A 72,089-nucleotide genomic window follows, 5' to 3' on the forward strand; every position below is an offset into this window, starting at 1 on the left:
GATGGGGTGGAGGGGAGGAGGATGGGGTGGTGGAGAGGAGGATGGGGTGGTGGAGAGGAGGATGGGGTGGTGGAGAGTAGGATGGGGTGGAGGAGAGGAGGATGGGGTGGTGGAGAGGAGGATGGGGTGGTGGAGAGTAGGATGGGGTGGAGGGGAGGAGGATGGGGTGGTGGAGAGTAGGATGGGGTGGAGGAGAGGAGGATGGGGTGGTGGAGAGGAGGATGGGGTGGTGGAGAGGAGGATGGGGTGGTGGGGAGGAGTGGAGGAGAGTAGGATGGGGTGGTGGAGAGGAGGATGGGGTGGTGGAGAGGAGGATGGGGTGGTGGAGAGGAGGATGGGGTGGAGGAGAGTAGGATGGGGTGGTGGAGAGGAGGATGGGGTGGTGGAGAGTAGGATGGGGTGGTGGGGAGGAGTGGAGGAGAGTAGGATGGGGTGGAGGAGAGGAGGATGGGGTGGTGGAGAGGAGGATGGGGTGGTGGAGAGGAGGATGGGGTGGTGGAGAGGAGGATGGGGTGGTGGAGAGGAGGATGGGGTGGTGGAGAGTAGGATGGGGTGGTGGAGAGGAGGATGGGGTGGTGGGGAGGAGTGGAGGAGAGTAGGATGGGGTGGTGGAGAGGAGGATGGGGTGGTGGAGAGGAGGATGGGGTGGTGGAGAGGAGGATGGGGTGGAGGAGAGTAGGATGGGGTGGTGGAGAGGAGGATGGGGTGGTGGAGAGTAGGATGGGGTGGTGGGGAGGAGTGGAGGAGAGTAGGATGGGGTGGAGGAGAGGAGGATGGGGTGGTGGAGAGGAGGATGGGGTGGTGGAGAGGAGGATGGGGTGGTGGAGAGGAGGATGGGGTGGTGGAGAGTAGGATGGGGTGGTGGAGAGGAGGATGGGGTGGTGGAGAGTAGGATGGGGTGGAGGAGAGGAGGATGGGGTGGTGGAGAGGAGGATGGGGTGGTGGAGAGGAGGGGTAGGGTGGAGGGGAGGAGGGGTAGGGTGGAGGGGAGGAGTGGAGGAGAGTAGGATGGGGTGGAGGAGAGGAGTGGAGGAGAGTAGGATGGGGTGGAGGAGAGGAGGATGGGGTGGTGGAGGGGAGGAGGATGGGGTGGTGGAGAGGAGTGGTGGAGACATGAACAAACTGGACAAAAGACATGTGGAAGACGAGAGCTGGTCATTGGTTGAGGTGAATGAACAGGGGATAGTATCAGAGGAGAGGCTTTATCATTCTGTTGGTTCGGTTCATTCCGAGGATCTTGTTTGTGATGTCACATGCCGTTCATACTTCCATGCTGTCCGTCTTAGGGGTCTTGGATATCCAGAGTGTTGATTGGTTAACACTGGTTTTGGTCCCCGGTTTGCTTTAGTAAATTAAAAACATTTTATAAATAGGTTAAGAGAAACAATAACAGGACAAACTAAAGTAGAATAGCAGAACTACAGATGAATCCTACTGTGTGTGAGTGTGCGTGTGTGCATGCGTAGGTGTGTGTGAATGCGTAGGAATGTGCGTATGTAAAACATCATCTGCTCACACAAACACTTCAGTACCAGCCATACCCAGTAATACAACTCTCTCCTTGCCTCTCATAACTCTTCATTGCTCATTTTGCCTCAGATCATGTTTTGTCGTGTTGTAAAAACACAAGTGTCACCAGGTGTAAAGGAGGGACTTGTAAGCGTTCGGGGCCAATCTAAATGACCCAGATGGCTTTGGGATTGTTCCAGGAAGAGTTTTACAGTGGTGGACGGGAGTCAGAGGCAACATTAACTGGTCTCTGTCAGGAGATCCCCCCCGGAAATATGCTAAAACCACACCACTCAGACGGGACAGAGATACTAAACTGGATCAATTAGACCACATCACTCAGACAGGACAGAGATATTAAACTGGATCAATTAAACCACATCACTCAGACGGGACAGAGATACTAAACTGGATCAATTAAACCACATCACTCAGACGGGACAGAGATACTAAACTGGATCAATTAGACCACCACTCAGACGGAACAGAGCTACTAAACTGGATCAATTAAACCACATCACTCAGACGGGACAGAGATACTAAACTGGATCAATTAAACCACACCACTCAGACGGGACAGAGATACTAAACTGGATCAATTAAACCACACCACTCAGACGGGACAGAGATACTAAACTGGATCAATTAGACCACCACTCAGACGGGACAGAGATACTAAACTGGATCAATTAAACCACATCACTCAGACGGGACAGAGATACTAAACTGGATCAATTAGACCACCACTCAGACGGGACAGAGATACTAAACTGGATCAATTAAACCACATCACTCAGACGGGACAGAGATACTAAACTGGATCAGTTAGACCACCACTCAGACGGGACAGAGATACTAAACTGGATCAATTAGACCACCACTCAGACGGAACAGAGATACTAAACTGGATCAATTAAACCACATCACTCAGACGGGACAGAGATACTAAACTGGATCAATTAGACCACCACTCAGACGGGACAGAGATACTAAACTGGATCAATTAAACCACCACTCAGACGTGACAGAGATACTAAACTGGGTCAATTAGACCACCACTCAGACGGGACAGAGATACTAAACTGGATCAATTAGACCACCACTCAGACGGGACAGAGATACTAAACTGGATCAATTAAACCACATCACTCAGACGGGACAGAGATACTAAACTGGATCAATTAAACCACCACTCAGACGGGACAGAGATACTAAACTGGATCAATTAAACCACCACTCAGACGTGACAGAGATACTAAACTGGGTCAATTAGACCACCACTCAGACATGACAGAGATACTAAACTGGGTCAATTAGACCACCACTCAGACGGGACAGAGATACTAAACTGGGTCAATTAGACCACCACTCAGACGTGACAGAGATACTAAACTGGGTCAATTAGACCACCACTCAGACATGACAGAGATACTAAACTGGATACATAAAGCTAACTAGGTAGTAGCTGGCCATGGCAGAATGAAGAGAGTTGGGAGTGTGCTGTGGTGTATGTCCATGCATCCCAATCTCCAGCATTGTAAAGCTGTCCTCTATCATGCCAGGTAACTGGCTGAAAAGTGGTGGATCTGGCCCAGATTTTAGACGGACTCATAAAAACCAGAAAGTTTAGCCTCAGATAGAGCGTGTGTGAATGTGTAGCTGTATATATATATTTTTTACCTTTATTTTACTAGGCAAGTCAGTTAAGAACAAATTCTTATTTTCAATGACGGCCTAGGAACAGTGGGTTAACTGTTCAACCTTTCGGTTGCTAGTTCAACGCTCTAACTACTAGGCTACCCTGCCGCCCCAATAACTTTGGTTATTGTAGGGATACTATTGAGGGGTCCAGCTATCGATCCAGAAATCACAGACTGTATCTGTTGCCAGGGTAACACACACACTCACAATAATAAGTGATTACAGCTGACCGTGCCAGTGGTTATGCTGAATCCCTCTAACAAGGCGTCCCTGTGTTATCCCAGTGATTATGACTGAGTAAGCACTGTTCTTACCAAACACTTACAGCCCAGACCCATCCATCACAACATAGGGACGGGGGGGTTGGTCCCAACCATTAGAGGATGAACAGGGGGGTTTGTCAGGGTTCAGGGATTGAGTTGATTGTCTGATTAATTTTGAGAATGTGCCAATTCAAGTGTTTTTTTAAAGAAAGAGGGAGTGTACGATAGGAAGAGAGAGAGAGAGGACAGTGAGTGATAGAAAGAGAGAAAGAGAGAGAGGACAGTGAGTGATAGAAAGAGAGAGAGAGAGAGGGGACAGTGAGTGATAGAAAGAGAGAAAGAGAGAGAGGACAGTGAGCGATAGGAAGAGACAGAGAGAGAGAGGACAGTGAGTGAAAGGAAGAGAGAAAGAGAGAGAGGACAGTGAGTGATAGGAAGAAAGAAAGAGAGAGAGGACAGTTTGTGATAGGAAGAGAAAGAGAGAGAGAGGACAGTGGTAAAATGAAGAGAGAAAGAGAGAGGACAATGTGTGATAGGAAGAGAGAGAGAGAGGACAGTGAGTGATAGGAAGAGAGAAAGAAAATGAAGAGAGAAAGAGAGAGAGGACAATGTGTGATAGGAAGAGAGAGAGAGAGGACAGTGAGTGATAGGAAGAGAGAAAGAGAGAGAGGACAGTGAGTGATAGGAAGAGAGAAAGAGAGAGAGAGGACAGTGAGTGATAGAGAGAGAGAAAGAGAGAGAGGACAGTGAGTGATAGGAAGAGAGAGAGAGGACAGTCAGTGATAGGAAGAGAGAAAGAGAGAGAGTACAGTGTGGGATAGGAAGAGAAAGAGAGAGAGAGGACAGTGTGGGATAGGAAGAGAAAGAGAGAGAGAGGACAGTGAGTGAAAGGAAGAGAGAAAGAGAGAGAGGACAGTGAGTGATAGGAAGAGAGAGAGAGGACAGTGAGTGATAGGAAGAGAGAAAGAGAGAGAGTACAGTGTGGGATAGGAAGAGAGAGAGAGAGAGGACAGTGAGTGAAAGGAAGAGAGAAAGAGAGAGGGGACAGTGAGTGATAGAAAGAGAGAAAGAGAGAGAGGACAGTGAGGGATAGAGAGAGAGAGAGAGAGAGAGAGAGAGAGAGAGAGAGAGAGAGAGAGAGAGGGAACAGTGAGTGATAGAAAGAGAGAAAGAGAGAGGACAGTGAGCGATAGGAAGAGAGAGAGAGGACAGTGAGTGAAAGGAAGAGAGAAAGAGAGAGAGGACAGTGAGTGATAGGAAGAAAGAAAGAGAGAGAGGACAGTTTGTGATAGGAAGAGAAAGAGAGAGAGAGGACAGTGTGGGATAGGAAGAGAGACAGAGAGAGAGGACAGTGGTAAAATGAAGAGAGAAAGAGAGAGAGGACAATGTGTGATAGGAAGAGAGAGAGAGAGGACAGTGAGTGATAGGAAGAGAGAAAGAGAGAGAGGACAGTGAGTGATAGGAAGAGAGAAAGAGAGAGAGTACAGTGTGGGATAGGAAGAGAAAGAGAGAGAGGACAGTGAGTGAAAGGAAGAGAGAAAGAGAGAGAGGACAGTGAGTGATAGGAAGAGAGAGAGAGGACAGTGAGTGATAGGAAGAGATAAAGAGAGAGAGTACAGTGTGGGATAGGAAGAGAGAGAGAGAGGACAGTGAGTGAAAGGAAGAGAGAAAGAGAGAGGGGACAGTGAGTGATAGGAAGAGAGAGAGAGGACAGTGAGTGATAGGAAGAGAAAAAGAGAGAGAGGACAGTGAGTGATAGGAAGAGAGAGAGAGGACAGTGAGTGATAGGAAGATAGAGAAAGAGAGAGAGGACAGTGAGTGATAGGAAGAGAGAGAGAGGACAGTGAGTGATAGGAAGAGAGAGAGAGAGAGGGAGGACAGTGTGTGATAGGAATATAGAGAAAGAGAGAGAGGACAGTGAGTGATAGGAAGAGAGAGAGAGGACAGTGAGTGATAGGAAGAGAGAGAGAGGACAGTGAGTGATAGGAATATAGAGAAAGAGAGAGAGGACAGTGAGTGATAGGAAGAGAGAGAGAGGACAGTGAGTGATAGGAAGAGAGAGAGAGGACAGTGAGTGATAGGAAGAGAGAGAGGACTGTGAGTGATAGGAAGAGAGAGAGAGAGAGAGAGAGAGAGAGAGAGAGAGAGAGAGAGAGAGAGGGGACAGTGAGTGATAGGAAGAGAGAGAGAGAGGACAGTGAGTGATAGGAAGAGAGAGAGGACAGTGTGATAGGAAGAGAAAGAGAGAGAGGACAGTGTGTGATAGGAAGAGAGAGAGAGAGGACAGTGTGTGATATGAAGAGAAAGAGAGAGAGGACAGTGTGTGGTAGGAAGAGAGAGAAAGAGAGAGAGGACAGTGTGTGATAGGAAGAGAGAAAGAGAGAGGACAGTGTGTGATAGGAAGAGAGAGAAAGAGAGGACAGTGTGTGATAGAAAGAGAGAGGACAGTGTGTGATATGAAGAGAGAGAAAGAGAGGACAGTGTGGGATAGGAAGAGAGACAGAGAGAGATGACAGTGGTAAAATGAAGAGAGAAAGAGAGAGAGGACAATGTGTGATAGGAAGAGAGAGAGAGAGGACAGTGAGTGATAGGAAGAGAGAAAGAGAGAGAGGACAGTGGGTGATAGGAGGAGAGAAAGAGAGAGAGTACAGTGTGGGATAGGAAGAGAAAGAGAGAGAGAGGACAGTGAGTGAAAGGAAGAGAGAAAGAGAGAGAGGACAGTGAGTGATAGGAAGAGAGAGAGAGGACAGTGAGTGATAGGAAGAGATAAAGAGAGAGAGTACAGTGTGGGATAGGAAGAGAGAGAGAGAGGACAGTGAGTGAAAGGAAGAGAGAAAGAGAGAGGGGACAGTGAGTGATAGGAAGAGAGAGAGAGGACAGTGAGTGATAGGAAGAGAAAAAGAGAGAGAGGACAGTGAGTGATAGGAAGAGAGAGAGAGGACAGTGAGTGATAGGAAGATAGAGAAAGAGAGAGAGGACAGTGAGTGATAGGAAGAGAGAGAGAGGACAGTGAGTGATAGGAAGAGAGAGAGAGAGAGGGAGGACAGTGTGTGATAGGAATATAGAGAAAGAGAGAGAGGACAGTGAGTGATAGGAAGAGAGAGAGAGGACAGTGAGTGATAGGAAGAGAGAGAGGACAGTGAGTGATAGGAATATAGAGAAAGAGAGAGAGGACAGTGAGTGATAGGAAGAGAGAGAGAGGACAGTGAGTGATAGGAAGAGAGAGAGAGGACAGTGAGTGATAGGAAGAGAGAGAGGACAGTGAGTGATAGGAAGAGAGAGAGAGAGAGAGAGAGAGAGAGAGAGAGAGAGAGAGGGGACAGTGAGTGATAGGAAGAGAGAGAGAGAGGACAGTGAGTGATAGGAAGAGAGAGAGGACAGTGTGATAGGAAGAGAAAGAGAGAGAGGACAGTGTGTGATAGGAAGAGAGAGAGAGAGGACAGTGTGTGATATGAAGAGAAAGAGAGAGAGGACAGTGTGTGGTAGGAAGAGAGAGAAAGAGAGAGAGGACAGTGTGTGATAGGAAGAGAGAAAGAGAGAGGACAGTGTGTGATAGGAAGAGAGAGAAAGAGAGGACAGTGTGTGATAGAAAGAGAGAGGACAGTGTGTGATAGGAAGAGAGAGAAAGAGAGGACAGTGTGTGATAGGAAGAGAGAAAGAGAGAGGACAGTGTGTGAGTACTATGAGGATAGTGAATGAATGGTTATATTTATGGCTGGGATGGTCATGGAATTTAAAATGATGGTAATTGGTCAACACAGCCCTTATTTTTCGAGGGGTACGCACATCTCCCCCGCTCCTGACTGCATGTGCTGCCATAGAAATGGAATGGATAGAACTGGCATGCCCGTTCAAGTCAATGATGTTATAACGGGTGGACTACCTCTTGGGGATGTTATTCGAAAACATAATGTAAACTTTCACTGCTATGCGGATGACACACAGCTGTACATTTCAATGAAACATGGTGAAGCCCCAAAATTGCCCTCGCTAGAAGCATGTGTTTCAGACATAAGGAAGTGGATGGCTGCAAACTTTCTACTATTAAACTCGGACAAAACAGAGATGCTTGTTCTAGGTCCCAAGAAACAAAGAGATCTTCTGTTGAATCTGACAATTAATCTTAATGGTTGTACAGTCGTCTCAAATAAAACTGTGAAGGACCTCGGCGTTACTCTGGACCCTGATCTCTCTTTTGAAGAACATATCAAGACCATTTCGAGGACAGCTTTTTTCCATCTACGTAACATTGCAAAATCAGAAACTTTCTGTCCAAAAATGATGCAGAAAAATTAATCCATGCTTTTGTCACTTCTAGGTTAGACTACTGCAATGCTCTATTTTCCGGCTACCCGGATAAAGCACTAAATAAACTTCAGTTAGTGCTAAATACGGCTGCTAGAATCCTGACTAGAACCAAAAAATTGATCATATTACTCCAGTGCTAGCCTCTCTACACTGGCTTCCTGTCAAAGCAAGGGCTGATTTCAAGGTTTTACTGCTAACCTACAAAGCATTATATGGGCTTGCTCCTACCTATCTCTCTGATTTGGTCCTGCCGTACATACCTACACGTACGCTACGGTCACAAGAGGCAGGCCTCCTAATTGTCCCTAGAATTTCTAAGCAAACAGCTGGAGGCAGGGCTTTCTCCTATAGAGCTCCATTTTTATGGAACGGTCTGCCTACCCATGTCAGAGACGCAAACTCGGTCTCAACCTTTAAGTCTTTACTGAAGACTCATCTCTTCAGTGGGTCATATGATTGAGTGTAGTCTGGCCCAGGAGTGGGAAGGTGAACGGAAAGGCTCTGGAGCAACGAACCGCCCTTGCTGTCTCTGCCTGGCCGGTTCCCCTCTTTCCACTGGGATTCTCTGCCTCTAACCGTATTACAGGGGCTGAGTCACTGGCTTACTGGGGCTCTCTCATGCCGTCCCTGGAGGGGGTGCGTCACCTGAGTGGGTTGATTCACTGTTGTGGTCATCCTGTCTGGGTTGCCCCCCCCCTTGGGTTGTGCCATGGCGGAGATCTTTGTGGGCTATACTCAGCCTTGTCTCAGGATGGTAAGTTGGTGGATGAAGATATCCCTCTAGTGGTGTGGGGGCTGTGCTTTGGCAAAGTGGGTGGGGTTATATCCTGCCTGTTTGGCCCTGTCCGGGGGTGTCCTCGGATGGGGCCACAGTGTCTCCTGACCCCTCCTGTCTCAGCCTCCAGTATTTATGCTGCAGTAGTTTACGTGTCGGGGGGCTGGGGTCAGTTTGTTATATCTGGAGTACTTCTCCTGTCCTATGTGTCCTGTGTGAATCTAAGTGTGCGTTCTCTAATTCTCTCCTTCTCTCTTTCTTTCTCTCTCTCGGAGGACCTGAGCCCCAGGACCATGCCCCAGGACTACCTGACATGATAACTCCTTGCTGTCCCCAGTCCACCTGGCCATGCTGCTGCTCCAGTTTCAACTGACCTGAGCCCTAGGACCATGCCCCAGGACTACCTGACATGATAACTCCTTGCTGTCCCCAGTCCACCTGGCCATGCTGCTGCTCCAGTTTCAACTGTTCTGCCGTACTATTATTCGACCATGCTGGTCATTTATGAATATTTGAACATCTTGGCCATGTTCTGTTATAATCTCCACCCGGCACAGCCAGAAGAGGACTGGCCACCCCACATATGCTCTCTCTAATTCTCTCTTTCTTTCTTTCTCTCTCTCGGAGGACCTGAGCCCTAGGACCGTGCCCCAGGACTACCTGACATGATGACTCCTTGCTGTCCCCAGTCCACCTGACTGTGCTGCTGCTCCAGTTTCAACTGTTCTGCCTTATTATTATTCGACCATGCTGGTCATTTATGAACATTTGAACATCTTGGCCATGTTCTGTTATAATCTTCACCCGGCACAGCCAGAAGAGGACTGGCCACCCCACATAGCCTGGTTCCTCTCTAGGTTTCTTCCTAGGTTTTGGCCTTTCTAGGGAGTTTTTCCTAGCCACCGTGCTTCTACACCTGCATTGCTTGCTGTTTTGGGTTTTAGGCTGGGTTTCTGTACAGCACTTTGAGATATCAGCTGATGTACGAAGGGCTATATAAATACATTTGATTTGATTTGATTTGATTTGACTGACGGCCATCGCAAGTTTATCCCATACTGTAGCACAGCAGGAAGTAAAACATCTGCTAAAATATGTGCTGCGATTGTTGATTCAACTCAACTGACATGATAAAAAAAAAACATTCCATTGCATGAGCCACATCAGTTATTACATAATTTGATCAATGAACATTCTACATTACCATGGAAATGTTTGCATTACCATACCAGGCAGCCATTGCGAGTGTACCCATGGGTTTACCAGTCAAATTGCCAGGGTTAGTGGTTCCAAGCCCGTTCTATTCATTCTATTTCTGTGTGTGCCGCTGCTGCATTATGGGGGGGCGTTACCTAGACAACCAAAGACTCCATGGCTTGTTTCATCACGTTTAATCACGTTATTATTAAGAGTCCATGTTATGGCCGAAACGGCCTCAACCGCACGAATGCCTGGCCATCCCGTCTTCAGTCATCTGTTCGTTCCCAAAAATATTTTTATGACGGTCTTCGTCCATAACCATATGGTTAAACGGCTTATATGGTAATTGTGAAAGCCTTAGCTGTATGAGAATCACAGAGTGGTCAATCAGTTGGATGTGTATGGGTAATGCAGTACTGATTCAACTGGGTGGACTTGGTGTGTTCAGCTGTGTCGTTAAGGTAGGGAGTTTTTGTGGTTGCGGTGGTGTGCCGTGTCTCACCTCTTGCTGAACATCTGGAAACAGCAAGTCCCAGAAGCCACCAGGATGAGCAGCAGCAGAGGGATGGTGGGGATGATCACATAGACCAGAAACATCCCTGCAGAAGGAGGGCAGAGACGGCCCCTCAGACAGACAGGCTATTTCATCAATTTACCTGTCTCATCAAGACCTGTCTCACCCTCTGGAGTTCTGCCATACACCTGTCTCACCTCCACTTGTCTCACCTGGTCCGGCTATGACTACGTGTGAGGCGCCATCCTCCTCACTGGGACCAGCCTGTTTGACCTCTATTGTCTGTGCCACCGTCACATCTGGAACAGACAGACAGACACTAGATCAAACAGGGATATCCTACAGCAAACCGAGTCAGATCTCCAGGAGAGGGGTTGCTGTTGCTGGGCTATGCCCCATTATGTGTTCCCTCACCTGGGTCACGAGCTCCAGGCCTGTCCCCCTGCTCCTTCACCAGATGGCTCTCTGGATCAAGATCAGAATCCGGAGAAAAAAAAACAGGATTTAACAAAACTGATATGCATTTCTGTTTGTGTAATGTTGTAGCAGGTAAAAGCACAACAACAGAAACAGCTCTTAGAGGCAGACATAAGGAACACTCCCCAAGACACAACTCATCTGCCGTGACGTTGGCATACCTGTGTGATGCTGTGTAGTCATACCTGTGTGATGCTGTGTAGTCGTACCTGTGTAGTCGTACCTGTGTAGTCGTACCTATGTAGTCATACCTGTGTGATGCTGTGTAGTCATACCGGTGTGATGCTGTGTAGTCATACCTGTGTGATGCTGTGTAGTCATACCGGTGTGATGCTGTGTAGTCATACCTGTGTGATGCTGTGTAGTCATACCTGTGTGATGCTGTGTAGTCATACCTGTGTGATGCTGTGTAGTCATACCGGTGTGATGCTGTGTAGTCATACCTGTGTAGTCATACCTGTGTGATGCTGTGTAGTCGTACCGGTGTGGTTCTGTGTAGTCATACCTGTGTGATGCTGTGTAGTCGTACCGGTGTGATGCTGTGTAGTCATACCTGTGTGATGCTGTGTAGTCATACCTGTGTAGTCATACCTGTGTGATGCTGTGTAGTCATACCTGTGTGATGCTGTGTAGTCATACCTGTGTAGTCGTACCTGTGTGATGCTGTGTAGTCATACCTGTGTGATGCTGTGTAGTCATACCTGTGTGATGCTGTGTAGTCGTACCGGTGTGATTCTGTGTAGTCGTACCGGTGTGATTCTGTGTAGTCGTACCGGTGTGATTCTGTGTAGTCGTACCTGTGTAGTCATACCTGTGTGATGCTGTGTAGTCGTACCGGTGTGATTCTGTGTAGTCGTACCGGTGTGATTCTGTGTAGTCGTACCTGGTTCGTATTTGCAGATGAAGTTGTGCTTCATGTTGCACCTGTCATCGTTCCACTGGTACATGTAGGCTCCGCCCAGCCCGTGGAGCGCTGTGGGCTGGTGGTACATCACTACACACGCCTCCCCTCCGCACGACGGCTCGTCAAAATACCACTTCCTGACACACACACGTAAAGACCTTCACACACATGCCTACCACCACATAAGGGTTTGTCAAAGTCTCAGTTCCTTTCACACACACACACATTGTTTTATTTAAATAGGCCCATTCAGTTAAGAATAAATTATTATTTACAATGACAGCCTACCCAGTTGTGCACCACCCTATGGGACCCCCAATCACAGCCAGATGTGATACAGCCTGGAATTGAACCAGGGACTGTAATGACACCTCTTGCACTGAGAGGCAGTGCCTTGGACCGCTGAGCCACTCAGGAGCCCATGAAGTAGTAGTTTCCTGACCAGGAATCGAACCCAGAACGCGGCGGTGAATCCTAACCACTAGACACACACATACACACACACATACACACACACACACACACACATACACACACACACACACACACACACACACACCTGAACTGTGACACACTCCCATCAGTCCAGCGGTAGAGGTCGGGACAGGAGGCGAAGTGATCTTGTTCCTGTGTGTTCTCTCCATCTGTCCTTGTCAGCCCGATCCAGAAATCACCGTCTGCTATTCCTCCGTTACCGGTACCTGCTCCAGTCCCTGTTTCTGTCCCCGCTGTTGAGGAGGTCCGAAGCTCCTGTAACAAATCATATATATATATAATTATTGTATATATATATATAGTATGTACAGTATATTATACTGCAACTACATATAATATATATATTACAATATTCATGATTGAAGTATTTTGCGGAGGTGTTTTTGGTGTCATTTGTACTGTCAAACACACACACACACACACACACACACACACACACACACACACTGACTTGTAGCAGGTGCTCTATGTGTCTCTGCTCGGCAGCATTCTCTATGCTCAGCAGGGACCCGCCGTCCATCTCACATGCCTTTCTGGCCTCCCAGAATGCAACGCGGCTGGTCATGTCCCGGAAGTAGGCCATCTTGTAGCACGGATGCTCCGCCCCTCCCTGACACACCGTCTGACCTGTGGCGAGAAGGAGATCATCCATCTGTCTATCTATTGATTGTAAAGTAGACGATTTTACACATGGATTGATCAATTATTCAATAGACAATTCTGTCAAATCTATCTGTGGCAGTTCCATGCAATAATCTCTCGCGGACAGACTACGTAACATAAAATGTAGTCATTTCCGTGAGATTTTTGGTTCTAAGTTGCCAAGATTAGCCAGTAAAATAACCAATGCCATCAAGCACTGGTTCCACAACCATTTCAAAATCCCCTTTCTCCCTCTACTGTTCCTGTGGCCCTGGCTGTGGGTTTGTTTACATCTATCTGACAAATCATCCATCAACCAATCAGTGATCAGTAAATTCACCAGACTACTGTATCTACACCCCGATCAGCCCCTCCTCCAGTCAATACATCCATCTACCAGCCAACAAATCAACCAACCCACCTATCAATCAAACATTTAACAAATCAATCAACCCACCTATCAACTCATCAATCAGTTAATATCAGTGAATAGTATACATCAGGAGAATGACACCTCAGTGAATCTCTGTTCATCTTCTGAAGTGGTCACTGTTTTAATCGAATGCAAACATCTCCACCGTGCTTATCAGTCGTACACCACCCTAACACACACAACCCATCGACCCCCACTCACGACTAATGACTCTTGACTTCTAGCCAAAACGATGTGGTCATCGCATTCCCATCCTCTCAGTCCGTAGAATTTACAGTCTGACTTACCCAGAGTGGTCAATAACCTGTGTCAATCAGGACGTGCCTCCAGCTGACAGGAAGTAGTATAGCAGGGCTGCCAATCACACTGTAGGCCCCGTTCCAGAACAGCCTCGTTACACCTCACAAACACACATCTATCTACTGGATGTATTTAAACCCAGAACTGACACTTTCAGGAAGCACATAGAGTACTGTAGTTTTACTGACACACCCACAAACGTACAGTTATGAAAATAACTACTGTTCCCTGAAGGAGGGAACGAGGTATAACACACTATGGGTAGTCAACGGCCATTCATATACACGTGAAGAACATGCCCAATGGGCCAATGAATGCAGAGCCTGCCCTCAGACGTCCCGCCTTACTGGTTATAATACCGGGGCTCGCATTCATTTCCTCAGAAGATACCAAACTAGGAGGTCCGCGGCAGCCCAAGCACACACACAACCACCGGCTCCAAAATGGGCTTATAGAAGCCACATCTTTCACTAATACTTACCTGAACTGTCAGAGCAACCTGCAGTAACCTGTAAAGGGTGTCCTCACAGGGAACCTATAGTAACCTGTAAAGGGTGTCCTCACAGGGAACCTGCAGTAACCTGTAAAGGGTGTCCTCACAGGGAACCTGTAGTAACCTGTAAAGGGTGTCCTCACAGGGAACCTATAGTAACCTGTAAAGGGTGTCCTCACAGGGAACCTGCAGTAACCTGTAAAGGGTGTCCTCACAGGGAACCTGCAGTAACCTGTAAAGGGTGTCCTCACAGGGAACCTGCAGTAACCTGTAAAGGGTGTCCTCACAGGGAACCTGCAGTAACCTGTAAAGGGTGTCCTCACAGGGAACCTGCAGTAACCTGTAAAGGGTGTCCTCACAGGGAACCTGGAGTAACCTGTAAAGGGTGTCCTCACAGGGAACCTATAGTAAACTGTAAAGGGTGTCCTCACAGGGAACCTGTAGTAACCTCTAAAGGGTGTCCTCACAGGGAACCTATAGTAACCTGTAAAGGGTGTCCTCACAGGGAACCTGTAGTAACCTGTAAAGGGTGTCCTCACAGGGAACCTATAGTAACCTGTAAAGGGTGTCCTCACAGGGAACCTGCAGTAACCTGTAAAGGGTGTCCTCACAGGGAACCTGTAGTAACCTGTAAAGGGTGTCCTCACAGGGAACCTGCAGTAACCTGTAAAGGGTGTCCTCACAGGGAACCTGTAGTAACCTGTAAAGGGTGTCCTCACAGGGAACCTGCAGTAACCTGTAAAGGGTGTCCTCACAGGGAACCTGCAGTAACCTGTAAAGGGTGTCCTCACAGGGAACCTGCAGTAACCTGTAAAGGGTGTCCTCACAGGGAACCTGCAGTAACCTGTAAAGGGTGTCCTCACAGGGAACCTGCAGTAACCTGTAAAGGGTGTCCTCACAGGGAACCTGTAGTAACCTGTAAAGGGTGTCCTCACAGGGAACCTATAGTAACCTGTAAAGGGTGTACTCGCGTGCTGACATGGCAGCCCAAGGCTCAATCCCACAGGGAACCATGGTAACCCTGATAAATGTGCACTCTGCACGCTGCCGACCATCAAGGCAGCCCATGGCTCAATCTCACAGGGGAACTGTTGTAACTCAAAACGCTGCCTAACATCGACCATGCCGTCCTAAGTTCATAGATCCTACCGGTTACAAAAAGGCTCACACAGAGACCCAAGGAGTCTGGAACTGCAAGTCCAAGTCCAAGGAACCACAAGTCCAAAACAACAGGGCATCTGCTGTGACTTGATCATGAATATTTGTGCACCACCTCATCGAAAGAAACCACGGCAGCCCAAAAGCTCAATAAATACGCCTAACCCGGATAAATGTGTAACCTGCACACCGCCAGAAATCCACTCATGGACCCAGCCATAGGAACACTATGAGCCACACTGTGGTTTCAGCCTTTCAGGGGTCAAACCCACAGATTTCACATCAAACTCGCCTGGGTGCCAAGTGCAATAGATCCCGACGACCCTAAACTGGCAGGTCCCTGCCTAACAGGCGGCTAATCTTTATGACAGCAGTATACCACTCTGCATCCCACCACTGGCTTGCCTCTGAGGCTAAGCAGGGTTGGTCCTGGTCGGTCCCTGGATGGGAAACCAGATGCTGCTGGAAGTGGTGTTGGAGGGCCAGTAGGAGGCACTCTTTCCTCTGGTCGGAAAAAAAATATGTCAATGCCCCATGGCAGTGATTGGGGACTTTGCCCTGTGTAGGGTGCTGTCTTTCGGATGGGATGTTAAACGGGTATCCTGACTCTGTGGTCACTAAAGATCCCATGGCACTTATTGTAAGAGTAGGGGTGTTAACCTCGGTGTCCTGGCTAAATTTCCAATCTGACCATCATGGCCACCTAATGATCCCCAGTTTACAATTGGTTCATTCATCCTCCTCTCCCCTGTAACTATTCCCCAGGTTGTTGGTGAGAATGTGATCTCCATCGATTTTACCTGGTAAAATAAATAACAATCTCTGGGAACCAGGGTAGTAGGGAAATAGTAGTAGGGCCAATAGTAGTAGGGCCAGTAGTAGTAGGGAAATAGTAGTAGGGCCAGTAGTAGTAGGGCCAGTAGTAGTAGGGCCAATAGTAGTAGGGCCAGTAGTAGTAGGGCCAATAGTAGTAGGGCCAGTAGTAGTAGGGCCAATAGTAGTAGGGCCAGTAGTAGTAGGGCCAATAGTAGTAGGGCCAGTAGTAGTAGGGCCAGTAGTAGTAGGGCCAATAGTAGTAGGGCCAGTAGTAGTAGGGCCAATAGTAGTAGGGCCAATAGTAGTAGGGCCAGTAGTAGTAGGGAAATAGTAGTAGGGCCAGTAGTAGTAGGGCCAATAGTAGTAGGGCCAGTAGTAGTAGGGCCAATAGTAGTAGGGCCAGTAGTAGTAGGGCCAGTAGTAGTAGGGCCAATAGTAGTAGGGCCAGTAGTAGTAGGGCCAATAGTAGTAGGGCCAATAGTAGTAGGGCCAGTAGTAGTAGGGCCAGTAGTAGTAGGGCCAATAGTAGTAGGGCCAGTAGTAGTAGGGCCAGTAGTAGTAGGGCCAATAGTAGTAGGGCCAGTAGTAGTAGGGCCAGTAGTAGTAGGGTCAATAGTAGTAGGGCCAATAGTAGTAGGGCCAGTAGTAGTAGGGCCAATAGTAGTAGGGCCAATAGTAGTAGGGCCAGTAGTAGTAGGGCCAGTAGTAGTAGGGCCAATAGTAGTAGGGCCAATAGTAGTAGGGCCAGTAGTAGTAGGGCCAGTAGTAGTAGGGCCAGTAGTAGTAGGGCCAATAGTAGTAGGGCCAATAGTAGTAGAGCCAATAGTAGTAGGGCCAGTAGTAGTAGGGCCAGTAGTAGTAGGGCCAATAGTAGTAGGGCCAATAGTAGTAGGGCCAATAGTAGTAGGGCCAGTAGTAGTAGGGCCAATAGTAGTAGGGCCAATAGTAGTAGGGCCAGTAGTAGTAGGGCCAGTAGTAGTAGGGCCAGTAGTAGTAGGGCCAGTAGTAGTAGGGCCAATTAGTAGTAGGGCCAATAGGGAACTCCCAGAATCAACAGCAGGCCCTCTCCAAGGTGGCCTGGATCAGAAAGACAGTCAAGTGATGTTTCATGGTAGACATCCCAGGTAGGCTACCTGCATTGTAGAGGAGTTCCATGATGCTGCTCAGCGTGATATCCGTGGCAGAGACATGAAGTTGCCGGCGCTATCTCTTCCATCTCTTTCTTTCAAGAAAATTCCCAGAACCAGTCAGAGACATCCTTTCCAGAAAGCGGTTCCCGAACACCTTCAGGGAAGCAGAGAACCCAGCCAGAAAGCCATTGCCCCTCTCTCCCAAATGTTTTTTTTAAATTTCATTTTGTTTAAGAGAGGGCCTTCAGTAACCCCAAGCCTCCTAAGAAGTCAACATACAAGAGAGTCTGACCGCAGACCACACCAACCAACTGGTCTGAGCCAAGGCAGTCTGAGTGTGTTTCCACCCCCAGGCAAACAGGACAGCATTTGTGAGTATCTTCAATTTTGAATGTGAAACAACATGCCTAAGTGCAGGGGTTCCCAAACTGGTTCACTCAGGCCCCACTTCTAGCATTGGACTCCCGTGCCCCCCCTTACCAACGGGGGGTGCGCCCCACAGTTTGGGAACCACTGCCCTTCGGCACGGTCGGAGGTTCAAATCCATCTGGTCAGTCTTTTTGAACAGACTCTTACCACCACCATCTTACTCAAGGAAGGAAGCTCTGGCTACACAAGAAGAGTAGAGAGAAGATAGCGACATAAAAACTGACTCCAAAACCCAAAACTCACAACATCTTGTCCACTCTCCCCACTAACAGACACCTTAGTCGGAGCCGAATCTCGTAGCCGTCATGTGTTTGAAAAGTCTGTCAATTTTCTGACAAGTTTTCCTTCAGCTAAAGAACGGTACTGAATTGAGGAAATGGATGCGAACCCCACTATTATAACCAGGAAGGCGGGGCTCCCGAGGGCGGGCTCTTCATTCATTAGCTCACTGGGCGTTTTTTTCCTTCCAGTTTACTTCAGGTGAATATGATTGGTCGTTGACTCCCTACAGTATGTTATACCGTGTGACCGACTGAAAGGAACACACTTTGAAAAGCTTTAGTTAGACAGTTTTACAGACACAAACAAACAATCACACACACATGCATCCCAATCTCACGATAAAACTGCCCTCTATCACGCCACGTCAATGGGTGAAAAGTGGTGGGGCTGGCCCAGATTTTAGACGGACTCATAAAAACCAGGAGTTTGTGTGTGTGTGTGTGTGTGTGTGTGTGTGTGTGTGGCGTGCGTGGCGTGCGTATGTGTGTGTGTGTGTGTGTGTGTGTGTGTGGCGTGCGTGGCGTGTGTGTGTGTGTGTGTGTGTGTGTGTGTGTGTGTGTGTGTGTGTGTGTGTGTGTGTGTGTGTGTGTGCACACGCATCAGTACATAATACCAGTGATTAATACACAGCCAGTTTAAGAGGCCTAATGATAACAGTAGCAGTGTGGCCAGGAGGTACTTTAATTGATTGGCTGCCTGGTCTAGATCTAATCTGCACTATCATCACTTAGGAACCCAGTAACCGGGGTGAACAGACAACCAACCAAGTCAGCATTTTCACCTCCTTTCTCTCTTCCTTCCTGTCTTTGTTGATTCACTCCCTCCATAAATCCTGCCTCATCTTTCTCTCTCTCACTTTCTCTCTCTCACTTTCTCTCTCTCTCTCTCTCTCTCTCTCTCTCTCTCTCTCTCTCTCTCTCTCTCTCTCACTTTCTCTCTCTCTCTCTCTCTCTCTCTCTCTCTCTCTCTCTCTCTCTCTCACACACTTTCTCTCTCCCCCTCTCTCTCTCTCTCTCTCTCACTTTCTCTCTCCCTCCTGGGGAAATCCTTTGAGGAGTGCAGTAGAGATTGTGGCATCTGTGGATCTGTTGGGGCAGTTGCGACTTGGAGTGGGTCTAAAAGTTTTTGGGATGATGGTGTTGATGTGAGCAATGACCAGCCTTTCAAAGCACTTCATGTCTACAGATGTGATTGCTAAGAGTCAGTAGTCAATTAGGCAGGTTACCTTGGCGTTCTTGGGCACAGGGACTATGGTGGTCTGCTTGAAACATTTAGGTATTCCAGACTCGGTCAGGGACAGATTGAAACTGTCGGTGAAGCGTCTTGCCAGTTGGTCAGCACATGCTCTGAGTACACGTACCGGTAATCTGACTGGCCCTGCTGCATTGTGAATGTTGACCTGTTGAAAGTCTTACTCACATTGGCAATGGAGAGTGTGATCACAAGTCATCCGGAACAGCTGGTTCTCTCATGCATGCTTCAGTGTTGCTAGCCTCGAAGAGCATAGAAGGAATTTAGCTCATCTGTAAGGCTCGTGTCACTGGGCAGCTCGCGGCTGGCCTTCCCTTTATAGTCTGTAATAGTTTGCAAGCCCTGCCAAATCTGACGAGAATCAAAGCTGGTGTAGTAGGATTCAATCTTAGTCCTGTATTACGCTTTGCCTGTTTGATGGTTCGTCGGAGGGCATGAAAGGATTTCCGTATGGATTAGTGTCCCCCTCCCAGAAAGTGGCAGCTCTACCCTTTAGCTCAGTGCGGATGTTGCCTGTAATCCATGGCTTCTGGTTGAGGTATGTACGTACGGTCACTGTGGGGATGACTTCATCAATGCACTTATTGATGAAAACAGTGACTATGGTCTATTACACTGAATCCCGAAACATATTCCAGTCTGTGCTAGCAAAACAGTGCTGTAGCTTAGCATCTGCGTCATCTGACCACTTCCGTATTGAGCGAGTCACAGGTACTTCCTGCTTTAGTTTTTGCTTGTAAGCAGGAATCAGGAGGATAGAATTATGGTCAGATTTGCCAAATGGATGGCGAGGGAGAGCTTTGTACGCGACTCTGTGTGTGGAGTAAAGGTGGTCTAGAGTTGTTTTCCTCTGGTTGCACATGTGACAAGCTGGTAGAAATGAAGTAAAACGGATTTAAGTTTTCCTGCATTAAAGTCCCCGGCCACCAGGTTCGCCGCTTCTGGGTGAGTATTTTCTTGTTTGCTTATGGCCTAACACAGCACATTGAGTGCGGTCTTTGTGCCAGCATCGGTATGCTGTGGTAAATAGACAGCAACAAAAAATGAAAACTCTCTTCGTAAATAGTGTGGTCTACAGCAGTGGTTCCCAAACTTTTTACATTCAACCTCTAGCTGTACCCCCTCTAGCACCAGGGGCAGCGCACTCTCAAATGTTGTTTTATTACATTATTGTAAGCCTGCCGCACACACTATACAATACATTTATTAAACATAAGAATGAGTGTGCGCTTTTCATGATCTGGCTCGTGGGAAGTGACAAAGTGATATTATAGAACCAGGGCACAAATAATAGAATAATAATCAATCATTTTGCTCTTTGCTTAGCCATCTTTCACACAAAACCTTATTTGTTCATCAAACATTGTGAATAACTCACCACAGGTTAATGAGAAGGGTGTGCTTGCTTGCACGCGCGTTACCACTCCTCTATGTCTCCCTGTCATGGCTTTTGTGCCATCAGTACAGATACACAACACATCTTGGACTGTTATTTTATTTTTATTTTTATGTGAATCACATTTTTGTGTGGCGTTACCCCCCAGTATCCAGTTTAGGAATACCTGGTCTAGAGCATATCATAAAGTCTCTTCCTGAGCCGAACTGAAAGGATCGACACAGGAGTCGAGAAGTAGGTACCGGGAGTGAAGGTTTAATAACTGATGGACACAAAACAGAACAGGAACAGCGTCTGGACAGGGACATATAACAACAATTAATGTGGGAACACCACCGAGGAACAGGGGCAATCACCCATGTGAAGGAGTCCAGGTGAGTCCAATGAGCGCTGCTGTGCGTACTATGGTGACAGGTGTGTGTAAAGACAGGTAGCCTGGCACCTTCGAGCACCAGGGAGGAGTGACACGAGCAGAGCACCAGGGAGGAGTGACACGAGCAGAGCACCAGGGAGGAGTGACACGAGCAGAGCACCAGGGAGGAGTGACACGAGCAGAGCACCAGGGAGGAGTGACACGAGCAGAGCACCAGGGAGGAGTGACACGAGCAGAGCACCAGGGAGGAGTGACACGAGCAGAGCACCAGGGAGGAGTGACACGAGCAGAGCACCAGGGAGGAGTGACACGAGCAGAGCACCAGGGAGGAGTGACACGAGCAGAGCACCAGGGAGGAGTGACACGAGCAGAGCACCAGGGAGGAGTGACACGAGCAGAGCACCAGGGAGGAGTGACACGAGCAGAGCACCAGGGAGGAGTGACATGAGCAGAGCACCAGGGAGGAGTGACACGAGCAGAGCACCAGGGAGGAGTGACACGAGCAGAGCACCAGGGAGGAGTGACACGAGCAGAGCACCAGGGAGGTGTGACACGAGCAGAGCACCAGGGAGGAGTGACACGAGCAGAGCACCAGGGAGGAGTGACACGAGCAGAGCACCAGGGAGGTGTGACACGAGCAGAGCACCAGGGAGGAGTGATACAAGCAGAGCACCATTGAGGAGTGACACGAGCAGAGCACCAGGGAGGAGTGACACGAGCAGAGCACCATTGAGGAGTGACACGAGCAGAGCACCAGGGAGGAGTGACACGAGCAGAGCACCAGGGAGGAGTGACACGAGCAAAACCTCCAGACTTCTTTGATATTTGATTTCATGCACCAGCTGTTATTAACAAATGGATGCAGACCACCACCCCTTGTCTTACCGGAGGTAGCTGTTCTGTAATGCCGATGCACGGAAAACCCAGCCAATATATTATCCATGTCGTCGTTCAGCCACGACTCTGTGAAAATATTGAATCTCAAACAGAGATCATCCAGTTTATTCTCCAATAATTGCACGTTGACCAATAGCACGGGTGGTAGAGGCGGGTTACCCACTCGCCAACGGATTCTCACAAGACACCCGGATCTGCGGCTCTCGTCTCCTCTTCATGTGAATGACATGATTTGAGCCTGGTTCGGGAGCAACAGTGTATCCTTCGCATCTGACTCATTAAATAAAAAATCTTGGTCCAGTTTGAGGTAAGTAATCGCTGTGCTGATATCCAGAAGTTATTTCCGGTCATAAGAGACCCCCCCCCCCCCCCCCGTCTCTCACTGAGTATCTGTCTGTCTCTCACCGAGTATCTGTCTGTCTCTCTCACTGAGTATCTGTCTGTCTATCACACCGATTATCTGTCTGTCTCTCACTGATTATCCGTCTGTCTCTCACTGAGTATCTGTCTGTCTATCACACTGATTATCTGTCTGTCTATCTCACTGATTATCTGTCTGTCTCTCACTGATTATCTGTCTGTCTCTCACTGATTCTGTCTGTCTATCACACTGATTATCTGTCTGTCTATCTCACTGATTATCTGTCTGTCTCTCACTGAGTATCTGTCTGTCTCTCACTGATTATCTGTCTGTCTCTCACTGAGTATCTGTCTGTCTCTCACTGATTATCTGTCTGTCTCACTGATTATCTGTCTATCTCACAGATTATCTGTCTGTCTCTCACATATTATCTGTCTGTCTCTCACAGATTAGCTGTCTGTCTCTCACTGAGTATATGTCTGTCTCTCACTGATTATCCACGGAAGCAGTGTTGTATGGCATTGAAGCTCGTTTGGAGGTTAGATAGCACAGTGTCCAAGGACGGGCCGGAAGTATATAGAATGGTGTCGTCTGCGTAGAGGTGGATCAGGGAATCGCCCGCAGCAAGAGCAACATCATTGATATATACAGAGAAAAGAGTCTGCCCGAGAATTGAACCCTGTGGCACCCCCATAGAGATTGCCAGAGGACCGGACAGCATGCCCTCCGATTTGACACACTGAACTCTGTCTGCAAAGTAGTTGGTGAACCAGGCACGGCAGTCATCAGAAAAACCGAGGTTACTGAGTCTGCCGATAAGAATATGGTGATTGACAGAGTCGAAAGCCTTGGCAAGGTCGATGAAGACGGCTGCACAGTACTGTCTTTTATAAATGGCGGTTATGATATCGTTTAGTACCTTGAGCGTGGCTGAGGTGCACCCGTGACTGGCTCGGAAACCAGATTGCACAGCGGAGAAGGAACGGTGGGATTCGAGATGGTCAGTGACCTGTTTGTTGACTTGGCTTTCGAAGACCTTAGATAGGCAGGGCAGGATGGATATAGGTCTGTAACAGTTTGGGTCCAGGGTGTCTCCCCCTTTGAAGAGGGGGATGACTGCGGCAGCTTTCCAATCCTTGGGGATCTCAGACGATATGAAAGAGAGGTTGAACAGGCTGGTAATAGGGGTTGCGACAATGGCGGCGGATAGTTTCAGAAATAGAGGGTCCAGATTGTCAAGCCCAGCTGATTTGTACGGGTCCAGGTTTTGCAGCTCTTTCAGAACATCTGCTATCTGGATTTGGGTAAAGGAGAACCTGGAGAGGCTTGGGCGAGTAGCTGCGGGGGGGGCGGAACTGTTGGCCGAGGTTGGAGTAGCCAGGCGGAAGGCATGGCCAGCCGTTGAGAAATGCTTGTTGAAGTTTTCGATAATCATGGATTTATCGGTGGTGACCGTGTTACCTAGCCTCAGTGCAGTGGGCAGCTGGGAGGAGGTGCTCTTGTTCTCCATGGACTTCACAGTGTCCCAGAACTTTTTGGAGTTGGAGCTACAGGATGCAAATTTCTGCCTGAAGAAGCTGGCCTTAGCTTTCCTGACTGACTGCGTGTATTGGTTCCTGACTTCCCTGAACAGTTGCATATCACGGGGACTATTCGATGCTATTGCAGTCCGCCACAGGATGTTTTTGTGCTGGTCGAGGGCAGTCAGGTCTGGAGTGAACCAAGGGCTATATCTGTTCTTAGTTCTGCATTTTTTGAACGGAGCATGCTTATCTAAAATGGTGAGGAAGTTACTTTTAAAGAATGACCAGGCATCCTCAACTGACGGGATGAGGTCAATGTCCTTCCAGGATACCCGGGCCAGGTCGATTAGAAATGCCTGCTCACAGAAGTGTTTTAGGGATCGTTTGACAGTGATGAGGGGTGGTCGTTTGACTGCGGCTCCGTAGCGGATACAGGCAATGAGGCAGTGATCGCTGAGATCCTGGTTGAAGACAGCGGAGGTGTATTTGGAGGGCCAGTTGGTCAGGATGACGTCTATGAGGGTGCCCTTGTTTACAGATTTAGGGTTGTACCTGGTGGGTTCCTTGATGATTTGTGTGAGATTGAGGGCATCTAGCTTAGAGTATCTGTCTGTCTCTCACTGATTATCTGTCTGTCTCTCACGGAGTATCTGTCTGTCTCTCACTGAGTATCTGTCTGTCTCTCACTGAGTATCTGTCTGTCTCTCACTGATTATCTGTCTGTCTCTCACTGAGTATCTGTCTGTCTCTCACTGATTCTGTCTGTCTCTCACTGATTATCTGTCTGTCTATCACACTGATTATCTGTCTGTCTCTCACTGATTATCTGTCTGTCTATCACACTGATTATCTGTCTTTCTCTCACTGATTATCTGTCTGTCTCTCACTGATTATCTGTCTGTCTCTCACTGATTATCTGTCTGTCTCACTGATTATCTGTCTGTCTCACTGATTATCTTGTCTGTCTCTCACTGATTCTGTCTGTCTATCTCACTGATCATCAATCCCCCTCGCTTACTGATTCTCTGCAGGGTGGGCGCCAGAACAAATCAATTGGACGGGCATTTGATTTCTTTAAGGGGGCCCATTTTTCCATGGGACCTCCTATGTGTGCAAGCGCTCAGGTTCTAGAGTAAAGACGCCAACGTTCCTTTCATTCCAGTGGTGTAGTGCTACGTTTTTTAGGTGAGCGCAATTTAGGATGTTTTATTAGGTGATCATTTCTCAATAAATGTAGCCTATTGAATATCATTGTAGAATAGGCCTAAGCATAAAATGAATCCTCCAATCGCACTGTTTGCCTATACCCAGACATACAGTACCACCACGTGAACATTTTCTGTTTTTAATACCCTCAAACACCAAGTTAGGCATACCTACTTTCAATGATAATTCACCTTTTACCGCTGATAACTGCCTGTGCATACCAATCACTTGATCTCAATCAGTTTCATGAGAATATGCATTTAGATTTTCTTTAATGACTGTTTCCTGAGTGAATTAGATCAGATGGTGCTAACAAACTATTAGCCTTTGTTGTGTTTTGTTTCAATCACAGCGTATATCCTGCTTCGTGGCACACTGCGTTATGGCCGCGTGAGGAATTATATATATATATTTTTTTACTATTCAGCGTACTCAGTCTTAGAACATCAGTCCCCCTGTCTCACCGATCCTGTCTGTCTCTCTCACTGATTCTCTGTCTGTCTCTCTCACCGATCCTCTCTGTCTGTCTCTCTCACCGATCCTCTCTGTCTGTCTCTCTCTCTCACCGATCCTCTCTGTCTGTCTCTCTCACCGATCCTCTCTGTCTGTCTGTCTCACCGATCCTCTCTGTCTATCTCTCTCACCGATCCTCTCTCTCTGTCTGTCTCTCTCACTGATTCTCTGTCTGTCTCGCTCACCGATCCTCTCTGTCTGTCTGTCTCTCTCACCGATCCTCTCTGTCTGTCTCTCTCACCGATCCTCTCTGTCTGTCTCTCTCACAGATCCTCTCTGTATGTCTGTCTCTCTCACCGATCCTCTCTGTCTGTCTGTCTCACCGATCCTCTCTGTCTGTCTCTCTCACTGATCCTCTCTGTCTGTCTCTCTCACCGATCCTCTCTGTCTGTCTGTCTCTCTCACCGATCCTCTCTGTCTGTCTCTCTCACCGATCCTCTCTGTCTGTCTGTCTCACCGATCCTCTCTGTCTGTCTCTCTCACCGATCCTCTCTGTCTGTCTCTCACCGATCCTCTCTGTCTGTCTCTCTCACCGATCCTCTCTGTCTGTCTGTCTCACCGATCCTCTCTGTCTGTCTCTCTCACCGATCCTCTCTGTCTGTCTCTCTCACCGATCCTCTCTGTCTGTCTCTCTCACCGATCTTCTCTGTCTGTCTCTCTCACCGATCCTCTCTGTCTGTCTCTCTCACCGATCCTCTCTGTCTGTCTCTCTCACTGATCCTCTCTGTCTGTCTCTCTCACCGATCCTCTCTGTCTGTCTCTCTCACCGATCCTCTCTGTCTGTCTCTCTCACTGATCCTCTCTGTCTGTCTCTCTCACCGATCCTCTCTGTCTGTCTCTCTCACCGATCCTCTCTGTCTGTCTGTCTCACCGATCCTCTCTGTCTGTCTCTTTCAGTATTTTTCCCCCTCTGTGTCACATGCAGTTTATTTAGACTAAATCACACAGAAGGGAAATGTTGTCGATTAAAGAGGTGCACATCTCTTAACCATTCCACACTGATGTCAGTAGGACTTTGAGAGATAGGTGTTAGCAAGACTAATGAAATATAATATCAGACTCTCTCTCTCTCTCTGTAACAGATTTGAAAACAAACATGTTAAGTCAGCAGCCTGCCCTGTGACACTGACAGCATTGACACATGTAGAACAGCAGTCTGCTGTAAGTTATGTTCTGTATTTAAAAAATGTAGAGGCCCAGGGGGAAGGAACAATAAATAGACTTTACACTCAATCTTTACAACCCCAATAACCACCTGACAGTAAAACCTATAAGGACATTTCCCTGGTAAACAAACTCTAACAGGTTCACACACATTCATAACAAGCACAAAGGCAAGCACATGCACACACACAACTCAGAATCCGTAACAGTACACTTTAAAAAAAATTAATAGGTATGAGTTTGAACCAAATAATGTTATTGAGAGCGATGCCATAGTGGAACCATTTTAGTGTCTCTGAACAACTATACATGGGATAGTTCTTTGAAGAGCCATCAAAAAAAAGCCCCCCAGGACTGAAATTTAATAACTCTGCTGTAGGGTTTTAAGCCTTATTTGCATATTTCCCAGCGTGCCTTTCAAGTGAATTTTAGAGTTACCAGTACCACCCATGACTGGTTTGATAGTGACAGAGACATGGTTGTTACATTCATTCATTTACAGTCCTGTAGCCTTCACCAAATGAGATCCCAAGTGAATATGTTGTCATTCAAATTAAATTCTTTACGACAATACATACTTCATAAGGCCTTTTGTTGAGGGCTGAGTTGTACCCTAATACAGTGGCCAGAAACTCACAGTTTACAGGCAGACCCCCAATGTCTTGTCTGAAGCGTGAAGTCACGAGCTCTGCTGATTGGGTACTGTGTATCAACCTAGTGGTACCAAAGGTTCTGGTCTGCTCGAGAAAGCCTATGTACATTACAATAGCCAGAACAGCCACCCCCAAAAATTTTTAGACGGGCCGTTTTGTGCTCTAGAATGTGTTTATTATGATCAAGTTCGATCCCCACCAGTGAACTATTTTAAAGTTTGCTACAAATCCAGGTATTTAATTAAATTGTGATTCATTCTGACTACTATATTTGACGTCACACAGGACCACGTACAGTACTGACACAGACCAAACACAGGCTGTCAAGCTGTGACACTTTCTACTGTCTACTGATTGTAATTTCTACGTTTACAGGTCACATCAGGCCTGCAAGACACATTATAATTCCTATTGAAATCCAGCCAGAGTGAGGATATCCACATTTCAATTCACACGTAATGTACATTCAAAATGAATGCCAGGGTTAGGAAGATAAGGTATGAGACTAACTTATGTAATGAATACACAGGGAGAAAAAGGTGTAGATTCACACGCAGACAGAGTCCAGATGTCTATTAAGCCTACACAGAAGGCAGGAATCGTGGTCGCAGGCAGGCAATGGTCAACCACAGATAGGCAGTCAAAACCAACAATACCTCACAACCATAAAAAAAAAAAAAGAACAGAACTAAATAGGGAGCTGATGAGACCAGGTGAGAAACGAACACAGGTGAAATCAATTAACAAAAATGAAAGACAGGGCTACGTTCCAGAACACAAAGAAACAGAACAGGGCTACGTTCCAGAACACAAAGAAACAGAACAGGGCTACGTTCCAGAACACAAAGAAACAGAACAGGGCTATGTTCCAGAACACAAAGCAAAAGAACAGGGCTACGTTCCAGAACACAAAGAAACAGAACAGGGCTACGTTCCAGAACACAAAGAAACAGAACAGGGCTACGTTCCAGAACACAAAGCAAAAGAACAGGGCTACGTTCCAGAACACAAAGAAACAGAACAGGGCTACGTTCCAGAACACAAAGAAACAGAACAGGGCTACGTTCCAGAACACAAAGAAACAGAACAGGGCTACGTTCCAGAACACAAAGAAACAGAACAGGGCTACGTTCCAGAACACAAAGAAACAGAACAGGGCTACGTTCCAGAACACAAAGAAACAGAACAGGGCTACGTTCCAGAACACAAAGAAACAGAACAGGGCTATGTTCCAGAACACAAAGCAAAAGAACAGAGATACGTTCCAGAACACAAAGCAAAAGAACAGGGCTACGTTCCAGAACACAAAGAAACAGAACAGGGCTACGTTCCAGAACACAAAGCATAAGAACAGGGCTACGTTCCAGAACACAAAGAAACAGAACAGGGCTACGTTCCAGAACACAAAGAAACAGAACAGGGCTACGTTCCAGAACACAAAGAAACAGAACAGGGCTACGTGCCAGAACACAAAGCAAAAGAACAGGGCTATGTTCCAGAACACAAAGAAACAGAACAGGGCTACGTTCCAGAACACAAAGCATAAGAACAGGGCCACGTTCCAGAACACAAAGCAAATGAACACAAGGTTGACTAAGAAACTTACACCTTAAACATCTAAACTGGAACAACCCTTTTAGTAAAGGGTGCTGGAACAACCCTTTTAGTAAAGGGTGCTGGAACAATCCTTTTAGTAAAGGGTGCTGGAACAATCCTTTTAGTAAAGGGTGCTGGAACAACCCTTTTAGTAAAGGGTGCTGGAACAACCCTTTTAGTAAAGGGTGCTGGAACAACCCTTTTAGTAAAGGGTGCTGGAACAACCCTTTTAGTAAAGGGTGCTGGAACAACCCTTTTAGTAAAGGGTGCTGGAACAACCCTTTTAGTAAAGGGTGCAACAAATCCAAATAGATTGGAATAGTTTAGAAAAATGTATGTTATTTATATTTGAGTAGCATAAGATTAATTAATCAATCATCTAATGTACATGCAAAAACATAGATATTGAAATAAACAGTTCTAAAGCATAACAGCAAATCTGCATGAATAACAGTTTACATGTAATGACATTTTTTACAGGAATAATGCAGTGATTGGAAAACATGATTCCATATGGAGAAAATGTTATATCGTCTCAGATAACCTATTGTGTGACTAATTTTAATTCCTAAATTCACTAATTTCCATCTAAATATGATGATGATGATGATGATGATGATGATGATGAGCTATAGACATACCTATATGTAAGCATAGTCACAAATGGTTAAATTTCACTGGTAGTTCACGGTTGAGATTATTGTTTCTTTCATGTGAATGATCAATAAATTATTATTTGATTATTTTTATTTTGAGGATATCCAAAATCTGAATACTCAGATCTTATTGTCTTATAATAATTATTTTGTTTTTGTATGAACTTGATAAAAGTTATCATCACAACTTACCACTGACAATTCGTGCGCTATGGCCGCTGGAGGCCATGACCATCAGTCCCCATAGAACTGTCATGATATTCTGCTCTGCGCGCGTCATCGAGGATTCCATACTTGATAGAGAAAAAGCAAGGGGTTTGAAATCAAACTGTTCTTGTAAAACAAGATGCTTCTTCCCTCGCATCAGAGTTCCCCGTTCAACTGGTTCTACTGGCAGTCAACCGACTCCGCTCTCAATCTCCGGTTTCTGCTGTTGTCATGGTTTCCCCCGATATTTCGGGATTTCAGTGAGCAAAGATGCTGTAATCAGGATTTGGACCTGCTTCCTCGCGCTCGAGAACAGAAATAGTGTTTGAAGAACGGGGGGCTCGCGCATTCAACCCACCAGAGAGATTGAAGGAGTGAAAGTGAGACCCACACCAGCGCCTATTGATCCCCTCCCTTTCTTTCTCCTATCTGGGCTGGTGGGGTCCCTCTGCAGCTGATCGACCAGGCGGGGCCACAGCTGTCACCTCGCACCCCCACCGACAATTTCGCCTCGACACACGTGCTCCCCAAGATACATAATGCTTGAAGACAAACTATGGCATGTTTGGATCATAATGGCAGGAAGGCTTCAAGCAAATGCGCCATGGGATAAACTAATATTAGGCTACAATTTGTCACCAAAATATAGGCACAACATTTGAGAGAGAGAGAGAGAGAGAGAGAGAGACAGAGAGAGAGAGAGAGAGACAGAGAGAGAGAGAGAGAGAGACAGAGAGAGAGAGAGAGAGAGAGAGAGAGAGAGAGACAGAGAGAGAGAGAGAGAGACAGAGAGAGAGAGAGAGAGAGAGAGAGAGCTGTTGCCACAAGAAAAGGGCAACCAGTGAAGAACAAGCACCATTGTTATTACAACCCATGTTTATTTATATACACATTTATATACACATTTATATACACATTTATATACACATGTTTATACACATGGGTTTTATATACACATTTATATACACATGGGTTTTATATACACATTTATATACACATGGGTTTTATATACACATTTATATACACATGGGTTTTATATACACATGTTTATACACATGGGTTTAATATACACATTTATATACACATATACATTGTTTATAGACATAATATGACATTGCTGGAGTAAATTATTGCTAAGGTACGTTATCTGTCTTGGCCTTGGGTGACCTCAGCAGTATCCTCCTGGGACTTGTTAAACCCACGCACCCCTCCTTACCAGACAATTAACCTGTCAGATGAACTGTCAAAGCCCATCAAGATGGATGGAAGCTATCAACACTATCTCTCACCAGCCCCTTGAGGGATAGGCGTTTTACTGTTATTTCTAACTTAGTGGAGGTTTCAAAAACATGGAACATTTTAATCTCTGGGTGGACAATAACATTCTAATGTTCTTATTTCAGGTACACCTGTTCACACACTCCCTTGAGCGCCGGCCTGAAACCAGAGGTAAATATCTCTAGATGCTTTTCATATTGTTCTTCCACATTTTCACACAGCTTTGATAGCCAATTCCATTGTCTGACAGACAGGTCCTCTCTTTCAGTGTTGTATTGATCTGGTCGCTATAACGATGTGGAGCCAGTTAAACACGCTGTAATATGTATCGACGCAAAATATGCTATTACTTAATTCACTGTGAGCTATTGATCAGCCATACCTCTTCCTCCTCTCCTCCCTATATTCATCCTTCCCTCCCTCCCTCCCTCCCTCCCTCCCTCCCTCCCTCCCTCCCTCCCTCCCTCCCCCTTTTCGGGAAATGTGTAAATGCATTTGAGGTTTTCTGGGTAGTTGGGAAGTGTTCGATAACAACACCAAGATATTCTCTGACACATTATCGATAAAGAGGCCTGAGGATTTTTACTCCTGCTGCTGCTGTCATCATGTTCATCATCATCATCATCATCAGAGCCTAGATTAAACAATACCAGGCAGGGGGAAGAAAAGAAAATAGAAAAAGAAAGAAAGAAAGAGGATGTGTGTGTGAGAGAGAGAGAGAGAGAGAGAGAGAGAGAGAGAGAGAGAGCGGTACAGAGAGAAAATAGGACGGAAAAAGAGAGGTGGGTTGGACAAAATAAAGGAAATGTGTGGTAATCATAAAAGAGGATGGCGCTGAGTTTGAGTGCCATCGGCCAGTGGAAAGGGCCAGCTGAGCTTGCCCTTGCATCGGTGAGCTTGCAGAAAAGGGAGTTGGCTGGCAATAACTGGGACAGCTGAATCAGATCCTGCTGAGGTGGCAGTCTGAATGGACCTGGTCTACGGGCAGGGGACAAACCCAGAACATCATCCTCATTAATATCATCACTCTCCTCACACTCTTCATCATCGTCTCCAGAGATGGCTTTTATCTTGGTTGCTTTCCCTCTCCTTTTCTACATTATCACCGTCTGTCTGTCTGTCTGTCTGTCTGTCTGTCTGTCTGTCTGTCTGTCTGTCTGTCTGTCTGTCTGTCTGTCTGTCTGTCTGTCTGTCTGTCTGTCTGTCTGTCTGTCTGTCTGTCTGTCTGTCCATCCGTCCGTCCGTCCGCCTTATTTTCAATGACAGCCTAGGAACTACTACTACAACTACCATCATCATTACTACTACTACTACTACTACTACTACTACCACCATCATCATTACTACTATTACAACTACCATCATCATTACTACTACTACTACTACTACTACTACTACTACCACCATCATTATTACTACTACAACTACAATCATCATTACTACCACTACTACTACTACCATCATCATTACTACTACTACTACTACTACTACAACTACCATCATTACTACTACTACAACTACCATCATCATTACTACTACAACTACCATCATCATTACTACTACTATTACTACCACCACAATCACCATTACTACTACTACTACTACTACCATCATCATTATTACTACTACTACAACTACCATCATCATTACTACTACTACTACTACTACTACTACTACTACTACCATCATTATTACTACTACAACTACAATCATCATTACTACTACTAATACAACTATCCTCATCATTATTACTACAACTACAACTACCATCATCATTACTACTACTATTACTACTACTACTACTACTACTACCATCATTATTACTACTACAACTACAATCATCATTACTACTACTAACACCACCACCATCATCATTACTACTACTACTACTACTACTACTACCATCAGCATTACTACTACTACTACAACTACCATCACCATTACTACTACTACTACCATCATAATTTCTACTACTACTACTACCATCATCATTACTACTACTACTACTACTACTACTACTACTACTACTACTACTACTACCATCATCATTACTACTACCACTACTACCACCACAATCACCATTACTACTACTACTACTACTACCATCATCATTACTACTACTACTACAACTACCATCACCATTACTACTACTACTACTACTACTACTACTACTACTACTACTACTACTATTACTACCATCATCATTACTACTACAACTACCATCATCATTACTACTACTACTACTACCATCATCATTACTACTACTACTACAACTACCATCACCATTACTACTACTACTACTACTACTACTACTACTACTACTATTACTACCATCATCATTACTACTACAACTACCATCATCATTACTACTACTACTACCATCATCATTACTACTACTACTACCATCATCATTACTACTACTACTACCATCATCATTACTACTACTACTACTACTACTACTACTACTACTACTACTACCATCATTATTACTACTACTACTACTATCATCATCATTACTACAACTACCATCATCATTACTACTACTACTACTATCATCATCATTACTACTACTACCATCATTATTACTACTACTACAACTACCATCATCATTACTACTACTACTACTACTACTATTACTACCATCATCATTACTACTACAACTACTGGTGCTTACCTACGGGCTGTGAGGGAACGGCACCTCAGTACCTCCAGGCTCTGATCAGGCCCTCCACCCAAACAAGGGCACTGCGTTCATCCACCTCTGGCCTGCTCGCCTCCCTACCACTGAGGAAGTACAGTTCCGCTCAGCCCAGTCAAAACTGTTCGCTGCTCTGGCCCCCAATGGTGGAACAAACTCCCTCACGACGCCAGGACAGCGGAGTCAATCACCACCTTCCGGAGACACCTGAAACCCCACCTCTTTAAGGAATACCTAGGATATGATAAAGTAATCCTTCTCACCCCCCTTAAAAGATTTAGATGCACTATTGTAAAGTGGCTGTTCCACTGGATGTCATAAGGTGAATGCACCAATTTGTAAGTCGCTCTGGATAAGAGCGTCTGCTAAATGACTTAAATGTAATGTAAATGTAACTACCATCATCATTACTACCACAACTACCATCATCATTACTACTACCACAACTACCATCATCATTACTACTACTACTACTACCACCACAATCACCATTACTACTACTACTACTACTACCATCATCATTATTACTACTACTACAACTACCATCATCATTACTACTACAACTACTACTACTACAACTACCATCATCATTACTACTACAACTACCATCATCATTACTACTACTACTACTACTACTACTACTACTACTACTACTACCATCATCATTATTACTACTACCACAACTACCATCATCATTACTACCACAACTACCATCATCATTACTACCACAACTACCATCATCATTACTACTACTACTACTACCATCATCATTACTACCACAACTACCATCATCATTACTACTACTACCACTACCATCATCATTACTACCACAACTACCATCATCATTACTACCACAACTACCATCATCATTACTACTACAACTACCATCATCATTACTACCACAACTACCATCATCATTACTACTACTACTACTACCACCACAATCACCATTACTACTACTACTACTACTACCATCATCATTATTACTACTACTACAACTACCATCATCATTACTACTACCACAACTACCATCATCATTACTACTACAACTACCATCATGAATACTACTACCACCACAATCACCATTACTACTACTACTACTACTACCATCATCATTATTACTACTACTACAACTACCATCATCATTACTACTACTACTACTACTAACATCATCATTACTACCACAACTACCATCATCATTACTACTGCTACTACTACCACCACAAAAACCATTACTACTACTACTACTACCACCATCATCATTACTACTGCTACTACTACCACCACAAAAATCATTACTACTACTACTACTACCACCATCATCATTACTACTGCTACTACTACCACCACAAAAACCATTACTACTACTACTACTACTACCATCATCATTATTACTACTACCACAACTACCATCATCATTACTACTACTACTACTACTACTACTACTACCACCATCATCATTACTACTATTACAACTACCATCATCATTACTACTACTACTACTACTACTACTACTACTACCACCATCATTATTACTACTACAACTACAATCATCATTACTACCACTACTACTACTACCATCATCATTACTACTACTACTACTACTACTACAACTACCATCATTACTACTACTACAACTACCATCATCATGACTACTACAACTACCATCATCATTACTACTACTATTACTACCACCACAATCACCATTACTACTACTACTACTACTACCATCATCATTATTACTACTACTACAACTACCATCATCATTACTACTACTACTACTACTACTACTACTACCATCATTATTACTACTACAACTACAATCATCATTACTACTACTAATACAACTATCCTCATCATTATTACTACAACTACAACTACCATCATCATTACTACTACTATTACTACTACTACTACTACTACTACCATCATTATTACTACTACAACTACAATCATCATTACTACTACTAACACCACCACCATCATCATTACTACTACTACTACTACTACTACTACCATCAGCATTACTACTACTACTACAACTACCATCACCATTACTACTACTACTACCATCATAATTTCTACTACTACTACTACCATCATCATTACTACTACTACTACTGCTACTACTACTACTACTACTACTACTATTACTACCATCATCATTACTACTACCACTACTACCACCACAATCACCATTACTACTACTACTACTACTACCATCATCATTACTACTACTACTACAACTACCATCACCATTACTACTACTACTACTACTACTACTACTACTACTACTACTATTACTACCATCATCATTACTACTACAACTACCATCATCATTACTACTACTACTACTACCATCATCATTACTACTACTACCTACTACTACAACTACCATCACCATTACTACTACTACTACTACTACTACTACTACTACTACTATTACTACCATCATCATTACTACTACAACTACCATCATCATTACTACTACTACTACTACCATCATCATTACTACTACTACTACCATCATCATTACTACTACTACTACCATCATCATTACTACTACTACTACTACTACTACTACTACTACTACTACTACTACCATCATTATTACTACTACTACTACTATCATCATCATTACTACAACTACCATCATCATTACTACTACTACTACTATCATCATCATTACTACTACTACCATCATTATTACTACTACTACAACTACCATCATCATTACTACTACTACTACTACTACTATTACTACCATCATCATTACTACTACAACTACTGGTGCTTACCTACGGAGCTGTGAGGAACGCACCTCAGTACCTCCAGGCTCTGATCAGGCCCTCCACCCAAACAAGGGCACTGCGTTCATCCACCTCTGGCCTGCTCGCCTCCCTACCACTGAGGAAGTACAGTTCCGCTCAGCCCAGTCAAAACTGTTCGCTGCTCTGGCCCCCCAATGGTGGAACAAACTCCCTCACGACGCCAGGACAGCGGAGTCAATCACCACCTTCCGGAGACACCTGAAACCCCACCTCTTTAAGGAATACCTAGGATAGGATAAAGTAATCCTTCTCACCCCCCCCCTTAAAAGATTTAGATGCACTATTGTAAAGTGGCTGTTCCACTGGATGTCATAAGGTGAATGCACCAATTTGTAAGTCGCTCTGGATAAGAGCGTCTGCTAAATGACTTAAATGTAATGTAAATGTAACTACCATCATCATTACTACCACAACTACCATCATCATTACTACTACCACAACTACCATCATCATTACTACTACTACTACTACCACCACAATCACCATTACTACTACTACTACTACTACCATCATCATTATTACTACTACTACAACTACCATCATCATTACTACTACAACTACTACTACTACAACTACCATCATCATTACTACTACAACTACCATCATCATTACTACTACTACTACTACTACTACTACTACTACTACTACTACCATCATCATTATTACTACTACCACAACTACCATCATCATTACTACCACAACTACCATCATCATTACTACTACTACTACCATCATCATTATTACTACTACCACAACTACCATCATCATTACTACTACTACTACTACCACCACAATCACCATTACTACTACTACTACTACTACCATCATCATTATTACTACTACTACAACTACCATCATCATTACTACTACAACTACTACTACTACAACTACCATCATCATTACTACTACAACTACCATCATCATTACTACTACTACTACTACTACTACTACTACTACTACTACTACTACCATCATCATTATTACTACTACCACAACTACCATCATCATTACTACCACAACTACCATCATCATTACTACCACAACTACCATCATCATTACTACTACTACTACTACCATCATCATTACTACCACAACTACCATCATCATTACTACTACTACTACTACCATCATCATTACTACCACAACTACCATCATCATTACTACCACAACTACCATCATCATTACTACTACAACTACCATCATCATTACTACCACAACTACCATCATCATTACTACTACTACTACTACCACCACAATCACCATTACTACTACTACTACTACTACCATCATCATTATTACTACTACTACAACTACCATCATCATTACTACTACCACAACTACCATCATCATTACTACTACAACTACCATCATGAATACTACTACCACCACAATCACCATTACTACTACTACTACTACTACCATCATCATTATTACTACTACTACAACTACCATCATCATTACTACTACTACTACTACTAACATCATCATTACTACCACAACTACCATCATCATTACTACTGCTACTACTACCACCACAAAAACCATTACTACTACTACTACTACCACCATCATCATTACTACTGCTACTACTACCACCACAAAAATCATTACTACTACTACTACTACCACCATCATCATTACTACTGCTACTACTACCACCACAAAAACCATTACTACTACTACTACTACTACCATCATCATTATTACTACTACCACAACTACCATCATCATTACTACCACAACTACCATCATCATTACTACCACAACTACCATCATCATTACTACCACAACTACCATCATCATTACTACTACTACTACCATCATCATTACTACCACAACTACCATCATCATTACAACTACTACTACTACCATCATCATTACTACTACAACTACCATCATCATTACTACCACAACTACCGTCATCATTACTACCACAACTACCATCATCATTACTACCACAACTACCATCATCATTACTACCACAACTACCATCATCATTACTACCACAACTACCATCATCAATACTACCACAACTACCATCATCATTACTACTACTACTACTACCACCACAATCACCATTACTACTACTACTACTACTACCATCATCATTATTACTACTACTACAACTACCATCATCATTACTACTACTACTACTACCATCATCATTACTACTACTACTACAACTACCATCATCATTACTACTACTACTACTACCACCACAATCACCATTACTACTACTACTACTACTATCATCATTATTACTACTACTACAACTACCATCATCATTACTACTACAACTACCATCATCATTACTACTACTACTACTACCACCACAATCACCATTACTACTACTACTACTACCATCATCATTATTACTACTACTACATCTACCATCATCATTACTACTACCACTACTACTACTACTACTACTACTACTACCATCATCATTACTACTACTACTACTACTACTACTACTACTACCATCATCATTATTACTACTACCACAACTACCATCATCATTACTACTACTACTACTACCACCACAATCACCATTACTACTACTACTACTACTACCATCATCATTATTACTACTACTACAACTACCATCATCATTACTACTACTACTACTACTACTACTACTACCATCATCATTACTACTACTACTACTACTACTACTACCATCATCATTATTACTACTACTACAACTACCATCATCATTACTACTACTACCATCATTATTACTACTACTACTACTACTACCATCATCATTATTACTACTACTACAACTACCATCATCATTACTACTACTACTACTACTACTACTACTACTACCATCATCATTACTACTACTACTACTACTACTACTACTACTACTACTACTACCATCATCATTACTACTACTACTACTACCATCATCATTACTACTACTACTACTACTACTACTACTACTACTACCATCATCATTACTACTACTACTACTACTACTACTACTACTACTACTACCATCATCATTACTACTACTACTACCATCATCATTACTACTTCTACAACTACCATCATCATTACGACTTCTACTACTACCATCATTATTACTACTACTACTACCATCATTATTACTACTACTACTACTACTACTACTACTACCATCATCATTATTACTACTACCACAACTACCATCATCATTACTCCCACAACTACCATCATCATTACTACCACAACTACCATCATCATTACTACCACAACTACCATCATCATTACTACTACTACTACTACCATCATCATTACTACCACAACTACCATCATCATTACTACCACAACTACCATCATCATTACTACCACAACTACCATCATCATTACTACCACAACTACCATCATCATTACTACTACTACTACTACAATCATCATTACTACCACAACTACCATCATCATTACTACTACTGCTACTACTACCATCATCATTACTACCACAACTACCATCATCATTACTACCACAACTACCATCATCATTACTACTACAACTACCATCATCATTACTACCACAACTACCATCATCATTACTACCACAACTACCATCATCATTACTACTACAACTACCATCATCATTACTACTACTATTACTACCACCACAATCACCATTACTACTACTACTACTACTACCATCATCATTATTACTACTACTACAACTACCATCATCATTACTACTACTACTACTACTACTACTACTACTACTACCATCATTATTACTACTACAACTACAATCATCATTACTACTACTAATACAACTATCCTCATCATTATTACTACAACTACAACTACCATCATCATTACTACTACTATTACTACTACTACTACTACTACTACTACCATCATTATTACTACTACAACTACAATCATCATTACTACTACTAACACCACCACCATCATCATTACTACTACTACTACTACTACTACTACCATCATCATTACTACTACTACTACTACTACTACTACTACTACTACTACTACTACTACCATCATCATTACTACTACCACTACTACCACCACAATCACCATTACTACTACTACTACTACTACCATCATCATTACTACTACTACTACAACTACCATCACCATTACTACTACTACTACTACTACTACTACTACTACTACTACTACTATTACTACCATCATCATTACTACTACAACTACCATCATCATTACTACTACTACTACTACCATCATCATTACTACTACTACTACAACTACCATCACCATTACTACTACTACTACTACTACTACTACTACTACTACTACTATTACTACCATCATCATTACTACTACAACTACCATCATCATTACTACTACTACTACCATCATCATTACTACTACTACTACCATCATCATTACTACTACTACTACCATCATCATTACTACTACTACTACTACTACTACTACTACTACTACTACTACCATCATTATTACTACTACTACTACTATCATCATCATTACTACAACTACCATCATCATTACTACTACTACTACTATCATCATCATTACTACTACTACCATCATTATTACTACTACTACAACTACCATCATCATTACTACTACTACTACTACTACTATTACTACCATCATCATTACTACTACAACTACTGGTGCTTACCTACGGAGCTGTGAGGGGAACGGCACCTCAGTACCTCCAGGCTCTGATCAGGCCCTCCACCCAAACAAGGGCACTGCGTTCATCCACCTCTGGCCTGCTCGCCTCCCTACCACTGAGGAAGTACAGTTCCCGCTCAGCCCAGTCAAAACTGTTCGCTGCTCTGGCCCCCCAATGGTGGAACAAACTCCTCACGACGCCAGGACAGCGGAGTCAATCACCACCTTCCGGAGACACCTGAAACCCCACCTCTTTAAGGAATACCTAGGATAGGATAAAGTAATCCTTCTCACCCCCCTTAAAAGATTTAGATGCACTATTGTAAAGTGGCTGTTCCACTGGATGTCATAAGGTGAATGCACCAATTTGTAAGTCGCTCTGGATAAGAGCGTCTGCTAAATGACTTAAATGTAATGTAAATGTAACTACCATCATCATTACTACCACAACTACCATCATCATTACTACTACCACAACTACCATCATCATTACTACTACTACTACTACCACCACAATCACCATTACTACTACTACTACTACTACCATCATCATTATTACTACTACTACAACTACCATCATCATTACTACTACAACTACTACTACTACAACTACCATCATCATTACTACTACAACTACCATCATCATTACTACTACTACTACTACTACTACTACTACTACTACTACTACCATCATCATTATTACTACTACCACAACTACCATCATCATTACTACCACAACTACCATCATCATTACTACCACAACTACCATCATCATTACTACTACTACTACTACCATCATCATTACTACCACAACTACCATCATCATTACTACTACTACCACTACCATCATCATTACTACCACAACTACCATCATCATTACTACCACAACTACCATCATCATTACTACTACAACTACCATCATCATTACTACCACAACTACCATCATCATTACTACTACTACTACTACCACCACAATCACCATTACTACTACTACTACTACTACCATCATCATTATTACTACTACTACAACTACCATCATCATTACTACTACCACAACTACCATCATCATTACTACTACAACTACCATCATGAATACTACTACCACCACAATCACCATTACTACTACTACTACTACTACCATCATCATTATTACTACTACTACAACTACCATCATCATTACTACTACTACTACTACTAACATCATCATTACTACCACAACTACCATCATCATTACTACTGCTACTACTACCACCACAAAACCATTACTACTACTACTACTACCACCATCATCATTACTACTGCTACTACTACCACCACAAAAATCATTACTACTACTACTACTACCACCATCATCATTACTACTGCTACTACTACCACCACAAAAACCATTACTACTACTACTACTACTACCATCATCATTATTACTACTACCACAACTACCATCATCATTACTACTACTACTACTACTACTACTACTACCACCATCATCATTACTACTATTACAACTACCATCATCATTACTACTACTACTACTACTACTACTACTACTACCACCATCATTATTACTACTACAACTACAATCATCATTACTACCACTACTACTACTACCATCATCATTACTACTACTACTACTACTACTACAACTACCATCATTACTACTACTACAACTACCATCATCATGACTACTACAACTACCATCATCATTACTACTACTATTACTACCACCACAATCACCATTACTACTACTACTACTACTACCATCATCATTATTACTACTACTACAACTACCATCATCATTACTACTACTACTACTACTACTACTACTACCATCATTATTACTACTACAACTACAATCATCATTACTACTACTAATACAACTATCCTCATCATTATTACTACAACTACAACTACCATCATCATTACTACTACTATTACTACTACTACTACTACTACTACCATCATTATTACTACTACAACTACAATCATCATTACTACTACTAACACCACCACCATCATCATTACTACTACTACTACTACTACTACTACCATCAGCATTACTACTACTACTACAACTACCATCACCATTACTACTACTACTACCATCATAATTTCTACTACTACTACTACCATCATCATTACTACTACTACTACTACTACTACTACTACTACTACTACTACTATTACTACCATCATCATTACTACTACCACTACTACCACCACAATCACCATTACTACTACTACTACTACTACCATCATCATTACTACTACTACTACAACTACCATCACCATTACTACTACTACTACTACTACTACTACTACTACTACTACTATTACTACCATCATCATTACTACTACAACTACCATCATCATTACTACTACTACTACTACCATCATCATTACTACTACTACCTACTACTACAACTACCATCACCATTACTACTACTACTACTACTACTACTACTACTACTACTATTACTACCATCATCATTACTACTACAACTACCATCATCATTACTACTACTACTACTACCATCATCATTACTACTACTACTACCATCATCGTTACTACTACTACTACCATCATCATTACTACTGCTACTACTACTACTACTACTACTACTACTACTACCATCATTATTACTACTACTACTACTATCATCATCATTACTACAACTACCATCATCATTACTACTACTACTACTATCATCATCATTACTACTACTACCATCATTATTACTACTACTACAACTACCATCATCATTACTACTACTACTACTACTACTATTACTACCATCATCATTACTACTACAACTACTGGTGCTTACCTACGGAGCTGTGAGGGGAACGGCACCTCAGTACCTCCAGGCTCTGATCAGGCCCTCCACCCAAACAAGGGCACTGCGTTCATCCACCTCTGGCCTGCTCGCCTCCCTACCACTGAGGAAGTACAGTTCCCGCTCAGCCCAGTCAAAACTGTTCGCTGCTCTGGCCCCCCAATGGTGGAACAAACTCCCTCACGACGCCAGGACAGCGGAGTCAATCACCACCTTCCGGAGACACCTGAAACCCCACCTCTTTAAGGAATACCTAGGATAGGATAAAGTAATCCTTCTCACCCCCTTAAAAGATTTAGATGCACTATTGTAAAGTGGCTGTTCCACTGGATGTCATAAGGTGAATGCACCAATTTGTAAGTCGCTCTGGATAAGAGCGTCTGCTAAATGACTTAAATGTAATGTAAATGTAACTACCATCATCATTACTACCACAACTACCATCATCATTACTACTACCACAACTACCATCATCATTACTACTACTACTACTACCACCACAATCACCATTACTACTACTACTACTACTACCATCATCATTATTACTACTACTACAACTACCATCATCATTACTACTACAACTACTACTACTACAACTACCATCATCATTACTACTACAACTACCATCATCATTACTACTACTACTACTACTACTACTACTACTACTACTACTACCATCATCATTATTACTACTACCACAACTACCATCATCATTACTACCACAACTACCATCATCATTACTACTACTACTACCATCATCATTATTACTACTACCACAACTACCATCATCATTACTACTACTACTACTACCACCACAATCACCATTACTACTACTACTACTACCATCATCATTATTACTACTACTACAACTACCATCATCATTACTACTACAACTACTACTACTACAACTACCATCATCATTACTACTACAACTACCATCATCATTACTACTACTACTACTACTACTACTACTACTACTACTACTACTACCATCATCATTATTACTACTACCACAACTACCATCATCATTACTACCACAACTACCATCATCATTACTACCACAACTACCATCATCATTACTACTACTACTACTACCATCATCATTACTACCACAACTACCATCATCATTACTACTACTACTACTACCATCATCATTACTACCACAACTACCATCATCATTACTACCACAACTACCATCATCATTACTACTACAACTACCATCATCATTACTACCACAACTACCATCATCATTACTACTACTACTACTACCACCACAATCACCATTACTACTACTACTACTACTACCATCATCATTATTACTACTACTACAACTACCATCATCATTACTACTACCACAACTACCATCATCATTACTACTACAACTACCATCATGAATACTACTACCACCACAATCACCATTACTACTACTACTACTACTACCATCATCATTATTACTACTACTACAACTACCATCATCATTACTACTACTACTACTACTAACATCATCATTACTACCACAACTACCATCATCATTACTACTGCTACTACTACCACCACAAAACCATTACTACTACTACTACTACCACCATCATCATTACTACTGCTACTACTACCACCAAAAATCATTACTACTACTACTACTACCACCATCATCATTACTACTGCTACTACTACCACCACAAAAACCATTACTACTACTACTACTACTACCATCATCATTATTACTACTACCACAACTACCATCATCATTACTACCACAACTACCATCATCATTACTACCACAACTACCATCATCATTACTACCACAACTACCATCATCATTACTACTACTACTACCATCATCATTACTACCACAACTACCATCATCATTACAACTACTACTACTACCATCATCATTACTACTACAACTACCATCATCATTACTACCACAACTACCGTCATCATTACTACCACAACTACCATCATCATTACTACCACAACTACCATCATCATTACTACCACAACTACCATCATCATTACTACCACAACTACCATCATCAATACTACCACAACTACCATCATCATTACTACTACTACTACTACCACCACAATCACCATTACTACTACTACTACTACTACCATCATCATTATTACTACTACTACAACTACCATCATCATTACTACTACTACTACTACCATCATCATTACTACTACTACTACAACTACCATCATCATTACTACTACTACTACTACCAACACAATCACCATTACTACTACTACTACTACTACCATCATCATTATTACTACTACTACAACTACCATCATCATTACTACTACAACTACCATCATCATTACTACTACTACTACTACCACCACAATCACCATTACTACTACTACTACTACCATCATCATTATTACTACTACTACATCTACCATCATCATTACTACTACCACTACTACTACTACTGCTACTACCTACCATCATCATTACTACTACTACTACTACTACTACTGCTACTACCATCATCATTATTACTACTACCACAACTACCATCATCATTACTGCTACTACTACTACCACCACATCACCATTACTACTACTACTACTACTACCATCATCATTATTACTACTACTACAACTACCATCATCATTACTACTACTACTACTACTGCTACTACTGCCATCATCATTACTACTACTACTACTACTACTACTACCATCATCATTATTACTACTACTACAACTACCATCATCATTACTACTACTACCATCATTATTACTACTACTACTACTACTACCATCATCATTATTACTACTACTACAACTACCATCATCATTACTGCTACTGCTACTGCTGCTACTGCTGCTGCCATCATCATTACTACTACTACTGCTGCTACTGCTACTGCTACTGCTGCCATCATCATTACTGCTGCTACTACTGCCATCATCATTACTACTACTGCTACTACTACTACTACTACTACTGCCCATCATCATTACTACTACTACTACTACTACTACTACTACTACTACCATCATCATTACTACTACTACTACCATCATCATTACTACTTCTACAACTACCATCATCATTACGACTTCTGCTACTACCATCATTATTACTACTACTACTACCATCATTATTACTACTACTACTACTACTACTACTACCATCATCATTATTACTACTACCACAACTACCATCATCATTACTCCCACAACTACCATCATCATTACTACCACAACTACCATCATCATTACTACCACAACTACCATCATCATTACTACTACTACTACTACCATCATCATTACTACCACAACTACCATCATCATTACTACCACAACTACCATCATCATTACTACCACAACTACCATCATCATTACTACCACAACTACCATCATCATTACTACTACTACTACTACAATCATCATTACTACCACAACTACCATCATCATTACTACTACTGCTACTACTACCATCATCATTACTACCACAACTACCATCATCATTACTACCACAACTACCATCATCATTACTACTACAACTACCATCATCATTACTACCACAACTACCATCATCATTACTACCACAACTACCATCATCATTACTACTACTATTACTACCACCACAATCACCATTACTACTACTACTACTACTACCATCATCATTATTACTACTACTACAACTACCATCATCATTACTACTACTACTACTACTACTACTACTACTACTACCATCATTATTACTACTACAACTACAATCATCATTACTACTACTAATACAACTATCCTCATCATTATTACTACAACTACAACTACCATCATCATTACTACTACTATTACTACTACTACTACTACTACTACTGCCATCATTATTACTGCTACAACTACAATCATCATTACTACTACTAACACCACCACCATCGTCGTTACTGCTGCTACTGCTACTACTGCTACCATCAGCATTACTACTACTACTACAACTACCATCACCGTTACTGCTACTGCTACCATCATAATTTCTGCTACTACTACTACCATCATCATTACTACTACTACTACTACTACTACTGCTACTGCTACTACTATTACTACCATCATCATTACTACTACCACTACTACCACCACAATCACCATTACTACTACTACTACTACTACCATCATCATTACTACTACTACTACAACTACCATCACCATTACTACTACTACTACTACTACTACTACTACTACTACTACTACTATTACTACCATCATCATTACTACTACAACTACCATCATCATTACTACTACTACTACTACCATCATCATTACTACTACTACTACAACTACCATCACCATTACTACTACTACTACTACTACTACTACTACTACTACTACTACTATTACTACCATCATCATTACTACTACAACTACCATCATCATTACTACTACTACTACCATCATCATTACTACTACTACTACCATCATCATTACTACTACTACTACCATCATCATTACTACTACTACTACTACTACTACTACTACTACTACTACTACTACCATCATTAATACTACTACTACTACTATCATCATCATTCCTACAACTACCATCATCATTACTACTACTACTACTATCATCATCATTACTACTACTACCATCATTATTACTACTACTACAACTACCATCATCATTACTACTACTACTACTACTACTATTACTACCATCATCATTACTACTACAACTACTGGTGCTTACCTACGGAGCTGTGAGGGGAACGGCATCTCAGTACCTCCAGGCTCTGATCAGGCCCTCCACCCAAACAAGGGCACTGCGTTCATCCACCTCTGGCCTGCTCGCCTCCCTACCACTGAGGAAGTACAGTTCCCGCTCAGCCCAGTCAAAACTGTTCGCTGCTCTGGCCCCCCAATGGTGGAACAAACTCCCTCACGACGCCAGGACAGCGGAGTCAATCACCACCTTCCGGAGACACCTGAAACCCCACCTCTTTAAGGAATACCTAGGATAGGATAAAGTAATCCTTCTCACCCCCCTTAAAAGATTTAGATGCACTATTGTAAAGTGGCTGTTCCACTGGATGTCATAAGGTGAATGCACCAATTTGTAAGTCGCTCTGGATAAGAGCGTCTGCTAAATGACTTAAATGTAATGTAAATGTAACTACCATCATCATTACTACCACAACTACCATCATCATTACTACTACCACAACTACCATCATCATTACTACTACTACTACTACCACCACAATCACCATTACTACTACTACTACTACTACCATCATCATTATTACTACTACTACAACTACCATCATCATTACTACTACAACTACTACTACTACAACTACCATCATCATTACTACTACAACTACCATCATCATTACTACTACTACTAATACTACTACTACTACTACTACTACTACTACTACCATCATCATTATTACTACTACCACAACTACCATCATCATTACTACCACAACTACCATCATCATTACTACCACAACTACCATCATCATTACTACTACTACTACTACCATCATCATTACTACCACAACTACCATCATCATTACTACTACTACTACTACCATCATCATTACTACCACAACTACCATCATCATTACTACCACAACTACCATCATCATTACTACTACAACTACCATCATCATTACTACCACAACTACCATCATCATTACTACTACTACTACTACCACCACAATCACCATTACTACTACTACTACTACTACCATCATCATTATTACTACTACTACAACTACCATCATCATTACTACTACCACAACTACCATCATCATTACTACTACAACTACCATCATGAATACTACTACCACCACAATCACCATTACTACTACTACTACTACTACCATCATCATTATTACTACTACTACAACTACCATCATCATTACTACTACTACTACTACTAACATCATCATTACTACCACAACTACCATCATCATTACTACTGCTACTACTACCACCACAAAAACCATTACTACTACTACTACTACCACCATCATCATTACTACTGCTACTACTACCACCACAAAAATCATTACTACTACTACTACTACCACCATCATCATTACTACTGCTACTACTACCACCACAAAAACCATTACTACTACTACTACTACTACCATCATCATTATTACTACTACCACAACTACCATCATCATTACTACCACAACTACCATCATCATTACTACCACAACTACCATCATCATTACTACCACAACTACCATCATCATTACTACTACTACTACCATCATCATTACTACCACAACTACCATCATCATTACAACTACTACTACTACCATCATCATTACTACTACAACTACCATCATCATTACTACCACAACTACCGTCATCATTACTACCACAACTACCATCATCATTACTACCACAACTACCATCATCATTACTACCACAACTACCATCATCATTACTACCACAACTACCATCATCAATACTACCACAACTACCATCATCATTACTACTACTACTACTACCACCACAATCACCATTACTACTACTACTACTACTACCATCATCATTATTACTACTACTACAACTACCATCATCATTACTACTACAACTACCATCATCATTACTACTACAATTACCATCATCATTACTACTACTACTACTACCATCATCATTACTACTACTACTACAACTACCATCATCATTACTACTACTACTACTACCACCACAATCACCATTACTACTACTACTACTACTACCATCATCATTATTACTACTACTACAACTACCATCATCATTACTACTACAACTACCATCATCATTACTACTACTACTACTACCACCACAATCACCATTACTACTACTACTACTACCATCATCATTATTACTACTACTACATCTACCATCATCATTACTACTACCACTACTACTACTACTACTACTACTACTACCATCATCATTACTACTACTACTACTACTACTACTACTACTACTACCATCATCATTATTACTACTACCACAACTACCATCATCATTACTACTACTACTACTACCACCACAATCACCATTACTACTACTACTACTACTACCATCATCATTATTACTACTACTACAACTACCATCATCATTACTACTACTACTACTACTACTACTACTACCATCATCATTACTACTACTACTACTACTACTACTACCATCATCATTATTACTACTACTACAACTACCATCATCATTACTACTACTACCATCATTATTACTACTACTACTACTACTACCATCATCATTATTACTACTACTACAACTACCATCATCATTACTACTACTACTACTACTACTACTACTACTGCCATCATCATTACTACTACTACTACTGCTACTACTGCTGCTGCTACTACCATCATCGTTACTACTACTGCTGCTACGTCATCATTACTACTACTACTACTACTACTACTACTACTACCATCATCATTACTACTACTACTACTACTACTACTACTACTACTACTACCATCATCATTACTACTACTACTACTACCATCATCATTACTACTTCTACAACTACATTACTACTGCTACTACTACCACCACAAAAACCATTACTACTACTACTACTACCACCATCATCATTACTACTGCTACTACTGCCACAAAAATCGTTGCTACTACTACTACTACACCATCATCATTACTACTGCTACTGCTGCCACCACAAAACCATTACTACTACTACTACTACTACCATCATCATTATTACTACTACCACAACTACCATCATCATTACTACCACAACTACCATCATCATTACTACCACAACTACCATCATCATTACTACCACAACTACCATCATCATTACTACTACTACTACCATCATCATTACTACCACAACTACCATCATCATTACAACTACTACTACTACCATCATCATTACTACTACAACTACCATCATCATTACTACCACAACTACCGTCATCATTACTACCACACTACCATCATCATTACTACCACAACTACCATCATCATTACTACCACAACTACCATCATCATTACTACCACAACTACCATCATCAATACTACCACAACTACCATCATCATTACTACTACTACTACTACCACCACAATCACCATTACTACTACTACTACTACTACCATCATCATTATTACTACTACTACAACTACCATCATCATTACTACTACAACTACCATCATCATTACTACTACAACTACCATCATCATTACTACTACTACTACTACCATCATCATTACTACTACTACTACAACTACCATCATCATTACTACTACTACTACTACCACCACAATCACCATTACTACTACTACTACTACTACCATCATCATTATTACTACTACTACAACTACCATCATCATTACTACTACAACTACCATCATCATTACTACTACTACTACTACCACCACAATCACCATTACTACTACTACTACTACCATCATCATTATTACTACTACTACATCTGCCATCATCATTACTACTGCCACTGCTACTGCTACTACTGCTACTGCTACTACTACTGCTACTACTACCATCATCGTTGCTGCTGCTACTGCTGCTGCTGCTACTACTGCCATCATCATTATTACTACTACCACAACTACCATCATCATTACTACTACTACTACTACCACCACAATCACCATTACTGCTACTACTGCTACTGCCATCATCATTATTACTGCTACTACAACTGCCATCATCATTACTGCTACTACTACTACTACTACTGCTACCATCATCATTACTACTGCTACTACTGCTGCTACTGCCATCATCATTATTACTACTGCTACAACTACCATCATCGTTGCTGCTGCTGCCATCGTTGTTACTACTACTACTGCTACTACCATCATCATTATTACTACTGCTACAACTACCATCGTCATTACTACTACTACTACTGCTGCTGCTACTACTGCCATCGTCATTACTACTGCTGCTGCTGCTACTACTACTACTACTACTGCCATCATCATTACTGCTACTACTACTACCATCATCATTACTACTACTGCTGCTGCTGCTGCTGCTGCTGCCGTCATCATTACTGCTGCTGCTGCTGCTGCTGCTGCTGCTGCTGCTGCTGCCATCGTCGTTGCTGCTGCTGCTGCTACCATCATCATTACTACTTCTACAACTACATTACTACTGCTACCACCACAAAAACCATTACTACTACTACTACTACTACCATCATCATTATTACTACTACCACAACTACCATCATCATTACTACCACAACTACCATCATCATTACTACTACTACTACTACCATCATCATTATTACTACTACCACAACTACCATCATCATTACTACTACTACTACTACTACTACTACTACTACTACCATCATCGTTACTACTACTACTATTGCTACCAACGCCATCATTAAACTGCTATCATTACAATCATCCTACTACCCATACCACCACTATTTGGAATGATAATCACAACAACAATAATAGTAATAACAATAATACTAATAATAACTAAGTTGCTGTTGTTTACTATGCAGATGTTATTATTCAGTGTCCCTCAGGCCCTCCCATCATTACTACTGCTACTACTACCACCACAAAAACCATTACTACTACTACTACTACTACCATCATCATTATTACTACTACCACAACTACCATCATCATTACTACCACAACTACCATCATCATTACTACTACTACTACTACCATCATCATTATTACTACTACCACAACTACCATCATCATTACTACTACTACTACTACTACTACTACTACTACTACTACCATCATCATTACTACTACTACTACTACTACTACTACTACCATCATCATTACTACTACTACTACTACTACTACTACTACTACCATCATCATTATTACTACTACTACAACTACCATCATCATTACTACTACTACCATCATTATTACTACTACTACTACAACTACCATCATCATTACTACTATTACAACTACCATCATCATTACTACTACTACTACTACTACTATTACTACCATCATCATTACTACTACTATTACTACCATCATTATTACTACTACTACTACAACTACCATCATCATTACTACTATTACTACCATCACCATTACTACTACTACTACTACTATTACTACCATCATCATTACTACCACAACTACCATCATCATTACTACTACTACTACTACCACCACAATCACCATTACTACTACTACTACTACTACCATCATCATTATTACTACTACTACAACTACCATCATCATTACTACTACTACTACTACTACTACTACTACTACTACTACTACTAACAACACCACCATCACCATTACTACTACTACTACTACCACCATCACCATTACTACTACTACTACTACTAACAACACCACCATCATTATTACTACTACTACTACAACTACCATTACTACTACTACTACTACTACCATCATCATTACTACTACAACTACCATCATCATTACTACTACTACTACTACTACCACCATCATTACTACTACTACTACAACTACCATCATCATTACTACTACTACTACAACAACTACCATCATCATTACTACTACTACTACTACCACCACCATCATCATTACTACTACTACTACTACTGCCATCATCATTACTACTACAACTACCATGACCATTACTACTACTACTACTACTACTACCATCATCATTACTACTACTACTACGACTACTACTACTACTACTACTATTACTACCATCATCATTACTACTACAACTACCATCATCATTACTACTACTACTACTACCATCATCATTACTACTACTACAACTACCATCATCATTACGACTACTACTACTACCATCATTATTACTACTACTACTACCGTCATTATTACTACTACTACTACTACTACCATCATCATTACTACTACTACTACTACTACTACTACTATTACTCCCATCATCATTACTACTACAACTACCATCATCATTATGACTACTACTACCATCATTATTACTACTACTACAACTACCAAGATCATTACTACTACTACTACTACTGCCATCATCATTACTACTACAACTACCATGACCATTACTACTACTACGACTACTACTACTACTACTACTACTACTACTACCATCATCATTACTCCTACAACTACCATCACCATTACTACTACTACTACTACCATCATCATTACTACTACTACACCTACCATCATTACGACTACTACTACCATCATTATTACTACTACTACTACAACTACCATCATCATTACTACTATTACAACTACCATCATCATTACTACTACTACTACTATCACTACTACTACTACAACTACCATCATCATCACTACTAGTACTACTACTACTACTACTAACATCATCGTTACTACTACTACTATTGCTACCAACGCCATCATTAAACTGCTATCATTACAATCATCCTACTACCCATACCACCACTATTTGGAATGATAATCACAACAACAATAATAGTAATAACAATAATACTAATAATAACTAAGTTGCTGTTGTTTACTATGCAGATGTTATTATTCAGTGTCCCTCAGGCTGTGAGAGGCAAATACATATTTGGCTGCAAGAGGAGCAGTTGCTCCTTCGCCCATTGAGTATTTTTAGTGTTTCCTCTGAGTTTAATAAGTTATAATTGTGAATACATGTAGTCATTTCTGTGAATAATGAATCTCTTGGTGAGGAATATTTATCACATTAAAGGAGAAGGTAGATCTCTGTAAATATGAGTCATTTGATTGGTTCATGATTTTGTTTATTGATATTCTTTCTTTTGAAACAGTGCTGGTGTCAGCTTGGTTGGTTGGGTCCAACACCAGCTGACTGAGAGGGCTCGTTTCTGGGCTCAGCTTGGTTGGTTGGGTCCAACACCAGCTGACTGAGAGGGCTCATTTCTGGGCTCAGCTTGGTTGGTTGGGTCCAACCCCAGCTGACTGAGAGGGCTCGTTTCTGGGCTCAGCTTGGTTGGTTGGGTCCAACACCAGCTGACTGAGAGGGCTCGTTTCTGGGCTCAGCTTGGTTGGTTGGGTCCAACACCAGCTGACTGAGAGTGCTCATTTCTGGGCTTAGCTTGGTTGGTTGGGTCCAACCCCAGCTGACTGAGAGGGCTCATTTCTAGGCTCAGCTTGGTTGGTTGGGTCCAACACCAGCTGACTGAGAGGGCTCATTTCTGGCCTCAGCTTGGTTGGTTGGGTCCAACCCCAGCTGACTGAGAGGGCTCATTTCTGGGCTCAGCTTGGTTGGTTGGGTCCAACCCCAGCTGACTGAGAGGGCTTGTTTCTGGTGTCAGCTTGGTTGGTTGGGTCCAACCCCAGCTGACTGAGAGGGCTCGTTTCTGGGCTCAGCTTGGTTGGTTGGGTCCAACACCAGCTGACTGAGAGGGCTCATTTCTGGGCTCAGCTTGGTTGGTTGGGTCCAACCCCAGCTGACTGAGAGGGCTCGTTTCTGGGCTCAGCTTGGTTGGTTGGGTCCAACACCAGCTGACTGAGAGGGCTCGTTTCTGGGCTCAGCTTGGTTGGTTGGGTCCAACCCCAGCTGACTGGGAGGGCTCGTTTCTGGTGTCAGCTTGGTTGGTTGGGTCCAACCCCAGCTGACTGAGAGGGCTCGTTTCTGGGCTCAGCTTGGTTGGTTGGGTCCAACCCCAGCTGACTGAGAGGGCTCGTTTCCGGGGTCAGCTTGGTTGGTTGGGTCCAACCCCAGCTGACTGAGAGGGCTCGTTTCTGGGCTCAGCTTGGTTGGTTGGGTCCAACACCAGCTGACTGAGATGGCTCGTTTCTGGGCTCAGCTTGGTTGGTTGGGTCCAACACCAGCTGACTAAGAGGGCTCGTTTCTGGGCTCAGCTTGGTTGGTTGGGTCCAACCCCAGCTGACTGAGAGGGCTCGTTTCTGGTGTCAGCTTGGTTGGTTGGGTCCAACCCCAGCTGACTGAGAGGGCTCGTTTCTGGGCTCAGCTTGGTTGGTTGGGTCCAACCCCAGCTGATTGAGAGGGCTCGTTTCTGGGCTCAGCTTGGTTGGTTGGGTCCAACCCCAGCTGACTGAGAGGGCTCGTTTCTGGTGTCAGCTTGGTTGGTTGGGTCCAACCCCAGCTGACTGAGAGGGCTCGTTTCTGGTGTCAGCTTGGTTGGTTGGGTCCAACCCCAGCTGATTGAGAGGGCTCGTTTCTGGGCTCAGCTTGGTTGGTTGGGTCCAACCCCAGCTGACTGAGAGGGCTCGTTTCTGGTGTCAGCTTGGTTGGTTGGGTCCAACCCCAGCTGACTGAGAGGGCTCGTTTCTGGTGTCAGCTTGGTTGGTTGGGTCCAACCCCAGCTGATTGAGAGGGCTCGTTTCTGGGCTCAGCTTGGTTGGTTGGGTCCAACCCCAGCTGACTGAGAGGGCTCGTTTCTGGTGTCAGCTTGGTTGGTTGGGTCCAACCCCAGCTGACTGAGAGGGCTCGTTTCTGGGCTCAGCTTGGTTGGTTGGGTCCAACACCAGCTGACTGAGAGGGCTCGTTTCTGGGCTCAGCTTGGTTGGTTGGGTCCAACACCAGCTGACTGAGAGGGCTCGTTTCTGGGCTCAGCTTGGTTGGTTGGGTCCAACCCCAGCTGACTGAGAGGGCTCGTTTCTGGTGTCAGCTTGGTTGGTTGGGTCCAACCCCAGCTGACTGAGAGGGCTCGTTTCTGGTGTCAGCTTGGTTGGTTGGGTCCAACCCCAGCTGACTGAGAGGGCTCGTTTCTGGGCTCAGCTTGGTTGGTTTGGTCCAACACCAGCTGACTGAGAGGGCTCGTTTCTGGGCTCAGCTTGGTTGGTTGGGTCCAACCCCAGCTGACTGAGAGGGCTCGTTTCTGGTGTCAGCTTGGTTGGTTGGGTCCAACCCCAGCTGACTGAGAGGGCTCGTTTCTGGGCTCAGCTTGGTTGGTTGGGTCCAACCCCAGCTGATTGAGAGGGCTCGTTTCTGGGCTCAGCTTGGTTGGTTGGGTCCAACCCCAGCTGACTGAGAGGGCTTGTTTCTGGTGTCAGCTTGGTTGGTTGGGTCCAACCCCAGCTGACTGAGAGGGCTCGTTTCTGGGCTCAGCTTGGTTGGTTGGGTCCAACCCCAGCTGACTGAGAGGGCTCGTTTCTGGGCTCAGCTTGGTTGGTTGGGTCCAACACCAGCTGACTGAGAGGGCTCGTTTCTGGGCTCAGCTTGGTTGGTTGGGTCCAACCCCAGCTGACTGAGAGGGCTCGTTTCTGGTGTCAGCTTGGTTGGTTGGGTCCAACCCCAGCTGACTGAGAGGGCTCGTTTCTGGGCTCAGCTTGGTTGGTTGGGTCCAACCCCAGCTGATTGAGAGGGCTCGTTTCTGGGCTCAGCTTGGTTGGTTGGGTCCAACCCCAGCTGACTGAGAGGGCTCGTTTCTGGTGTCAGCTTGGTTGGTTGGGTCCAACCCCAGCTGACTGAGAGGGCTCGTTTCTGGTGTCAGCTTGGTTGGTTGGGTCCAACCCCAGCTGATTGAGAGGGCTCGTTTCTGGGCTCAGCTTGGTTGGTTGGGTCCAACCCCAGCTGACTGAGAGGGCTCGTTTCTGGTGTCAGCTTGGTTGGTTGGGTCCAACCCCAGCTGACTGAGAGGGCTCGTTTCTGGTGTCAGCTTGGTTGGTTGGGTCCAACCCCAGCTGACTGAGAGGGCTCGTTTCTGGTGTCAGCTTGGTTGGTTGGGTCCAACCCCAGCTGACTGAGAGGGCTCGTTTCTGGGCTCAGCTTGGTTGGTTGGGTCCAACACCAGCTGACTGAGAGGGCTCGTTTCTGGTGTCAGCTTGGTTGGTTGGGTCCAACCCCAGCTGACTGAGAGGGCTCGTTTCTGGTGTCAGCTTGGTTGGTTGGGTCCAACCCCAGCTGACTGAGAGGGCTCGTTTCTGGGCTCAGCTTGGTTGGTTGGGTCCAACCCCAGCTGATTGAGAGGGCTCGTTTCTGGGCTCAGCTTGGTTGGTTGGGTCCAACCCCAGCTGACTGAGAGGGCTCGTTTCTGGTGTCAGCTTGGTTGGTTGGGTCCAACCCCAGCTGACTGAGAGGGCTCGTTTCTGGTGTCAGCTTGGTTGGTTGGGTCCAACCCCAGCTGATTGAGAGGGCTCGTTTCTGGGCTCAGCTTGGTTGGTTGGGTCCAACCCCAGCTGACTGAGAGGGCTCGTTTCTGGGCTCAGCTTGGTTGGTTGGGTCCAACCCCAGCTGACTGAGAGGGCTCGTTTCTGGGCTCAGCTTGGTTGGTTGGGTCCAACCCCAGCTGACTGAGAGGGCTCGTTTCTGGGCTCAGCTTGGTTGGTTGGGTCCAACCCCAGCTGACTGAGAGGGCTCGTTTCTGGTGTCAGCTTGGTTGGTTGGGTCCAACCCCAGCTGACTGAGAGGGCTCGTTTCTGGGCTCAGCTTGGTTGGTTGGGTCCAACCCCAGCTGACTGAGAGGGCTCGTTTCTGGGCTCAGCTTGGTTGGTTGGGTCCAACCCCTGCTGACTGAGAGGGCTCGTTTCTGGGCTCAGCTTGGTTGGTTGGGTCCAACCCCAGCTGACTGAGAGGGCTCGTTTCTGGGCTCAGCTTGGTTGGTTGGGTCCAACCCCAGCTGACTGAGAGGTCTCGTTTCTGGGCTCAGCTTGGTTGGTTGGGTCCAACACCAGCTGACTGAGAGGGCTCGTTTCTGGGCTCAGCTTGGTTGGTTGGGTCCAACCCCAGCTGACTGAGAGGGCTCGTTTCTGGGCTCAGCTTGGTTGGTTGGGTCCAACCCCAGCTGACTGAGAGGGCTCGTTTCTGGGCTCAGCTTGGTTGGTTGGGTCCAACCCCAGCTGACTGAGAGGGCTCGTTTCTGGGCTCAGCTTGGTTGGTTGGGTCCAACCCCAGCTGACTGAGAGGGCTCGTTTCTGGGCTCAGCTTGGTTGGTTGGGTCCAACACCAGCTGACTGAGAGGGCTCGTTTCTGGGCTCAGCTTGGTTGGTTGGGTCCAACCCCAGCTGACTGAGAGGGCTCGTTTCTGGGCTCAGCTTGGTTGGTTGGGTCCAACCCCAGCTGATTGAGAGGGCTCGTTTCTGGGCTCAGCTTGGTTGGTTGGGTCCAACCCCAGCTGACTGAGAGGGCTCGTTTCTGGGCTCAGCTTGGTTGGTTGGGTCCAACCCCAGCTGATTGAGAGGGCTTGTTTCTGGGCTCAGCTTGGTTGGTTGGGTCCAACCCCAGCTGACTGAGAGGGCTCGTTTCTGGGCTCAGCTTGGTTGGTTGGGTCCAACCCCAGCTGACTGAGAGGGCTCGTTTCTGGGCTCAGCTTGGTTGGTTGGGTCCAACCCCAGCTGATTGAGAGGGCTCGTTTCTGGGCTCAGCTTGGTTGGTTGGGTCCAACCCCAGCTGACTGAGAGGGCTCGTTTCTGGGCTCAGCTTGGTTGGTTGGGTCCAACCCCAGCTGACTGAGAGGGCTCGTTTCTGGGCTCAGCTTGGTTGGTTGGGTCCAACCCCAGCTGACTGAGAGGGCTCGTTTCTGGGCTCAGCTTGGTTGGTTGGGTCCAACCCCAGCTGACTGAGAGGGCTCGTTTCTGGGCTCAGCTCTTGGGTTTGAAGTGCTTTAAATTTGGACTTGAATTTATATGTAGCCAACATTTATATGATCTTGTCTGTATTTTAATTTCCGCTGAAAAACGGCCCAATTCTGCCCTACATTAGTTGGTGTATTTCTCTGGACTTGTAGAATTCCACGACATAATTCTGCATGTAGGGCTTCAATTGGATGTTTTTCCTAAAATTAAAAATCCAGTTTATTGCGTGGCCCCCAAACCTCACTTCTCTAAAGAGCTATTGCTAGGATTACACTGTCAAATATTTTTGTCCAAATTCTAATTGGGATGATGATTTTGAATCATTTCATTTTTATTGTCTACAATGCTCTGCGGGCTTTTTCTTTGAGTTCATTCACTGCCATATTCAAGTTTCCCCATACAGATATGGTCAGACTAAGGTATGAGTCATTTTTAGTTTGTTCAATTATGGTGTTGTTCAGTGTGAATGTATATTTGTGTTTCTGACATCTGGTTTTTGGCTTCTTTTTTAAAATTTACTGCCAGGGCCCAGTTATTAGGCTCCCTAGTGGCGCAGTGGTCTAAGACACTGCATCTCAGTACACAAGGTGTCACTGTAGCACCTGGTTCAAATTCAGGCTGCATCACATCTGGCTGTGATTGGGAGTCCCATAGGGCGGCGCACACTTGGTCATCTGTGTTTGGCTGGGGTAGGCTGTCATTGTAAATAAGAATTTAGTAGTAGTAGTAGTAGTAGTAATGATGATGGTAGTTGTAGTAGTAGTAATGATGATGGTAGTTGTAGTAGTAGTAATGATGATGGTAGTAGTGGTAGTAATGATGATGGTAGTACTAGTAGTAGTAATGACTTACCTGGTTAAATAAAGATAAAATAAAGGTAAAATAAAAAATATATGGCAATATTGCTCTGGAATGTTAAGATTCTGTTGAAGACCTTTGGTTGGTGATAGAAGAACCAAATCATCAGCACATAGCAGGTATTTTACCTCTGTGTCAAATAGTGTGAGTCCTGAGGCTGGAGAATGGTCCAACATGTCTGCTAATTAATTGATATAAATGTTGAAAAGGTTTGGACTCAACCTACAGCCTTGTCTCACACCTCGACGTTGTGAAAATAATTATGTTCTTTTGGTTTTTGATTTTTATTGCTCATACATTTTATTAAGTCATACACCTTACCACCAAGCCCACTTTGGAGAATTTTGTAGAATAGCCTTTTGTGCCAAATAGAATCAAATGCTTTTTTAAAGTAAATAAAGCAAGCAAAGATTTTGCACTCTTTTTTTTGGTCATTAGTTGGTGTATTTATTAATTAGTGTGTGTAAGGTGTATATATGGTCAGTAGTGCGATGGTTGGGGAGAAAGCCAACTGGACATTTACTTATTGCATTTTTGTTTTGATGGAAGGTTTGAATTCTTGAATTCAAAGTGCTACAGAAAACCTTTCCCAAGTTGCTGTTTACACAAATACCCCATCATTCTCTATTTCCTCCCTCCCTCTATACCCCATCATTCTTTAGTCTAATTTGTCTCCACTTTTGTGGACAGGGGCGATGAGCCCCCTGGTTCCAGACAGCAGGAAAGCAGACAGAAGTTAATACCATGTTGAACAGTTTAAGCGCAGCATTTTGCAACTCAGGTGTGCTGTTTATCAGCATTTCATTTCTGATGTTATCTAGACCACTAGCCTTTTATAGATTTTAGCTTTTCATTTAGTTCTTATTGCGTTATTGGGTAATCTAATGGATTTTGGTTGTTGTGGTCTAAGACACTGCAGCTCAGTGCAAGAGGCGTCACTGCAGAACCTGGTTTGATTCCAGGCTGCATCAAATCCGGCCGTGATTAGGAGTCCCATAAGGCGGCGCTGATTTAGCTGTATTTGCGTTTTCAATTTCATCAAGTGTCTCATTGGTATAATTCAATTTCTTGTATTTCAGTGTATGTTTATACTGTTTCAGAGGTTATTTCTCCCTCTCTCTCTCTCTCTCTCTCTCTCTCTCTCTCTCTCTCTCTCTCTCTCTCTCTCTTTCTCTCTCTCTCTCTCATTTTCTCTATTTTCAACATCTCTCTCTCTTGCTCACACAGAGCCTTAAAAATATAGTATTTTAAACACCCCTTCTCCAGCCATAAAGACATTGTATATAAATCTGCCATTTCAATTTGTTTTAAGTAATTGTGTTCAAAATGTGTCAGTCTCCTTTAGGACAGTTTTACTGCCCTTAAACCCTTAAACTCAGACACAGTGACGGATCCCCCAAATCTCGTTAGGTAAGAGGGGTAATATCTGGGGTGTAGGTTGCACCCCTTCTAAACTCCCCATCTTTGGGGTGCACAGAGGCCTCGCTCCCTAAGTGATGTCTTAATTAATGGCCGTTGTCGTTGACCTCTTGAATACAGTATGTACACACACACCATGACCTGGAAGAGATCACTATGAGACAGACTTACTAAATGGGATACTACTGTATGGAAAGAAAGGGAGCGTTTCTAAAAGACACAATATCCTGGAAGATTACACACGGTATTGTTCAACTGGTATGGGACTCCATTTAGCAATAGTTGATGCCTTTACACTGTGGCTTAGTGACGAACAATCACAAATTGCACAATAATCAATGTATGAATGTATTATTTTTCCCTTGAATTATATTGATTTAAATTATTTGATTTCCATTGCTGTCATTGCTGTCATTGCTGTCATTGGGACGATCGTCCAGAAAAATCTGTTCTGCATTGTTGCCTCCTCCCTGTAAAATCAACCTCACAGTCATGTTGAGCGTATAAAATCGTCCATTTCAGCACGGCCTCCATTCCCTCATCCTCTATTTCCTCCCTGCCTCCATCCCACCATCATCCTCTATTTCCTCCCTCCATCCCACCATCATTCTTTATTTCCTCCCTCGCTCCATACCCCATCATTCTTTATTTCCTCCCTCCCTCCATCCCACCATCATTATTTATTTCCTCCCTCCCTCCATCCCACCATCATCCTCTATTTCCTCCCTCCATCCCACCATCATTCTTTATTTCCTCCCTCCCTCCATACCCCATCATTCTTTATTTCCTCCCTCCCTCCATCCCACCATCATTCTTTATTTCCTCCCTCCCTCCATACCCCATCATTCTTTATTTCCTCCCTCCCTCCATACCCCATCATTCTTTATTTCCTCCCTCCCTCCATACCCCATCATTCTTTATTTCCTCCCTCCCTCATCCCCCATCATTCTTTATTTCCTCCCTCCCTCCCTCCCTCCCACCATCATCCTCTATTTCCTCCCTCCCTCCATACCCCATCATTCTTTATTTCCTCCCTCCCTCATCCCCCATCATTCTTTATTTCCTCCCTCCCTCCCACCATCATTCTTTATTTCCTCCCTCCCTCCATCCCCCATCATTCTTTATTTCCTCCCTCCCTCCCACCATCATTCTTTATTTCCTCCCTCCCTCATCCCCCATCATTCTTTATTTCCTCCCTCCCTCCCACCATCATTCTTTATTTCCTCCCTCCCTCCATCCCCCATCATTCTTTATTTCCTCCCTCCATCCCACCATCATTCTTTATTTCCTCCCTCCCTCCATCCCACCATCATTCTTTATTTCCTCCCTCGCTCCATACCCCATCATTCTCTATTTCCTCCCTCCCTCCATACCCCATCATTCTTTATTTCCTCCCTCCCTCCATACCCCATCATTCTTTATTTCCTCCCTCCCTCCATACCCCATCATTCTTTATTTCCTCCCTCCCTCCATACCCCATCATTTTCCCCCTAAGGACGGGAAGCCACTAAGCACTCACGAGGGTATCATCCAGATTGTCATCCTCCTTCTCGCCCTCCTGCTCCTCAACCCTTAACTGAACCCTCATCTCCCTCCCTTGACCCCTTCTCCTCCTTCTTCTTCTCCTCCTCCCATCCTCCTCTTCCTCTCCAACTAAATCCTCTTCTTCCTCCTTGGTATATTCACCCTCTCTGACCCCCTTCCCTCTAAGGATAAATGCCACCCCCTCTAAAACCTAGGGGTGGGTGAGTGAGCGCTGCCTCTTTGCTGATTGGATTAGAGACTGGTCGTTGTGGCGATACGAAATGGGAGGAAGTATAACAGACATCCATTAGACAGACATCAGACTACAGATCACCCCTTAGATCTACGGTATGGGTTACATCATCCTCTATCAACTCCTTCATTATCTCTCTCTCTCTCTCCCTCAATTCAATTCAATTCCATTTAAAGGACTTTATTGGCATGGGAAAAACATGTTTACATTGCCAAAGCAAGTGAAAGAGATAAACAAAAGTGAAATAAACTATAAAATATGTACAATAAATTTACACTCACAAAACTTGCAAAGGAATAGAGACATTTCCAAATGTCATATTATGTGTATATACAGTGTTGTAACAATGTGCAAACAGTTCAAGTACAAAAGGGTAAATAAATAAGCATAAATATGGGTTGTATTTACAATGGTGTTTGTTCTTCACTGGTTGCCCTTTTCTTGTGGCAACAGGTCACAAATCTTGCTGCTGTGACAACACACTGTGGTATTTCACCCAATAGGTATGGGAGTTTATCAAAATTGGGTTTGTTTTCAAATTCTTTGTAGATCTGTGTAATCTGAGGGAAATATGTGTCTCTAATATGGTTATACATTTGGCAGGAGGTTAGGAAGTGCAGCTCAGTTTCCACCTCATTTTGTGAGCAATGTGCACACAGCCTGTCTGCCTACGGCAGCCTCTCTCAATAGAGAGGCTATGCTCACTGAGTCTGTACATAGTGAAAGCTTTCCTTAATTTTGGGCCAGTCACAGTGGTCAGGTATTCTGCCACTGTGTACTCTCTGTTTAGTATTCTGTAAGAACCGATGCTGGTACAGGGAGTTGAACATTTAATGAATGGAAAAGTGACAGAACAGGGGGAACAAAACGACATGATGACAATAATGCTGAAACGGGGAACAACCCCAGAAACAGACAGATATAGGGGAGGAAATGAAAGCAGGGGATTGAGTCCAGGTGAGTCCAATGAATCGCTGAAGCGCGTGACGAGGTAAACAGGCATAATGATGGTGGCAGGAGTGCGAAGTGCTGGGCAGCCTGGCGCCCTAGAGCTCCAGGGAGGGAGAGTGGGACAGTACCCCCTCTCCCCTCTAGGGGAACCACCCGGCATCCCACCTGAGCCTCTAGGGGAACCACCCGGCGTCCCACCTGGCCGGCCAAGGCATGGGGCATAGAAGCACGACAAAACGGCTGAGGCGTGGGAGCCTGGCGATCCGTTTGAGGCGTGAAGCCTGATGATCCTGCTGGGACATAAACTTGAAAATGTATGAATAGTCCAATTAGGCGCATTTGGGCAGGCTTGATACAACATTTTTAATAGATTTGCAAGATTTCACTGGATCAATCTAAAACTTTGCATATACAATGCTGCCATCTAGTGGCCACAATCTAAATTGTGCCTGGAATAGAATAGTTCATTATGCCCTTTCTCTTGCATTTCAAAGATGGTGCAAAAAAAATACAAAAATAACGTTTTTTTTTTCTTCTTTATATTATCTTTTACCAGATCTAATGTGTTATATTCGCCTACATTCATTTCACATTTCCACAAACTTCAAAGTGTTTCCTTTCAAATGGTATCAAGAATATGCATATCCTTGTTTCAGGGCCTGAGCTACAGGCAGCTAGATTTGGTATGTCATTTTAGGTGAAAAAAAAGGGCGGATACTTAAGAGGTTTTTAACGTCTGTTCTGGATTTCGATCATTAGCGGGAATCGGCCTAATTCTGCTCTGCCTGCGTTATTTGGTGTTTTACGTTGTACACAGAGAATATTTTTGCATAATTCTGCATGCAGAGTCTAAATATGGTGTTTGTCACATTTCGTGAATTCTTGGTTGGTGAGCGGACCCCAGACCTCACAACGATAAAGGGCAATGGGTTCTATAACTAATTCAAGTATTCTTAGCCAGATCCTAATTGGTATGTCTAATGTTATGTTCCTTTTGATGGCATATAAGGGCAATGGGTTCGATAACTAATTCAAGTAAGGCCCTTCTTGCCTTGTCTCTCAGATCATTCACATCTTTGTGGAAGTTACCTGTATTGCTGATGTTTAGGCTGAGGTACATATCGTTTTTTTGTGTGCTCTAGGTAAACGGAATTTGTATTCGTGGTCATGGCAACTGGACATTTTTGGTCTTACTGAGATTTACTGTCAGGGCCCAGGTCTGGCAAAATCTGTGCAGAAGATCTAGGTGCTGCTGTAGTCCCTCCTTGGTTGGGGACCGAAGCACCAGATAATCAGCAAACAGAAGAAATGTGACTTCAGATTCTAGTAGGGTGAGGAACAGGTGCTGCAGACTGGCCTAGTGCCGTTGCCAATTCATTGATCTATATGTTGAAGAGGGTGGGGCTTAAGCTGCATCCCTGTCTCACCCCACGGCCCTGTGGAAAGAAATGTGTGTGTTTTTGGCCAATTTTAACCGCACACTTGTTGTTTGTGTTCATGGATTTTATAATGTTGTATGTTTTTCCCCCAACATCACTTTGTCTTCATTGTACACACCTGGTTTCTATTCCATAATAATGTTCCTTATTTAAGCACCACTTGCCTCTCTTCCCAGAAGGGTCCAGGCCCCACCTCGGTGTTCTGGTCCTACGTAGACTTTCGAGACCAGGTTAGCTAACAAACGCAGCATAGCTAGCCAGACTAGCTAACAAGCGCTGCATAGCGTGTTAGCAAGGTTAGCTAACTCACAGAGGCTCACTGTCTGCTCTGACCAATGGCGCGCATGCGTCATGTCGCCCTAGATCATGTGAACAGTGACGTCAGGGTACAGACTACAATTTGATGTGCATCCCCCACACTTCTGCAGCGTCATCACGTTGAATGTTCCCCCGAGAAAATATCCTCCCATGTCCAGAAGTAGGCAATCTTAGTGGTTCTCATGTCGAAAGTCCAGGATGGTTGGTACAGACAGTATTTCCTGGTTGCTGGTTACGTCAGTCTACAATTTTCGAGCACTGCTGTTAACTTTGAACTTTATAGAATTCCCAGAAGGAATGTTGAGGGGGGGGGGTTCCGTTAGCGGAACCTGTTTCCTAGACAGGTTAACCCTCTGGCTTCCCCTTTTTGTTTTGTACGTGATTGATTTTTGTCAAGTGGCTCCGTGTACGTGTTCTGGATTGTTCATGTTTATCCTTGTTGGATTATTGTTGATATTGAGTAAATATCGTGGCTTTACTCATACCTGTGTCCTGCACCTGACTCCGCTTTATTTCATTCACCCGGAACACTGACATCAGGAGTGTAAGGTTCTTGTCCAGTTCTGTCATTTAGGTCATCACAGACTAGTACATGTCACTGGGCCTGGAAATACTTGATCTCCCCTCTAGGATGGAGAAGCTGGGCCTGGAAATGCTTGATCTCCCCTCTAGGATGGAGAAGCTGGGCCTGGAAATGCTTGATCTCCCCTCTAGGATGGAGAAGCTGTCATCGTTAAAGTATTGGAATTCTATTGGGTTTATATAAGTAACACACATGACATTTTTCTCTGTTGAGATACTTTCCTTGGTAATTTCTAGCCAAATGTAAAATGATGGATGAAAAACTGTGTTCCGTAGCATCTAGTGTTGTTTTCGTGTGGTTTAGACTCAAACCATCACAGTAGGCGTTAGCATCTGATACGTACCTCTTAGGTTGCACGATGGGACTGTTGCTCTGCTCACGGACTGAGCATATGTGTGGCTGTCTTGCTGAGGTCCTTACGGCAGGGAGCATGGGGGGGGGCAGAAGGGATATAAGACAGATATAGGGGGCTATATAGGGTGTGCCTGGGGTTTGTTTGGGGAGGTGTCGGCTGGTTGGGGTGAGGATGTGGCTGGTGGTATGGGGTCTGGGTGTAGGTCCTCTTGGTGCAGATCTTCTGGAGGGGGGGGGGTCTCGCAGTTCTGGGCGGGGTGTCCGTTTCTTTGTTGCTCCTGTGTGAGGAGCTGGGGCTGCGGTTGAGGGTGAAGTCCTTCAGGGTCCTGGCAAAAGTTGGGATTGCTGCCTTGTAGAGGTGGACCTGGTCATAAAGGCTGTTCAAGTCCAAGGTGGAGTGGTATGCCAGGTAAACATTTGGCTTTGAGGTACAATCACCCACTGTTTGGTGGCAGGGTGAAAGTATTTTTGTGGTAGAGAGAGTGATGCCTTTGAGAGAGGGAGAGAGGGAAAGTACATTTTTTATTGTTTATTTCACTTTGGTTGATCTATTTCACTTGCTTTGAGATAGATTATACATATCTATACAAAAAACTATACATACCTCACCTAAACGCCTAAACATCAGCGCCACAGGTAACTTCCACAAAGCTGCGAACGATCAGAGAGACAAGTCAAGAAGGGCCTTCTATGCCATCAAAAGGAACATACAATTAGACATACCAATTAGGAACTGGCTAAAAATACTTGAATCAGTTATAGAACCCATTGCCCTTTATGGTTGTGAGGTCTGGGGTCTGCTCACCAACCAAGAATTCGCAAACACCAAATTGAGACTCTGCATGCAGAATTCTGCTAAAACATCCTCTGTGTACAATGTAAAACACCAAATGATGCATGCAAATCAGAATTAGGCCGATACCTGCTAATGATCCAAATCCAGAAAAGAGCTGTTAAATTATACAGCCACCTAAAAGGAAGTGATTCCCAAACCTTCCAAAACAAAGCCATCACGTACAGAGAAACAAACCTGGAGAAGAGGCCCCTAAGCAAGGTGGTCCTTGTGCTCTGTTCACAAACACAAACAGACCCCACAGAGCCCCAAGACAGCAAAACAATTAGACCCAACCAGGGACGTCACTAGAGATTCATGGATAGGGGGGCTAAGCCTCCTTTGGGGGGGTCTGGCATACTCCCTCTTGTGCATTTACTGTTAGCTACTTCTGTGGCTTGAGACTGCTAGCTAACGTTAACCAAAATGTTAGTTACAAGTAGGCCTAACGGTGCATGTACACGAGATAGTGGCAAAATGCAGCGTGTAGCTTAGGCCACCCATTGTGACTCGCTTGTGGGCGTGCTGGCAGCATATGGCAGCATATGGCAGCATATAGCAGCGCGTTCGATTGTGCATCAAGAATTCAGCATAGCAAGTTTTTATGAAGGCCTGGTTATTAAATGGGTAAATAGTTAAATAGTAATATCCTCTAAAACTCTCTGGTGACAAACACATTTTGATGCCCTGTTTCCAGTTGTCCACATGGCTGGGAGATCCTATTCAAGTAAATAAATACATTTCAAGAATGTTTAAAAAAAACTATGCATCATTAGCTAACTAGCTACAGTGCAGGCTCAACTCAAATGAGCTGATAAATGAGCTAGCTAGTTGACTAGCTTGCTATCTAGCCAACTTCACTTACTGTATAGATAGCTAAGTGAATTAAATATCACCAGCTACCTAACTTCATATTAACTAGCTATATTGATGTATTTATCACTGTAAAATAAACTCCAAATGCATTTGTAGGTAGCTAGCTAACAGCTATGGAGGAGGGTGAATGGATAGCAGCCCCAACTGTCAAAGTGAGAGAGTAGGTTATTCTGGACAGGACAGGTACTTGTGTAGTTCCAGTCCCTAGAAGTGAGGACGGAGATAATAGTAACAAAATAGTCAGTGCTGTGTAATTTGACTATAATGAAGTCTGTTTCTTGTGAGGTTTTCTGTCCTCAGATGAAAAAGAGCTATGAAAGCTTGTCTACGTATGAAGAGGTCCCAATGAAGAGCAGTGGTTCTCAGTCCTGGGGACTCAAAGAGGGGCACATTTTTTGTTTTTTGCAATAGCACTACACAGCTGATCCAAATGCTCAACTCCTCATCAAGCTTTAAGTGGTATTTATGTTTTTATTTGTGATGCTATCCTTGATATAATCCTGTTATTGTCACATGCTAAACATGCACATACGTGTGCACATGCATCTATCAATCCAATGTTATCACGATTTGTTATCAGGGATGTTATACTTTAGTAATCCACAATGACCTGGTGATGTAACACACTAATAATGACATTGTCTTCCATATTCCCACAGATACCTTGTAACTGGAGACTCCTTCAAAGCGATTGCCTACAGTTAACGTGCAGGGCACAGCAAGGTTGGGTGACCAGGGCCATCTGGGACTGCCTCCTGGGGGAATTCAGGTGTGTGAAGGCTACCTGTGTCCTGCATAACTTCATGAGGATGGACACGAGGACCAGGAGGGGGATCTGCAGCTCGCCGCTGTGTGCCAGAGGAGAAGTCTGCTGCTCTGCAGGAGGTTTCAAGGATGGGATCCAACAACGCAGCAAGAGAGGCAGTCCTTGTGCGGGAGATCTGCACCTCCTACTTCTTCAAAGAGGGTGCTGTTCCCTGGCAACACCATAGACTACACTACGCACAACCAAAGACTCTTTTAAGATCCATTCACATTGCAATAAGAGTATTCTTACATTTACTTAGCTATGTCAACTGCAGTTATTCAATTCCTAGATTCTCACCCTTTGATTTCTACTTCTCAGGTGAGGTGCTGTTTAGGTAAGGGTGTGATGTCTGTACAAACACAAAACAGGCTCTTTTAAAAGTCACCCATATTGAAAAATATGTACAACAATTAGACACCCTATAACCCACACCTAGACACTCATGTATCAATCTGATTAATGGATTGTGTTGTGCAGTGAGCGGGCTCAAGTGTATAACTGTGGCTCCTTCCACCTTCAATGAATAGGTAAGAGGGCCAACCATGGAGAATAGTAAGACACTTCATTATTTCTATAACTACGCTATATTGTTTGTCCTCGTGTGCCTGTTCATGTTTTTCAGCATTAACTTCTCTAGGGTAGGGGGCAGCATTTGGAATTTTGGATGAAAAGCATGCCCAAATTAAACTGCTTGCTACTCAGCCATAAAAACTAGAATATGCATATAATTAGTAAATGTTGATAGGAAATACTCCAAAGTTTCTAAAACTGTTTGAATTATGTCTGTGAGTGTAACAGAACTCATATGGCAGGCAAAAACCTGAGAAAAAATCCAACCCGGAAGTGGGAAATCTGAGGTTTGCAGTTTTTTGAAGTCCTTGCCAATCGAATATACAGTGTCTATGGGGTCATATTGCACTTCCTAAGGCTTCCACTAGATGTCAACAGTATTTTGAACCTTGTTTGATGCTTCTACTGTGAAGGAGGGGCGAATGGGAGCTGAATGCGTCAGAGGTCTGCCAGAGTGGCATGAGCTGGTCACGCGCACTCATGTGAGAGTTAGCTTGCGTTCCATTGCATTTCTACAGACAATGGAATTCTCCGGTTGAAACATTATTGAAGATTTATGTTTAAAACATCCTAAAGATTGATTCTATACATCGTTTTACATGTTTCTACGGACTGTAACGGGACTTTTCGTCTGCTCGCGCCTCATGAATTTGGATTACTGGGCTAAACGCGCGAACAAAAAGGAGGTATTTGGACATAAATGATAGACTTCATCGACCAAATCAAACATTTATTGTGAAACTGGGATTCCTGGGAGTGCATTCTGATGAAGATCATCAAAGGTAAGTGAATATTCATAATGCTATTTCTGACTTCTGTTGACTCCACAACATGGCGGATATCTGTATGGCTTATTTTTGTGTATGGCTAGGGTCCCACATACC

At 43.6% G+C, this 72,089-nt stretch overlaps 1 protein-coding gene across 1 annotated transcript; it reads right to left on the bottom strand.

Annotated features, from left to right (window-relative positions):
- Nucleotides 1-899: 899 nt before the first annotated feature.
- On the bottom strand, nucleotides 900-29,967 carry LOC115119946 (chondrolectin-like). The gene is made up of 8 exons (XM_065019109.1): nucleotides 29,611-29,967; nucleotides 12,598-12,773; nucleotides 12,211-12,401; nucleotides 11,607-11,788; nucleotides 10,685-10,735; nucleotides 10,483-10,569; nucleotides 10,259-10,355; nucleotides 900-1,342 (listed from the first exon to the last, which is right to left on the bottom strand). Exons 1-8 carry the CDS (start codon nucleotides 29,780-29,782, stop codon nucleotides 1,261-1,263), a joined length of 1,038 nt encoding a protein of 345 aa, XP_064875181.1. The 5' UTR covers nucleotides 29,783-29,967; the 3' UTR covers nucleotides 900-1,260.
- Nucleotides 29,968-72,089: the final 42,122 nt, after the last annotated feature.

This window comes from Oncorhynchus nerka, linkage group LG6 (assembly GCF_034236695.1).
Source record: "Oncorhynchus nerka isolate Pitt River linkage group LG6, Oner_Uvic_2.0, whole genome shotgun sequence".
Classification (NCBI taxonomy): Eukaryota; Metazoa; Chordata; class Actinopteri; order Salmoniformes; family Salmonidae; genus Oncorhynchus; species Oncorhynchus nerka.

Bases quoted from the DNA above. Each gene is read 5' to 3' on its own strand.
- LOC115119946 (XM_065019109.1), bottom strand. From the start codon at position 29,782: ATGCGAGGGAAGAAGCATCTTGTTTTACAAGAACAGTTTGATTTCAAA. The intron at 12,774-29,610 runs GTAAGTTGTGAT...TTCTCGCCACAG, and splicing joins TAGCGCACGAATTGTCAGTG to GTCAGACGGTGTGTCAGGGA. The intron at 10,570-10,684 runs GTGAGGGAACAC...TGTCTGTTCCAG, and splicing joins GCCTGGAGCTCGTGACCCAG to ATGTGACGGTGGCACAGACA.